A 71694-nucleotide genomic window follows, 5' to 3' on the forward strand; every position below is an offset into this window, starting at 1 on the left:
ACACTCGCCGTTATTCGCCAATTTTGATCGAGTTGGCAAAGATATGAAAAACTGTGTAAAAACCCTTTTTGCGCACATATTGAAACTTTAATGTCGAAAAGTCGCAATCCGACTTAGTGCCTTTAGGATTAGTTGCTACGAATGTCGTTAGGAACAACGCTATCAAATTTGTTTTCCGAAGTTTTAACTTTGAGTTTTTGAGCTTTTATTTTGGACCAAAACGCCCCTGAATAGCCGTATTTTGACCTGGTTGTTCTAAAATTTTTCCGACAGTTTCTTTACCCTAGTTTTACCCTAAAATTACCTAGGAATTAATTAAGATCGAAGAAAAAGTGTCGGAACCCTTTTCTCTATTATGGCCGAGAGCTTGTTCAAGGGGGAGGGAGGTTTTCGTTTTGCGATAACTCGTCCTCTCGTGTTCGATCGTTGTACTCTGAAGCTTTAAATGCTTTGTCTATCGTTAATTAGTTGTATGTGATCGAGCTAATCGATTTTGTATGGATTTCTGCTTTGTTTTCTCCGAGGTTCAGTTGAAGGAACTTTGGGATCTACGGAGCAACTGTGTGTGGAGAACCTAGACCGCGAGGCTGGAACAACTCGAGGTTAGGGCAACTTACATATTAGCTAAGATTGCATGATAGGCGTCGATAAATTCGACTTATGTATGATTTTGATATTGGTTATGTTGATGATTTATTGTTATGATTGTTTTCATAACTTATGATATTGATGTTGTATTGAACTGTGCGCTTTGACGCGATTTCGGAGCGATGAATCACTGAATTGATTCCTTTTGATCTTTTGGGTTGAATGAACAACCCTAGGCAAGTCCAAACACAAGGTTTGAGACTTAGCTATCGTTTATATACTTAGACTTTCCCCGGGGGTTACATTTGGTGGGATTTTGGCAACCTTAGAATGAATAGAATTTTGAAAACTAGAGACTTTATGAAACTTAGACTTCGAGAAATAAACTCATAACTTGACTAATTAAATTCGAAACGTTTTCAGTAACGAATAAACCATAGGGAACCTAAAGGGGAAAATGATTGCGAAAGACGGGGAAATGTCGACAAGTCTTGAAGTTACTGGGAATTGGTGGAAGCCACAGAGGCGATCTACGGTGAAGACGGGCGGTCACCGAGTACTCTAGTACTCTTTCTTTGGGGTTTATGTCGTCTTGACCGACATTAAACACTTTGGGATCTTCTTTTAGTTAAACGCGTACGTCCGAGGACGATTCCATGTTTGGCTAACCATATTGCATCATGCATCATTCGAGGTTTGTACGATCGAAAGATTGGGCCTCGGTGAAGAACGGGAAAGCTTCACGAAGGTTGGGGAATGCCTTCATCGAAGAATACCTGGGTGTATCTTCGGCATAGCGGGAAGAGTGGCACGACCTTTGATGGTTGGGGCTGATCCGACTATGCATGGGTTTGTAAGTGACACCCGAGCAGAGTTGTCGACACTAGGCATGTGTCGGGCAGACTCGTGGTGCCCATCCCAAACAACTATCCGGATCATATTGAATTGCATTTCACGCATACATTCACCCTGACTGGAATTGTATGTTGCTTGCATTATTGAATTATTGCTAGAGCCGATAACATGCTAGGAATGTATATATATAATTCTATAAACATATATATATACCCCTTATCACATGCGGTTTGTATAATTACTCTATTCCGTGAGTTGACCCTAGCGCCTTGGCTTTGGTTTCATGTTTGTGTTTGGGCGGTCGGCCTGCTGCCAGATGTCGATGGCGGTTTGGGTTTCGATGGTCTCTCCCTCGAGGGGGATCAGGTTTGAGCTGGTTGACCGACATGCCCCCACCGCTTGGGTGATCTATCTTGTGGGTCATCGGCGACGTACCGGGGAAGGGTCATGGAGGACCGGACTGACGAGCGTGGACGTCTGACGAAGGGAGTTCTACGACGCATGGAGCTGAGCTTCAACTTGCCAACTTCAGTTCACTGTGGACTTGGACTCTGACTCTGACACTGATGTCGACTATTACGTCGGGAGCGACGAGGAGGAGGAGCTTTGAGCGGTACTGGGAGGGTAGGTTTAGGCAGGCGTCATATTTTGTGTAGAGCTCTGATTCGTTTTGCTTTTGGGACAGGGTAGGTTCCCGACGCATGGCTTTTTGTTTGGTTCTCTTACTGAGGGATCACAGTGAGTCAGTCGGACTGTAGGGGTCTTAGCTTAGGCCATTTTGAGGCCGACTTTCTCCTAGTGGATTGTACTTATAACTTTCTCACTCACACTTCTGGATCTGTATATATTTGCCTACGGGCACACTACTTTGGAGTCACTGCGAGTGCGCATGACGTGGGAGTGCAGCTGAGGCTGTACATGTTTATATTTGATGTACATCGGTTAGTTTAGTTTGTTGGGTTATGTCTTTATTTTTCTATCGCTTTATTAAAAAGAAAAAAAAAATACTTGTTTTTCGCGTAAAGTTTATTTTTGAGTTACTAAAGTGACACCTGGAAATCAGGGTGTTACACGACTCACCACGAGGACCTATTGGAAGCCTTTGACAAAATCCGGAAGCGTGACATGAGGCTCAATCCGGAGAAATGTTCTTTCGGAATACAAGGGGGTAAAATTTTACGCTTCATGATTCACTTCGCCCCTCTTAAATTGCCTACCGCCGGAAAAGTATGAGGATGTCATGACGGAGGTTCACGAGGAGGTTTGCGCGAGCCACATCGGGGGAAGATCTCTGGCTGGTAAAGTCCTCAGGGCAGGTTTTTATTGGCCCACAATAAAAAAGGACTATGCGGAATTTGTAAGGAAGTGCGAGAAATGTCAACAATTCGCGGATTTACCCGGGGCCTCGCCGGAGCAATTGGCCATGATTAGTTCCTGAAGGTATGAAAAACGGTAGAAAGGGGGGGTTTGAATAACGTTTTCAGTACAAAACTACCACCTTAAAGATTTTGACAAATCTTTCGAGAACTTAAGGCTATAGATAAGAGATAGAAAAGCACACAAGGATTTTATCCTGGTTCACTTGATAAATCACTCAAGCTACTCCAGTCCACCCGTTAAGGTGATTTCTTCCTTCTTAGAATGAAGGCAATCCACTAATCAGGTAAGAGTTACAACTGCACTTGAAACCTACAAGTGACTAACAATTACACTGACTTAGCTCACACTAAGATTCACTCTCTTAGTCTTCTCTAGGATCCGATCAACCTTGATCTCCTAAAGGAACTAAACAAACTGTTTATCAAAGAAATGTTTACAAGAGATTTGCTTCTAAAAAGCTGATAGTAAACACAATGAATTTCAGATGAAAGAAAGCTTAGAATATTTTGAATATCTTGCGCGTGTGTGTTGCTTCTTGTGTTCTAGCCGCTTCTTTCAATCTTCAGCCTCTATATATACTCCAAGGATTAGGGTTGAGCGTTGCATGGGAAATGCTACCGTTGGAGGGCAGTTCTGGAAAATCCAGCTTCTGCTGTGGCTAAGAACGTTAGGTAGGTCGTCAGGAAGGTACACTTGCTTTTGTACTTGGATAGCGACTTGACCTTTTAACCTAGGAGACTTCTGATCAGGGGAATACTTCATATTGGAACTTGTGAAGCCGGTTGATCAGAGTCAGAGGGAAAGCATTGATCCTCTGACCATTGTATCTTCTGATTCTGAACTCAGAGGGAAGAACATGGCCTTCAGAGTTTCTTGCTTCTGGACTTCAGAGTTTCCACTATTCAGCTTCTGGATCTTCAGAGTCTTCTACACCATCAGAACATCTGAACCTTCAGTGTTTCTTGGCTATCAGAACTTCTGGATCTTCAGAGCTTCTAGCGACTGAGTCCTCATCAGAGTTTGTATAGCTTCAGAACTTCTGAAGCTTTTCCACTGTTCATACTGAACATGGTGAATGCGAAAGCGTTGCTTGGGTTACCCTTTATACACAGTGCTTCTGATTTGTGTGAGATTGAGTTGAGGTCAGAGCCTGTAAATAGCACACTCAGAAAAACACGTTAGAGTACCACAATTGTTCATATCAAAAGGTTAACTTGTAATCATCAAAACATAGAGTTGTACTACTAGATCAAAACTTGATCTTACAATCTCCCCCTTTTTGATGATGACAAAACTAAGATTTTTGATGAACAATTCTTAAACATTAAACTGAATTCACTCAGAGTTTAGAGATATAGAATAAGACTTATCCTGATGTGAATAGTTTATCTTGCTCATTCTGAATTCAAGTCACTGCTTGATTCTGAGCTTAGCTCCCCCTGAATCTAATACTTGATGAAAACGTTAGTAAAGTCTAGATTCTGAGCTAAAACATATAAGAGTTCAGAGTGAAAAGCTTATGACATAGATGAAAAACGAATAACCAGAGCGCGTAAGTGATCAGAGTCATGGACAAGGTATCAGAGTCTTGGGTATCAGAGTCTACTTAGAATCACTTCAGAAGAAGTGAAATGTATTCCTTGTATTTGCCCAGTGACACATCTATGGTCATGAAGGTGGAACTCTTAAAATCTCCAAAAGAAAAATAAATCACACTAACACATCTTACACATCAAAAACTGGGTGTACTCCCCCTTTTTGTCATAAGCAAAAAGCTTGGGGTGTGAAAAACTTAGCTTGAAGTACAAGGTACTCCCCCTTAGAGAAGGTCTAAGTTTAAAAGAAAAAGAAAACGATGTAAGAATCAGAGTGAGGCGAAAAATAAATTGAAGAGTTAATGCAAGGGATGAGCGTTTACCACCGGTCAAGTGAGTAAATAGAAGGGTCAGTTACCAAGAACTTAACCTCGAGAAACTGTAAGAGCATTAACTTTCAGAGAGAAAGTGAAGCCTATAAAAAGCGTTGGAGAGAAAGGTAAGCTTCACACCTCGAATAATTTTCAGAAAAAAATGGCATCATACAACGTAGCACTAGAAGAGCTGAGGAAGAAGGCCTTTGAAGAGGACTTGTTCCTGAACATCCGGCATCCAGAGGGTGAAACTACCATCGCGGAGCTGACACGGACACTGCTAGAAGAGGACCTGCGTCCAGAGTTGGAGAGGGACCTGAAGGAATTTCTTGCCTTCGTGGAGGAGGTGCAAGAACTCAGCCGGCTTGAACTCAAGCTGCTGGAAGAAAAAGAAGTCTTGGAAGAGAAGCTCAGGACTTCAGAAGAGATTCTGGAGAGGGATGAGCTAAAGATCAGACTCAACAACATCCAGCATGTACTGGAGCGTCTGGAGAAGAATAGGTCAGAGCAGCGCCAGGAGTGCAGAAGAATGAGGAGGGATCCTCCATTCTAGATTATATGATGTAAAGAATTATGATGTAAACATAGAACAAGTTATAAATAAAACGAGTTTAGCAAACATATGTGACACAAAGATATATATATATATATATGCATATAGAATCACAAACGAACAAATTAATATAAGTAAATAAACAAGAAACAGAGTTTAACAAAAGGAAAACAAAGTAAACGAAAGAAGAAAAAGAAGAGATCCTAAGACTAAGGTTTGTCAGTGCGTCGCAGAAGTTCCATCATCATTTGCTTCATCTCAATCAGCATGGATTCATGAGTGTCAAGACGTTGTTCCATGATGTCGAGTCTGGATGAGCTAGTCTGAGTAGAGCTGGAAGGAACATTCTGAGCAGCTTGAGGTTCTGGAATGGAAGCAGAAGCAGCAGGAGTAAACATAACTGGTGCAAGTCGCTCTGCCTCAGCCTCAGCTTCAAGACGCTCTGCCTCAAGTCTGGCTTGTTCAGCCTGAGCTGCTGCTAGACGTGCAGCTTCTTCTGCTTGAGCCTTCTTTCTCTTGGCTTCTTCAATAGCTTCAAGAAGCTTGTTTCTCTGTTCTAGTTCGTGAAGAGCCACCCTTCTAGCAAACCTTTGCTTTGCAGCCTCAACGCTCTGACTTCCCTCTGCATGCAGGAGCTGCATCATAACTGGAAACTGAGCCACTAGCCAAGTGCTCAAATTGTTCCACTCATCAGCCACACTTTCAGCATTCTCACTGAGGTCAGTCTGACCGTGCACATTGCGGAGCCTCAAGGAGGCTTCATGATTGAAGATATTGATGCACTCAGAGAGAGATGTGGGTTGAAGGTGAGTATAGGGAATTATGGAGAGGTTGGTTTCAGGAGAGGCTGGGTGATTGCTGCTATGAGCTTCAGAGGCACCTTGTGGAGAACCAATGTTAATTATGGGAGCATTGGGTTCAGAGGTTCCACGGTGAGGGTCTGAAGTTTCAACCAGAGGATGAGGTGATCTAACCGAGGATTGGTTAGACACTGATTGTTCGGGTTCAGGGTCTGGTTGAATTGGCTCTTGTTGGTCAGGGACAGGGTGAGCTTGTTGGACTAAGGGATCTGCCTCTTGGATAGGATTGGCCAAGATAGGGTCATCTGGGTCAACTAGACGTTCAGGTCTAGGGCCAGGATATTGCCTAGGGCTTGGACAGGTAAGGTAATATTCTTCCAAGGCAGATACCTTCTCTTTCCTAACCTCCATGAATTTTCTAATTGATTCAGAGGTATTGGAGGGAGGAGAGTCAATGACATTGATTGGGAAGGATACAAGTGTGAAGGCTATGGAAGAGTCTGTATCCGTGGTTCTGGCAGCAGGACGTGCTGATGCTCTGGGAGCAGAGTGATCAGACGTTCTGGGTTGTGGTTCTGTTTGGTTGGGCTCGGGTTGGTCATGGATGATGGGTTCAGAAGATAATGGGTCATATGGAATGGTAAGGAGAGAGGTTGGATCTTCTGACCTAGAGGCTGGGTTCTGAAGCAAATTCCAGAGTGGTGCTTCAGTAGGAGAAGGTTGAAAGAAGGAAGATCTTGGGGAATGTGGTGGAGTGGTGGTTTGTGCGGCTGGCTGGGATTCAGGAATAGGAGTGAGGGGATTTGAGGAGTGTTGAAGCAAGGCAGAAATAGGAAGTGCATCAAATAAATTCAAATCATCATCAGAAGCAAGTGCAGGCTTACTTGAATGTGCTGATGATCGAGTCACTCTGACAGGAGGTTCAGTCCTTCTGACCTCTGCAGCAGCTGGTTCCACCCGAGTAGGCTTCACCACGATTCTGACTTTCTTCTGCTTCTTCTTAGGAGGACCATCCTCACTATCATCACCATCATCATCAGCAGGCTTGCTCTTCGGCTTCTTGACCAGAGGGACATCAGATTCCTCTGAGGATTCTTCCAGAACCATCTTCCTCTTGGTTTTCTTCTTGGGAGGAGAAGGAAACTCTGGAGCTGGTGGAAGTCTGCTGACAAAATCATCAAGGTCAATCTCGAATCCTTGAGCCCTGAGGTCTTCAACATAGCATCTGATGGCGTCAGGATGATCTGCTTGAGTCCACAGAGGGTAGTCATTCAGAGGCATTCTTCTTCCTCTGATCTCAGAAGATGTGTCTTCATGAGCAGGAGCAATCTTCTTCTGGACCAAGCCCATCTTCTTCAGAGAATTTGCAGTGAAGACATCACTGACAATTGTGCTCAAGTCCTCTGTGCAACCAGCATCGATCAAATCTTGCACCAAGTTGCTTTCAATGAGAAAGTCTGAGAGCAGCCTCCCAACAAGGATATATTTGATTGCAGACTTGATGGAGGAGGTGGTGCGAGACTTCCGGATGCATTCCTTTAAGTAGGAGAACAGGAAGTAGGGAAGGCAGATCTTCTCCTTGTCTTGAATGAAAAACAGCACCGCCTTCTGATTGAAGTTGATGTAATCTGGAGAACTCCCCTTCGGTCGCTGATTGATGCAGTTGAGAAGGATCTTGTGCTAGATTCTCAGTTTGGGATGAAGATCCATCACCTTGTAACTCGTCTTGCCCGGTTTGAAGGTGGTGTACAGGGCCTTGTTGACGATGTCCTTGGTGCTGGGTTTCAGCTTCGATTCCGTCAGTTGGAACCGATACCCACAAGCAGTTTCTGCACCTAGCAGATTCACGAATGACTTCTCCGTGATGATGATCTTCCTGCCCAGTATGTAAGAGACCACCTGAGTATCATCACAGTCGGCGTGCTTCCAGAATTCCTTTACCAGCTTCTCATACACCGGTCCTCGAAGTCGATTGAAGTAGTTTCCCCAACCTTGAGCTTGGACTTCAGGACGAAGATCAAACCCATTTGCAGCCAAGTTATCGAGGTTGAATCTCCATTCTGCAAGGACTTGGAGTTCCTCAGGAGGAAATACACAGTGAACGGCACAGCCCCGTTCTGCAATAGGAACAATCTCCTCTTGAGCTTGAGCTTGTTCTTGTGCTGGGTTCTCAGAGCCCCTTTGACCCGTTGCCAAACCGACTACCATGTGAGGGAACTGAGGTGCATCTGCAGTAGATCTTCTGGTTTGTCTCACCATTTTGAAGAGGTTGAAGGTTTGAGGTAGAAGATGAAGTTTGAAGGATGAAGAGAGATCGAGAGAGAATTCGAGAAAAAGGCGGTTTTGAAAAGCAGAGAGTGCGAGAGTGAAAACCGGAAGTGAGAGAGAACGTGTGTGTATAGTGGGTTTTATCAAATAACCGTTGTTGATTCAAAAAGCACTTTAAGATCAACGGTTGAAAATTAAAGATAGATAGTAACAGTAAAATACACAATCACACACAGGAGATAAGCATATCTACACGCAATCATAACAGACTGTCACACGGGCACAAGGAACTATGCATCAGAAATTCTGACGCACGTGTTGTTGTCTCAGCTTCAGAGTCAGTACCAGTGGGCACACACACTCTGATTGAGTTACCTTCTGGACTAGACATCTTCTGATCAAGAAGTATCATAGTCAGAGGTTCTGATCCATCTTCACTCTGGACAAAAGTCCATGTTTAGATTTTTCAGAATAAAATTAAATCTATCCTCTGCTAAGGGCTTTGTAAAGATATCTGCCCATTGATGGTCAGTATCAACAAACTTCAGAAGAAGTACGCCCTTCTGTACATAATCTCTAATAAAATGATACTTTACCTCAATGTGCTTTGCCCTTGAATGCAAGATAGGATTCTTACTCAATGAGATTGCAGCAGTGTTATCACAATATATTGGGATATTGCTCTCAAGGATCTGATAATCCTCCAGCTGATGTTTCATCCAGAGCATCTGAGTGCTGCATATTGCTGCTGAGATATATTCTGCCTCTGCAGTTGATAGTGCAATGGTTGATTGCCTCTTGCTTGCCCATGAGACTAGATTGCCTCCCAGAAATTGACAATTTCCAGAAGTACTTTTTCTCTCTGTTCTATCTCCAGCATAATCAGCATCACAATAACCTGAAAGCTTATACTCTGATCTTTTCTTATACATCAAGCCAAGGTTAGTGGTGCCTTTCAGATACCTTAGGATCCTCTTAACAGCAGTTAAGTGGGTTTCCCTTGGATCTGATTGGAAACGAGCACATAAGTGAACACTAAATAATATGTCTGGCCTAGATGCAGTTAAGTATAGAAGTGAACCTATCATTCCACGATAGAGCTTCTGACATACTTTACCACTTTTGTCTTCTTTCTCCAGAATGCATGTTGGATGCATTGGAGTCTTGGCCACTGTAGATTCCAGCATATTGAACTTCTTCAGAAGTTCTTTAGTGTACTTGCTCTGATGGATATATGTTCCTTCTGGTGTTTGATCAACTTGTATTCCCAGAAAGTACTTTAATTCTCCCATCATACTCATCTCAAATTCAGCCTGCATCATCTCAGAAAATTCTTTGCATAGGGATTGATTAGCAGAACCAAATATAATATCATCAACATAAATTTGCACAATTAAGATATCATCTTTATAAGTCTTGCAAAAGAGAGTTGTATCTACTTTACCCCTTACAAACTCATTCTCCAGAAGGAATGAGCTAAGTCTCTCATACCATGCTCTGGGAGCTTGCTTCAGACCGTAGAGTGATTTCTTCAATTTGAACACATGGTCTGGTTTCTTTTCATCTTCAAAACATGGGGGTTGATGAACATAGACTTCCTCTGAGATATAACCATTTAGGAAGGCACTCTTTACGTCCATCTGATGTAGAACTATGTTGTGATTTACTGAGAAAGAGATCAACAGTCTGATTGCCTCCAGTCTTGCTACCGGAGCAAATGTTTCAGTGTAGTCTATTCCTTCCTGCTGGCTGTAGCCTTGAGCAACTAGCCTTGCCTTGTTTCTGACTATATCTCCTTTCTCATTCAGCTTGTTTCTGAATACCCATTTCGTTCCAATAACATGGACATTCTCAGGCTTCTTCACTAAGCTCCAAACATCGTTCTTGGAAAATTGATTCAATTCTTCTTCCATGGCCAGAATCCAATCCTTGTCCTGAAGAGCTTCATCTATGGACTTGGGTTCAATTAAGGACACCAATCCTTTCAAACTCAGCAAGGTCTCTTCAGAGGGTCTGAAGGCAGATCTGGTTCTGACTGGTTCATCTTTGTTGCCCAGAATCAATTCCTTAGGGTGAGCTGCAGTGATTCTGCTCTTCTTCAGAGTTTGTGAGTTAGAGGGACCAGCTTCTTCCTCTGGTTCATCTTCCTCTGGCTCAACTTCCTCTGGAGCTTTGCCTTTGTCAGAAACATTAATGCTTAAATCTGCAAACTTTTCAACTAGCTTTGACTGGTCAGAGTCAAGCTTATCATCAAATCTAACATGAATAGATTCTTCAATAGTCTTAGCATCAGTATTATAAAATCTAAAACCTTTAGATCTATCAGAATAACCAAGTAATAGACATTTAGAAGACTTAGCATCAAATTTATGCAATCTATCCTTAGTATTGAGAACATAACAAACACAGCCAAAAGGATGAAAAAAAGAAATGTTGGGTTTTGTGTTCTTCCACAATTCATAAGGAGTCTTATTCAGAATTGGTCTCACAGAGATTCTGTTCTGAATATAACATGCTGTATTTACTGCCTCTGCCCAAAAGTGCTTAGCCATGCCAGTTTCTTGGAGCATGGTTCTAGCCATCTCCTGAAGAGTTCTGTTCTTCCTCTCAACAACACCATTTTGTTGAGGAGTTCTGGGACAAGAGAAATCATGTGCAATTCCATAGGAATCAAACAGACTCTCAAACTTGTCATTCTCAAACTCTCCACCATGGTCACTTCTGACACGCACAATCCTACAAGCCTTCTCGTTTTGCACTTGAGCAATGAAGGTAGAGAACACAGCATGAGACTCATCCTTGCGGGTTAGAAACTTTACCCATGTCCAGCGGCTATAGTCATCAACGATAACCATCCCATATCTCTTGCCACCTATAGACTCAGTTTTCACTGGTCCAAACAGGTCGATATGCAGAAGTTCTAACGGCCTTGAGGTTGAGACAACATTCTTTGCCTTGAAAGGGACTTTTGTGAATTTGCCTTTCTGACATGCTTCACAAAGAGCGTCTGAAGCGAACTTCAGATTGGGTAAGCCCCTGACAAGGTTTAGCTTGCTCAGCTGAGAAATCTTTCTCATACTGGCATGCCCTAACCGTCTATGCCATACCCACTGCTCTTCATTAACAGACAGAAGGCACTTCACATTCTGAGCCTCCAACTCAGATAATCTGATCTTATAAATGTTGTTCTTCCTCTTGCCTTTCCAGAGCCTTTGAACTTGCTCTGCCTGTGCTTCCAGATGCGGTTGAGTCTCTTGGAGATCAGAGTCAGCTCATCTTCATCAGAATCTTCTGATGCTTCTTCAGATTCTTCTTCTTCAGCTTGAAGAGCCTTTGACTTCTCAACCTTAGCCTTTTCAGATTTGGATTTCAAGGCTATGGACTTTTTCCTCAGATCTTGCATCTCTGAGCGTTTCAGCTCATGGCATTTCAAAATGCTGATGAGTTCTTCTAAACTCATATTCTCAATGTCTCTTGTGAGCTCTATTGAAGTCACCAAAGGCATCCAACTTTCAGGAAGACACCTGATGACCCTTATGACATGATCTTTTGTTGTGTAGCTCTTGTTGAGAGGACGTATGCCAGCTACAAGCAGTTGAAATCTGGAGAACATTTCTTCAATGGACTCATTTGGCTCCATGATGAAGGATTCATACTTTTGGATCAAAGACAATGCCTTTGATTCTTTGACTTTCTTGTTTCCTTCATGAGACATCTTCAGAGAATCAAAAATGCCTTTAGCAAACTCACGATCTATAATCTTCTGGTACTCCTCATAGGAAATAGCACTTAGAAGAATTGCTCTTGCTTTGTGATGTTGTGAGTACAGCTTCTTTTGATCTGCAGTCATCTCTGACCTTGGGATCTTCTTGCCATCTGCATCAACTGGACGCTCGTAGCCATCCACAATAATATCCCAGAGATCTGCATCGAAACCCAGAAAGAAACTTTCCAGTCTATCTTTCCAATATTCGAACCTTTGACCGTCGAACATAGGAGGCTTTGCATTGTAACCATCTCTTTGAGTTTCACTGGTGGTGGCAGCCATTGTTTTTCACACCGGCCCGGATCACTGAACACTGTTAGGTGTGGTAATCAGAACTTGCGCTCTGATACCAATCGAAGGTATGAAAAACGGTAGAAAGGGGGGGTTTGAATAACGTTTTCAGTACAAAACTACCACCTTAAAGATTTTGACAAATCTTTCGAGAACTTAAGGCTAAAGATAAGAGATAGAAAAGCACACAAGGATTTTATCCTGGTTCACTTGATAAATCACTCAAGCTACTCCAGTCCACCCGTTAAGGTGATTTCTTCCTTCTTAGAATGAAGGCAATCCACTAATCAGGTAAGAGTTACAACTGCACTTGAAACCTACAAGTGACTAACAATTACACTGACTTAGCTCACACTAAGATTCACTCTCTTAGTCTTCTCTAGGATCCGATCAACCTTGATCTCCTAAAGGAACTAAACAAACTGTTTATCAAAGAAATGTTTACAAGAGATTTGCTTCTAAAAAGCTGATAGTAAACACAATGAATTTCAGATGAAAGAAAGCTTAGAATATTTTGAATATCTTGCGCGTGTGTGTTGCTTCTTGTGTTCTAGCCGCTTCTTTCAATCTTCAGCCTCTATATATACTCCAAGGATTAGGGTTGAGCGTTGCATGGGAAATGCTACCGTTGGAGGGCAGTTCTGGAAAATCCAGCTTCTGCTGTGGCTGAGAACGTTAGGTAGGTCGTCAGGAAGGTACACTTGCTTTTGTACTTGGATAGCGACTTGACCTTTTAACCTAGGAGACTTCTGATCAGGGGAATACTTCATATTGGAACTTGTGAAGCCGGTTGATCAGAGTCAGAGGGAAAGCACTGATCCTCTGACCATTGTATCTTCTGATTCTGAACTCAGAGGGAAGAACATGGCCTTCAGAGTTTCTTGCTTCTGGACTTCAGAGTTTCCACTATTCAGCTTCTGGATCTTCAGAGTCTTCTACACCATCAGAACATCTGAACCTTCAGTGTTTCTTGGCTATCAGAACTTCTGGATCTTCAGAGCTTCTAGCGACTGAGTCCTCATCAGAGTTTGTATAGCTTCAGAACTTCTGAAGCTTTTCCACTGTTCATACTGAACATGGTGAATGCGAAAGCGTTGCTTGGGTTACCCTTTATACACAGTGCTTCTGATTTGTGTGAGATTGAGTTGAGGTCAGAGCCTGTAAATAGCACACTCAGAAAAACACGTTAGAGTACCACAATTGTTCATATCAAAAGGTTAACTTGTAATCATCAAAACATAGAGTTGTACTACTAGATCAAAACTTGATCTTACAGTTCCCCCTGGCCCTTCGCCATGTGGGGAGTTGATCTCGTCGGGCCTTTTCTCACTGCCAGATCGCAAATGAAGTTCATCCTCGCGGCGGTGGATTACTTTACTAAATGGATAGAGGCTGAACCTTTAGCAAGCATAATAGCAGCCAAGATAATAAGTATTTATTGGAAAAGGATTGTGTGCCAAGGGCGATCGTCTCGGACAATGGGACGCAATTTGCAAGCAATCAGACCAGGGAATTTTTTGAAGAAATGGGGATCCAGAGGAGATTTTCGTCGGTGGAACACCCTCAGACCAACGGCCAGGCGGAGTCAGCGAACAAAGTCATCTTGCGAGGATTGAAACACCGACTCTCGGAGGCCAAGGGGGCCTGGTTAGACAAACTTCCGATCGTGATTTGGTCATATAACACGACGCAGCATTCGTCTACGGGAGAAACACCGTTCAAGATGACATACGGGGCAGATGCTATGCTCCCCGTGGAAATCGACAACAGCTCATGGCGAACAGCGCCAAAGTTTGAGGGCGAGAATGCATCGAATATGGCGATGGAGCTGGACCTGCTGTAAGAGACACGTGACGAAGCTCGCCTAAGGGAAGCGGCGATGAAGCAGCGAGCAGCGGCTAAGTATGACACGAAGGTGCGACCAAGAGAGATGCAAGCAGTGGATTTGGTGCTTAAGAAACGAACAGGGATCATGGGAAACAAGTTGAGCCCAATCTGGGAGGGACCATACAGAATCTTGAAGGTCCTAGGGAAGGGAGCTTATCACCTGGAAAGCTTGGATGGGAAGCGGATGCCAAGATCGTGGAACGCTGCAAGTCTAAAATACTACTACAGCTAACGAGGTCAATAAAAAACGCTGAATCCGATGCAAAGATCGGCAGCAGACTTGGCGAGGGAAAATCCTTTTGTACTTTGTTCAAAGAAATTGTCGGCCGAAAGTGCCTGAATGGTAAAAAGAAAGACACGTTCTTGTTCTCCATCTCGGGAGTTTGTTGACTATCACGTCTGATTGAAAATACAAAAATTGTATCAAGCAATTTCAATCACACTGAATTGCGGCGAGGGCTCGGTGGGAAAAATTCCCTGAAGGTGGCAATCCCAACACGACCTTGATGTCTGGGGATTGCTCCGGAAAGTCCGACGCAGCTCGCCGTCACTCGTCGGCGATGTGTGCGGATAAGCTTCTTATCCCGATAATCTCCCCGAAATATGGGCGAGCATTGTTCAAACTAGGCTCAAAAGACTCGGGTAAACCCATATGGCCATTGGGCCCTGAGCAATTATAAGTCCTCACCTAATAAGGCTGGCGAGGCCACACTTGATCTTACGGGAAATATGCGTGTGAAAGAAAGCCTCACTTCAGAAACTGAGCCAAGAGCCCTAGTTGAACCCAGCACACCATCAATGTCGTCAGACGTAATTCAGAAATTAATAAAACAAGCGGGGGAAACAAGGGAATAAAAATCGGAAAACATTAAACCATGCATAAAACACAAAGATAAGTAAAAACTGAAATGAGTCAACTCAAAGTTAAAATACAGTAATCAAAATAAATAAAGAAGCATTGTTCTTATCTATGTTCTCATTTCTGTTTGAACAGCATCCCCTAGGTCAACGCCAGCAACCCCCGGAGGATCTTCAGCACCTTCCAGCCCAGCAGGTGTGATCTTCTTAAAACTCCCAAAGAGTCAAGGTTAACACCAGGATGAAGATGTTTGACTTGAGCCTTGGCAATCAAGAAGCCCCGGATGCGTTCAACAGCTGCTGTCTAAGCTGCGTCGTTCTTCATTTGCTCCTCCAAAATTTTGGTTTGAGCATCGTTATCGGCCAGAAGTTTGCACTTTGACTCAAGATCAGAACGAGCGTCGGCGAGAGCCTTGCGCCTGTCCGATAAATCCTTGTGCAGTTGGGCAATCTCTTCTTCTTTGCTGATAAGATATTTCTCTTGAGCAGCGAGGGCGGCATCCTTAGTTTCAAGGGACTGCTTAAGTTCGTCAATCTTGGCTTCTAGATGCTCTTCTTTCTCATTCGCCGCGGCCCGCGCCAGTTTTGCCTCAGCAAGTTTCTTTTGCATCTTTGACGTTTTCTCCACCTCAGAAGCTAGCTGGCGGCGTAGGTTGGAGCAAGTTTCATCGAATCGAAGGTTGGCGGCACGCAGAGTCTCCACTTCCTGGCGAAGCTCAGCGGCGCCAGATAGGGGGCGAGCTTGCCAAGCTACCTGGGCAAACAGGCAACCCACGCGAAGAAGGTTCGACACAGCTTCCTGAGCCACATCTTGCGGGTTCTGGCTAGGAACTTCCCTCAACTTCCCAAGATATGGATGAGAGAGAAGGAAGGAAAATGGATCGGAGTTTGAGTCGCCAGAGGGGCCCTTTGGGCGATCGGGCGAGGTTTCCTTCCCCCCATCGGCATTCTTTGGAGAAGGAGGAGTTGGTAAAACGTTGGTGGGAGAGTTCGGGCGATCACCAGACGGCAAGGGGTGAGCTGTAGCAGAGGCGGTCGCCTCGCCCTGGTGATCGGCTGCAGGAGACTTGCCCACATCTAAGGAGGATCAAGGGATGGGAATGATGCCTTCTTCGCCAGAAACAGGGGAGATGACGGAGGGATTCACTTCGCTCGCCTTACTCTTCTTTGGGGCACCTTCGTCAGTCGGCGAGCTCTGTCTTTTCTCTCCAGCATGGGCAGAGGAAGAGGCCTTGGAGCTGCTAAGAACAAAGGCACTCAACAATTCAGCAGTAGAAAACTTCATCATTCTACCTGCAAAAGGAAAGGAAAAACAGTCATCAGGGGGAAAGGCGAAGAAGAAAGTAAGCGACAAACATACAGAAATCAGGACCTAATTGGGGAAGCAATTTAGATCCTGGGGGGCATCAAGCAGGTCAACACAGTTCAGGAGCGGGAGTTGAAGTAAGGTTTTCAGGGAAATACTGTCACTAGGGGAAGGAGACATGGTATGGGGACCATTTAAAGATCGAGGGGATGAGGTCCAGTAAAGAGGGAAAAGGGTTTTTCCTTCCCTCTCCGTGAATAACGAGGGGTAGGCAGGGTGGATAACGATCCGGAAGTATCTTCGAGCGAGATAAGATTCTGAGCCCACCCCGTAAGGAGTGAATCGTTCTCGACCGGGCCTAGGGGCCAAGACGACCCAACCTTGAGATCTTTGAAGATCCACCTCAAAAAGGAAGGAAAAAAGGGCAGGAGAAGGCGCTACATCAACATTGTGGCAAAGAATCTCGAAACATCGTAGGTAGGCCCAGGAACAGGGGTGAAGTTGGCAAGGGGAAACATTGATGCTGCGTAACATTAGGGTGAGGAAAGGGGAGAAGGGAAGTCTTATGTTCAGATCAAGAAATAAGTATTCATGGATAAAGAAAAAGTGAGAGTATCTGAGATCGTTAAACTCTCGGTGCTGCCAAGGGCGGTCTTGTTCTTGGCAGCCGGTGGTGCGAAGGAGGTCATTAAACAAGGAGGAGTAGCAAAACCCACCGACTTGATGGGCAAGGTTAGAGACAGAATCGCTAGTTGACAGTTCAGATGATTGGTCAAGGATTTCTTGGTTGGGTTGATAGGGGGAGAGTGGCGAAGGTTGCCAAGCGGGTGAGCCTTGATTTCCTCGAGAGAGGACAGAGCCCCTGTGGAAAACATCAAAAATAAGAAGGAGAAGAGAAAAGGACTAACCAGAGGAGGGATTGTGGAAGGAAGAGCAGGAAGCGGAGCAAGAGATTCACAGGATTAGTAAGGGAGGCCGGCACAGGAATCAGGAGCGAGCGGGGAGATAGTTAACAAGGAAAGAGGGGAAATGTGGGGAAGAGAATTTAAAGGATGAGATGATAGAAAGTGAAGGCAACGTGTCAGGCGAAAAGTTGTAACCGTTGATAGTTGATGCTTATTGGTTCGAATTCAAAAATGTCAGAATTAGACGTAACGCATTAAAAGGAAGGTACAGTAACGGAAGGTTATCGGTCGAAATTTGGGTTGGCAGGGTTCGTTGAGATTTGAAAAGACATCTCAAAAGTGACAGTTGAGATTCAGTAGAATTGTTGACTTATGCATCACTTCAGGGCACAACGCGTGGCGAACGCATGACACTTGGCGAGATATCATGATTCAAGGCACGTGCGCAGGGCTGGCGAGGCGAGCAGGTCGAATGCCATCGCCGTGAGATTGCTTGTGGACTGAATTTGCTTGAAGAAGGGATGGTGCAGCGAAAAGTTTGAAATACTTAGATTTTCGACTTTATTCTCTCGGCCATGTTGGCAATTGCTTTTTTATTCTGTTAAGTTTTGGCGTTGTTTAGTCTTTTATAGTCTTTGCCTTAGATTCTTCTGTTTAAAGACACACTCAGGTCTCATGCTTCGAGCTCGGTGTCTTGTGGACTTGTGGACTGGACGAGACCCCAGGGTCCCTCGCCCAGGAAACCCAGCCTTAGGCGCAGAACAAGCTTGGATCATGGGCCGCTCTCCCCAAGGCCCAACCGGCCCATTTAGACAGATTAAAGGCGCGAAGGCTCAACCCCAAATCTATAAATAGGGGACGGTTACCAATTGTAAGGGACTCTTAGCTCATTTGGCAATAACAACATTGAGATTCAGTTATATTTTCTCTCTCTAAACGGTTAGGAGCTCATCTCTCTAAGATTTCCGATCACACTCCACACACTCTAGGCACCATGCCTTGATTCTATGTTCTTGACCGGAACAATATCTAACTTCTAACGTGACGTTTTACTGAAAAATTCAATTTAATAATACTAACTTCTTTGCTTTCTACTGACAGTAAATTTTAATTTTTATTGTATTAACTACATTAAAAGTTATGCAAAAAATTATTATTTTATGCAATTTTAATTTCTAATATTATATTGTTCCTCTTGCCGTTGATGTTTTATTTACTCCACTGGAGGCTGTATTTTGTTATGGGTTTTTTCTATCCTTTTATATAATATATTTGGTTTTTCCAAAAAAAAAAAATTTATAGTTCTCCTGAGGAATATTTTACTTTTACCGCCGTAGGATTTATAATTCTAAAAAAAATATTCTTGTGAATTTTTATCTAATTCAGATTAAATAATATTCATTGTAAATAATACAAATTTCACACACATTCGAGTAAAATTAAACACAACATTTTTCAATAAACTCGTACATTCCACATCTAATATGTATTCACTTTCCGTAATTTCCAATTTAAAAAATGAATATTTCACGCATCTCTCTAATGTCTTACTGGTTCCTTACATTTAATATCTGTATCGACAAATAAAATACAAAACTTCAAGACTCTTGCCAAACATAAGTTTTGTTGTATGTTTATTTATTTCAAGAATTCACGTGTCTTACATGTTTTATTAAAAGGGGTAGTGTTACAATAATATTCCATATTCATTGGCATATTTAGCATTGATCAGAATTTTAATAATTATTCAACGAGGAAATTCTTGGTTAGCTTTGGTACATAAGACACTCCTGGTATAAATAGACTTGATGACATGTACACTGAACAATATTTTTCAAACATTGCATTTCAATATAATGAAAACCAAATAAGAGATTTATGATTCATTCTACTAAAACATATCACATTAAACATTTTAAGGCGTTATAAAGGAAAAGTTCCTCCTATCAATGTGGCTTAACCAAATTACATATTGAATTTCTGACCCATTCAAGAACGTGAGAGGCAATATGTAAATGATTGATATGCCCAGAAATCATTCTAGTTTTCTGTGACTTTTATTTGAACCATTGTTTCTCTAAATTCAGATTCTTGTTTTTCATGCCATAACAATAAGTTATTTCCTGTTTCTAGGTAGGTTGAACTTTAAGCAGTCGAATGGGTGTGTCATTTTGAAGATACATGTGTTGTTCCTACAATATGTACTTGTTTCAAAAATAATGGTGGAATGATTCCATATGATTTGACAAGAAACTTTCTCCGATGAATCCATATGATCTTCTACATGAGTGTGGCCCTTCTTGCAAGTTCTACTTATCTTGCAACAATCGTGTGAGCCAGTGTGGTATTAAATTCCAACTAGATATCTATAAGAAGAAAGGAAGGGTTGGGGTGTAAGAACCCGATCTTTCATTCTAGCTGGTAGCTTTGTGTGTTAGCTCATTGGGGAAGTTCATCCCGACGGAAAATCTAGATTAAGATAAGATGTACATCACTACATACTTGACATGGGTATTGTTTTTTGAAATGAAAATCTGACTTATGTATCCAATAATTGATATATGGGATACAAAAGAGGACGCCATAAAGGCCCAATGGATTTCATTCCCATAAACATACTCATATCAAGTATATAGTGAGGTACACCTAGCCTTAATCTATATTTTCCATTGGGATGAACTTCCCCAATGAGCTCGCGCACAAAGCTTCCAGCTGGTATGATAGATCGGATTCTAACACCTAACCCTTCCTTTCGTCTTACAGAAATCTAGTTTGAAATTAATGTCACACTGACTCACACGACTATTGCAAGATAAGTAGAACTTGCTAGAAATGCCACACTCATGTATGAGATCATATGAATTCATCGGAGAAAGTTTATTGTTGGAGTTATACAACATTATTCCACCACTCTAAAAAAATGAATACATTTGGAAAGATTAGCACTAGCATCTTAAATACCAAAGCTATTTGGCTACGTCGAGTTCAACGTCCCAGAAAATATAAATTTATAACTTGTTAGGTCTAGAAAATAAGCATGAGCTTTACAGAAACAAGAGTGTAAAAAATCTCAGGAACCTTTTAGGGAGCCAACCTGCAAAAAATAAAATTTTGTATGATAAGTATCTCATTTTATACTATTCGCATTTATCTAATCACGAAACAATGAGCAAACAATATTATCCATGTATGAATCTCATATTCAGGATTGGGTCTCTCAAAAAAGGGTTTTAAATTGGGGTTTCAAAATGCAAAAAAGATCGTATTGTAAAAGGTTTTAGTCTTGCAGGATCGCATTTCAGTTGCACTTTCTTCCACTGCAACCATCATTTATCAGCAAATCGCAACGCACTGGTCGAGACTGCAAATTGAAATTTGCTACAGATACATCTCTGTATAACTCATTAACTACTATTTGATAGATATAAAATTTAAAATTTTCATGTTGCCTGACGCTTCATGAATTATCAAAAAGTTAAGAAAAATAAATTTCCATTAGTTTGGATTAGAAGAGGAAGAGGGAGAAGGAATGTACCGAACAACAAGAAGAGCGTCATGTCTTCATTGAACTTTGTGAGGATAAGATCAAACAGGGCCTCACAAAATAAGGGTTTAAAGTAAAGAGATAAAAAAATGTCATTCTCTTGCTCCGAGAATGGGAGTGATCATTCATGGAGGGTCCAATGTGGTAAAAGGGGCAATCAATGACACGTTCGAGGGTATTTTCTTTGTCCTGTGCATTGTGTAGGAAGGTATGAATGTAGTCGAAACAATATTTTGGCAAAAAGACCAGACTGGGTAGGAGCAGATGGGAGGAACGTATGGGGCAGTGACTTCATTATTGAGTCCATTCGCATGGAGTGTAGTTTTGTGCCTCTTAGAGTTTGAGACAAGGTCTTGAGAATTCATGGATAATAGTAGATGATTGGGTTGTGATTGTAATTTTTGAAGAATTCAATGTTACCCATAGGCCTTTTATACATCCATAGGTACAGATTTCACGATGCACCAAACAAGAAACATTAATTAGAGAAATTATAGAGAATTTTTAAAGTATGTAGTTTTAAAATTGATTTATTGCTTCTAATTTCAAAATCATCACCATGCATGAATCTGCAAAATATTGAAACTCTACAATTAATATTCAAATTAATAAATATAATAACTACTTAGTTTACAAGGTAAATTTTCAAATGACCATTAATTAACGCATTGACTTTCATAAAACTTAGTACTTAAGTTTCGAGGGAGTGAAAAAATTTCATAACCATTGTATAAATGATGTTTAAAATATTGACTGCGATACAAGTTTATTAGTATTTCAGTTAAAAAAAATCTGGCTATAGTTAATGATTTTAAATGCATATGAATTATTTAGGAAAACTAATATTTAATTAAATACTAAACTATTTATTTATTTAATAGTAATAACTAATAGGAAAATAATTAACTTTCATATCAATAAATATAATAACTACATAAATTAATATCTAAATTCTAAGTGACTTTTTACTAACAAATTCAATTTAATAATACTAACTTCTTTGCTTTCTACTGACTGTAAATTTTAATTTTTATTGTATTAACTACCTTAAAAGTTCTGTAAAAAATTATTATTTTAGCAATTTTAATTTCTAATAATATATTGTTCCTCTTGCTATTGATGTTTTCTGTTTTATTTACTCCACTGGAGGCTGTATTTTATTGTGGGTTTTTTCCATCCTTTTATATAATATATTTTCTTTTTCCCAAATAGGAATATTTTAGGAATATTTTACTTTTATCGCAGTAGGATATATAGTTCTTAAAAGTAAATTCTTGTGAATTTTTATCTAATTCAGATTAAATAATATTCATTGTCAATAATACAAAATTTACACACATTCTATTAAAATTAAACTCAACATTTTTCAATAAACTCGTTCATTCTACATCTAATATGTATTCACTTTCCGTAATTTCCAATTTAAAAAATGAATATTTCCTGCATCTCTCTAATGTCTTACTGGTTCCTTACATTTAACATATGTATCGACAAATAAAATAGGAAACTTCAAGACTCTTGCCAAACATAAGTTTTGTTGTATGTTTATTGGGTGGGACCTCTTTGGAGGCTGGGGTTCTCGTCAAGCCCATGAACCATACCTCCGTTTTAATTTTTTTGGTGGCTGAGTTTTTTAGTGTTCTTGATTTGGGGATAAATTCAAATTGGCTAGGTTTGGGTTCAATTCGGTGGGGTGTGTTCTAAATGAAGAATTGAAGATGAGATTATTGCTTTTTGCTTCATGAAGATATTTTTCTCTAGATGAAGATGAAGATGAAGATATTGATATTTAACTTCAATACATTTTTAAATACTCATTTTAAGTAAATAATGTTTTTCATTGTTCATTATCCATGTCTAAGTCGTTGGCATCAATAATTGATGGTACCATGCTGCAATTCGGTGGGGTGTGTTCTAAATGAAGAATTGAAGATGAGATTATTGCTTTTTGCTTCATGAAGATATTTTTCTCTAGATGAAGATGAAGATGAAGATATTGATATTTAACTTCAATACATTTTTAAATACTCATTTTAAGTAAATAATGTTTTTCATTGTTCATTATCCATGTCTAAGTCGTTGGCATCAATAATTGATGGTACCATGCTGCAACAAGATTCAGCGGACAAAAGCTGACCTTCAGTGAGGAATAAAATCATTTTTTTTTTGAGTCAAATAAAATCAAAAATTTCAAAGACCAAAATGCAAATTTACTCTGCCGACGTTATAGTTAGAGGAACCAAAACCATAAAACCCGATGTTATCTGGTTTGAGTAGAATTGCATTTTGTTAAGTATAAATTTGAATATTCCACTGTATTTATAATTTTAGAACATCTATAAATTTTCAACTTCCAAACATGAGCATCATAGAAATATTTATAGTAATGTTTGGGTTCCAGCTTTACTTGCTAGAGTATAAATGACAGTTTTTGCTAATGGATGGAGAAATTCCAAAGTGTCTGCAGACTAGGGTAGTGCACTATTCTTGCTTCAAAATATTTGACGTCAGGCTATATCTAAAACACAAATCATAGGTGCTGTACATATCTACACAAATCTAAGAACTATACATTTCAACATTATTATTTTCTTTCATAGTAGGTTGATTTACATATACACGACATCAAAAATGAATGAAGAGAAGCAATCAAGGCTTTCCTTAGCTAAGATAGTGAGCAAAGCTATTACAAACTAGAGCAGGACAGCAGGGTCATAGTTTGATGTAACTGAAACCTCTCAGCTTGTTGTCATTCCAACCCATCTCACCTTTTGCAAAATAATGAAAACCTGACCGCACCCAATATTCCAATAGATGAACAAACATCCCATTCTGCCAACCCATCTATGTAGCGCTTCTCAACTTCTCATCATGTATGGGTCTTTCTGCATTGATATAGTTATTGGGCTCCACTTCAGCCTCATATGATGAAAGCAGCTTTCTCTGCATGAAATTTGCAGCATGCACACATCAGTAAAGAGGCTCACCAACATATATAGAATTTCTTTATCATTGCTTTCCTTCATTTAACATTCGATTGGATGTCTTTTCAGCCAATCAATTCCACAAGTCATGCTAATGAGTAGTGATAAGATTATCAAACTGGAAAATGAGTATACTCTCTAAACATGCACTTTGCGAATGTGTTTGGTTTAAGCAGCAACGATAACCAAATAATGCATCCAGTATACCAAAGAAGTGTTTAATTAAAGATTAAAAGATCATAGGCTCTGGTTGTTTGTACTGAATGTTTCCTCAAGATAATCAATACTATTTGAATTCCTTTCTTTGTTGGCTTCTATAAAGCACTGTATTGGTATCAATGATGGGAGAAGCAGACACTGGATATCAGTGTTATTAATGGCGGAGAGCCAAAAACCCGCCATATTTGACAAATAATGATGGCGGATGGTGGACTATAGCGGATTATGGCAGGATATCGGTCACGGCGGAAAGCCAAAAACCCTCCATGAGAATTCGCCAAGGCGGCCCCTTGGCAGATATTTGATAACACTGGATTAAATAAAACCTGGCTTTGAAAATAAGGCAGTTGATGCCCTTTATAGGAAGATTCAGTTTCAGACTCATCCAGAGTTCATTTCTAGGAATTGAATGACTTGGAAGAAGTGATTCAAGCTGATGACAAGTTGAGCGAGATTGTGCAGAACCTTTCAAGTGATAACAAGGACATCAAGGCTTCAAACTAACTAAAGAGAGACTACGGCCGAATGGAGAGATTATAGAGGAAGTACTGGCTGTAAGGCATAATTCACAAGGAATGGAGGTTTTGGGCAAATGGAAACATTTTCCTTCTTGTGAAAATTCTTGGGAGACTTTAACTAAATTTCAGGAGCATTTCCCAGGTTTCCACTTCGGGGACAAGGTTTGTCTTGAAGAGGGAAGAGTTGATGTGACCCAGGGAATCAAGAGTACTAAGGTATACGTGAGGAGCTATGAAGCACGGACTCGGACACGGACACGGACACGGACACAGGCGGGAACGCCTACACGGCAAAACTCCAAAAAATAGGATACGGGGACACGGCATATATATATATATATATATATATATATATTAAAAAAAAAGAAACATGATAATATGTTCACAAAATTAAGAGAAAATTGTACTATAATATGTTGATCAATTCAATACAATAACATACATAATTAAGTCAGTAACAATGCAGCTTAATAAAAGCAAAAGAAGCTTGAAAATTGTACTATTTATCAATATCAGACTGCATTTTACCAAAGATTAGGAGAATTAGAACTAAAACATCATTCAACCACTAGTTTGACTGCATGGTAATCAAAAATTTCAGAAAGTCTTACATATTTATGGTAGTGTATATGTATATATAATATAATCGATCAGGAGAAACCTTAAGAAACTAATTTAGGATTGTATATCTGTATATTTGGGATTGAATCATTGTAATTAACACTATTGATACCGAATCAGATTGATCTTAGAATTCTGAAGTACAATGATGTGCAGTAAAATGGGATTGAATAAATGAATGGCACTTAAGGGGTGCAAACCCTGTTACAAACAGGAAAAACAAAGAACCAAGAAAAGCAAGGGAAGAAAGCATTCACAGCGTCATGTTTGTGCATTATGAGCCACAGATTCTGTTTTAATTACGTTTGTTTGATGTTTAATTAGATAAGGTTGTTTTATTTTTTTTAAGTCAGAAAATAATAATAAAATAGTACAAGTGTCCCTTATGTGTGTCCAGCCACAAAGGTGTGTCGGCTCAATATACAAGCCGTGTCCACGCCGTGTCCAAGCCGGGTCCGAGCCAAGAAATAATATTTTTTTATTCAGACACGCCCCAGACGTGTCCGACACGTGACACGTGTCGGTGGCGTGTCCGTGTCGTCCGCGTGTCGGACACGCGGACACGCCTCTGTTTTGAAGTGTCCGTGCTTCCTAGGTGAGGAGGAAGAAGAGGGGCAATGCACACGATCATGACCAGCAGACAGAAATATCAAGAAAGGACTCAATTTCGTAACTAACTGACTAGTTGGTAGTACGGTGAAAGAAGGCACATGCATGATTCTATTGCATGGGGAGGGTATAAGCTATGTTGTCAATCCCAGATCTCAGCGCGTAGCGGTCGGCCCCAAAAATGGGATAGCGGATAGAGGTATTGCAACTTTTGTCCATATTTTGTATAATTTATACCATATATATATGCTAAATCAATGGTAAATATTACTCGAAATGCATAACATATTCATACTTGCATAGTAGCAAACTAGCAATAAAAGTCAAAGGTCTTGAGAGAGCAAGGCCGAAAGGGCACGGGAAGTGAAGGAAGCAAGGAGAGGGTCGAATTCTTCCTCCCATCTAGGAATTTTTGTTGTGAAAACCCAGAAATGCTCCTAAAAAGACCCTCGTGTTTAAAATTGGAGGACCTTTTTTAAAATGTCAGACCCTTCCTTGTCCCGCTGGGATCGCGTGAGAAATGGGTCGGGATCCTCGCCGGGACGGCCGGGACAATGAAGTGGATTGGGACGGTGGTTATCATCCTAGTACTTGGCCGAGATGGGATGGCACAGTGGAATCTCGCGGGATCACGCAGGGATTGACAACCTAGGATATAAGTGTGACTGATGAGGTAGGAAGGAATTAATTTGGACATGGGCGAGGCTGGCTAGGATATGCCTAGGGAAATTTTCATTCTCCTCTTTCTATTGTATGGTTTCATGCCGGCACTTGATATCAGTCCATTCATGCCTATTTCCAGTTAATATGAAACATTCCCCCTCAGTATTTATTATCACTTCTCTAGTACCTACCAATTTCAACTGATGAGATGACTAGACTCTAGAGGATAGGATGTCTTGCAATACACTCCCGGAAATCATACTAGAGGATAGGATGTCTTGCAATAGCACTCCCGAAAATCATATTCTAATGATATCAGCAGTAAAAACAGAACAAAAAAGATAACATTTTACCATCATGGACTCTCAGGTTGCTTGTACAGGGTCTAGTGGAGGCATATACGCATCATGAAATACTTAACATTTACATCAATCTAAAGATCAGTGGAATGAATACTTACATGATCCTCAAAATCTGGACTAGTCAAATTGATCGACAAGTTTCTCATCAGCAGTAGCACCTAAATAGAGCCAAGGCCATACATTTGTAAGGAATACTTATCAAGTATAATTTCATTTACACAATTGTACATGGACAAGTCAATAATAAATCAGGTCCAATATCTCAACTAAAGAAGTAGCAGTTAATTGCCTGAAACATATTGTAAAACAATTTGCCAAAATGTAATTAGAACATAGTTCAATCTCACTGAATAGACAAATATTAAACTCTAAGAACACACATATACATACCGTCTCAACATCTATCCGGTCCATCTGTTTTAGTCTCTGCACATGCTCAGTTGCATCTGGGTCAAATACACTGCCAATGAAGCCATATACCTGAGAAAAATCTGGAAGAACTGCATTAAAAAAAATTTGTTAATGCAAATTAAAATATCAAGACAATATTAAATATAGAATGATTAGTAATATCATAAAGAGGAAACATGCATGAACAGAAAAAGTTTCATCTGGAATCCGGGAAGTCTATATGGGGGTATCTGAAGAAAACTCATCAGACAGCTTCCAAGACATGATAAATATTAGATGAAATTCATGAAACAATTAAAAAAAATACCATAGACTATTCAGTAAGTAAATAAATATCAAAATTACAATATGTTCCAGGTGTTGAAGTGCATCAAATCTAATGATTTAAGTTACCATTGAGAAAATCTCAAACATTAGATTTTCAGCATTATATGTGGAGTACAGTGAATCTAATAAAATATTACACTTTATATTTTTTCAGACTTGAAGTTTAAATCACCACACAAGGTAAGACAATGATTACCAAGAACCATCTCCAAGATGTTGATTAAAAATTAAGCTACTAACAACCCCAAATAGTGTAGTTTATGGATATGAAACTCGTGTACACGCTGAAATATACATTATATGAATCTGCTAGCTGACATTGAGTTTATAACAACGCACATACACGTAACAGTCAATGAAAATCAATTTGCAATTACAAATGAAAATCACTAAAGCCTTGCCTCTCAAAGGATGGCTATTATTCCCTTGACCATTAGATTCACCAACTGGTCGAACTTTAGGAGTGCTTTCAGAGCTACTGCAAGAATTATTCACTTTCGGCACTGGAAAAGACATAATATTCATAACACAGGAAAATAATTAGTTTTTGTGTTGCCAAAAATATATTGAACAAATGATGTCAATTATTCTCATGAACAAAAGTTCAGGAAAATAAATAAATAAATAAGTAAATAAATAAATTAAGATACAGAACAATGCAGCCTTCAATACCATGCAATAAATTGGTTGTTTGCAAGGTGTGGTTTGACCAGGACGACACAGCAGTGTTTATAGTAGGAGTTTTAAGCATTGGTAAGGAATCATGCTTAATATATCCAGGTTCAAGCAAAGCAGATGAAGATTGAATAGATCCTGATACTTGTGAGAGTACAGGAGCTGTCAAATATCAAATACAAATCATTAGAAAGAATTGCAGTGAAAATTTGTCGCTGAGAATAAAAATATATGGTGAAAGATTATGACCACTTTTTGTAGCTTTTTGAGGATATGGATGGGCAGCTTTTCTTTTCGGCCTCGGTGGAGGAAGATGTTCACTTGTCCCACTCTTCTGAACCTTTAGAAAGTATTTCTGTGCATGACTACGTATCTACATAGTAAGAAGAAATGGTCATATTAGAAATTAAGGCATGCATATTGCATTGACACTTAAAAACATAAAACAATACAAGCTCTGAAAACTAAAAACATTCATATACATGCAGACCTTTCAAGCAAGCTCAGCTGCAGATACTCTACAATGAACAGCATAAAATATTTTCTTACGTATTCCTGAGAGGTATACAACGAATAAGCTCCCTGTTAATTAACATATGCTGCTTTTTGTATTTACGTTTTCTGCTTCTTGTCAGATGTAGAAAATAAAAATGTTCCCAACCCTGTTTAGCTGATGCTGATTGGGCTACTATTATGGATGATCATAGATCTACTTCAGTGTCTTGCTCATTTCTTGTACCTAATCTCATCTCTAAGTAGTCCTGCAAACAATCTGTGGTTGCTATGTAGTACTAAGGCCAAATATCAAAGTTTAGCTCAATTATCTGCTGATATTATTTGGTTGCAGTCACTACTACAACAAATAAAGTTTGCACTGCTGTTCCTTCTATGTATGTATTGTGATAATCTTATCGCACAACCCTGTTTTGCAGGCAAGCACAAAACATATGAAATTGGACTTGTTGTTTGTCAAGGAAATGGTCACTAATAAGAAGCTCCATCAGCATTTGCCTGCGGATCTTCAAATAGCTTATCCCTTTGACAAAACCTCCTCCATCAGGTAGGTTTGTGTGATGCCTCTCTACACACCCCAGTTGTGCTTAAGCGGAGGATTGAAGTAAAAGTACCATGCACAGCTGGGTACATAGGATCACACTCTTAAAAGTTATTTATCCGTTGTAAGAACTGTTTGCTAGTCAGTTAAAGTTGGTTTCTGTTCACAGCTCATCAATGAGCTTATCTACTGATACTCGATGTAATCTATTTCATTCAAGGAATACAAACAGTCTTCCCACAAGCTTAAGTTTTCTTAGCTAAATGTAAAAACAACATAGCCAACGAACCACATTCTGACATCATGGATTTTCTCTCGCCAATTATTTTTTAACTTCATGAAACATGGCATATCATGATAGAAACCTCATTTTTATTGATAGTAAACCCTAATTCCCAATTGGAAACTAGGGTAAAGATACAAGAGAAAGGGATACCAAACACCCTCTCTAACCCTAGAAAGAGAACCACTTCTCTCTCTAAACCCAATTCCTAACTGAATACAAAGATACCCCTAATGTTCACTAACCTCTCTTATTTATAGGCAACATGCCTTATAACTGTCTAACTAACTTCCTAACAACTAACAATTCCTAACTAACCCTGCATTCCTATCAATACGCCCCCCCTGAAAATTCACCTTGTCCTCAAGGTGAAGACAAATGACAAGCTACATCATGGAACAACTATCTCAAGAATCCAAATGGGACAAGCACAACTTCCACCTGGATCCCATTGCAGAAAGCAAATATTCCCAGCCACATAAGAATTGGATAACATCTTCATAGGCCAACTCAAATAACTGTTGCCAAGGTTCCCATTCTGGAAAAACAATGTGTAGAAGACCAAGCGGTTGCCAAATGGTTGAAGGAGCAAGGTAGCAGAACCTTCAAAAACTAGCCTCCCCAAACTATATAACTCAGCACTTTGAGAACCCAAGCTGTAAAAACCAGCAGCTAACTCAGCTGAATCCAAGCCCATTTCATACACAGCTCTAATTTCCACCTCTCGAGCCCACCTTCTAACCTGGGCATGACCCATCTTTAGCATAGCATCACCCTTGTTGAATATCTATTAAGATTTAGTTTATTATTAGTCTTATCTCATAGAGATATTGTTAAGATTTGTTTATCTATTTTAGATTAGTATCTATTTAAATAGAGATGATATCTATTTAATTAGAGATAGGTTTAGATAGATTTAGTTTGTTTTTATCTCTTTGTTAGTCTATATATATTGTAGTCTATAGTCAAGTATTAATCAATGAAATACAAGTAATATTTTATCAAATTCAAGTTGGTATCAGAGCTAGTTTTGATCCCTCCGCTGTGAGGGGGCTCCTCCCCCGTGAGCCCCCTCATGGTGACTTTCCAGTTTCCAAATCTCTTTGGATTTATTTTTCTTACTTTGCTTCCGCTTGTTATTTCTAGCCGTTTTCTTACGGCCTCGTTTCTTTCTGATTATGGCTCCCTTTCTCTTGGAGCCCTAGTAAAGTTCAACCACTATCAAATCAACGGTCGGTTCGCTGTGCCGCCTTCCCAGCCATCGTTCGTGATGCCGCTTCCACAGAAAGGTTCGCCATGCTCTCTTGATTCTGTTCCAGCGGTCGGTTTCTCCATATCTGCCCTTCTTGCGTGTCGTTTGTGGCCGTGACTCGTGTTAAAGTGTCTGAACCATGCTACTGTGGGATTTTGTTACTGTGGTTTTTGCTTCTTTGGGTTTCGTTTGCAAGTTGTTGATGGAGCAGTGGTTTGGTGGACAATAGTTATCACTTTTGGTTACTCTTGGTAGTCTAAACGAGGACTTAAAACTACAATTGGTGTAGTTGTGGCAAGACACATGGTGCCCTGATGAGAACCAGAATACAGAAATAGAGAACAAGGTATGAGAATAAGGAAACACTTGGATTAATACTGAAATAGAAGAAACAGAAATGCAATAGCTACTGCTATTGCCCCAGAGTAAGACTCCTGTAGAAGAAGAGACTCTCTTCACTCTACTCTTAACAACCTATTTCTCAACATACCCCAACCCTCATCCTAACAGAAACTTATATAGGAAACCTTCTCTCACTCTTTTGCACCTTCCTACCCGCAAAAGGCGTAACTAACTGTGCCAGCTCACTCCTCAAAAGATTCCCCTCCTCTCTTATTCTTTCTAACATAAACTTTCCATATTTTGGGCCTAGACTCATGAGCTGCAGCCCCACTTCCACTAAGGGTTCTATCATGCCCTCACGCTTGTTCTCTTTCCTTTTTGCCCACATGTTCTCCAGATTCTTAGGCATAAGAATTTCAGTTCTCGGTTTTTCGCGGTTCTTGCCCAGAACCAGTCTTCCTCTCCTCCCTGTTCCATTCCAGAAGTCCATTGGTCCAGATTGGCAGCAAGGAAGTATGCTCGTATTACTCAAAAACTTGTTTCAACACTAAATTTAAGGATCTCAAGATTCAGAACATGGTTGGCTCTAGTTTCTTGTTTTGGTTTCTTGTTTTTTTTATGGCACAGTGTGGTTTTGGAGTTGGAAAAGATTTTTGCTCTCTATTAAAGTGGAGAATTGGTTTTGCATTGTGTGGTTTGTTGGTGTATAAATTTTGGACTATTCTCTCTCCGGCAGCAGCAACTTCTCAAGTTAATTATATTTGTTACAAGCTATGCATATGACATATATGCTCTAGCTTGAGGGGAGGATCTGGATATTGTTAAATTTTAATTATATTTGTTACAAGCTATGCATATGACATATATGCTATAGCTTGAGGGGAAGTGTTATTAGAGACTACGGTCAGCCACCACCGTCGGATTTCAAGCCACGCGCCCTCACGTGCCTCCCATCTCTCTGCGTGTGAAGTCCACGCGCCGCTCTCTCCGCTGCTTTGTTCTAGCTGGTCCTCTTTGTGTATCAGCCAGGTTTGGTTTTAAGGATCCTCTGTTTTGACGTGTGTTGTGTCGTCACAGTTGTGATCATCCGGTCGTCCTCTCCCTGTTTGGTTTGTGGGTTTGCTATTTTGACCCTGTTTGGACGTTTCTCGTGCCATCTCTCATTGTTGGCCAAGTTTGGTTTGGTTTGGTTTGGTTTGGTTTGGTTTAGTTTGTTTTAGTTTGGTTTGGTTTGGTTTAGAGTTTTAACTCTGTTTTGTCGCTCAGGTTCCGCATTGGATTTTGAGACTTGAGTTGTTGTTTGCGTCTCATTGATCGAGATGCTCTTATAATACCGCTCTTGGCTGACTTTATGCAATTTGGTTTTGAAGGTGACAATGTCACCTTCGTTTGTTTCGTCTCGATTGTTTGGTTTTCTGGTTTAGGGCTTCAGCTGCGAGTTGCGCTGGCCCACTCTCTAATGTTTGAGAGTTGTCTGTGTCAAAGTTGACACCATTGTTTGTCTTAGAAGCCATCAATCGATCGACCTCAAGTATGTTTTGTTTCTGTGTGGTTGTTGTTGGTGAGTTGTTGCTTCAGCCTTGTTTTGTTTTCGGGCGTATTGTTGCTGGTTTTTTTTCGCCCTTGTTTGCTGGCTCAGCTACCCTACGACACTCCAGAAGAATTGGTTTTTGTCTTGCATCAATTTCAGCCAGATCAAGTATGAGAAGTTGTCTTTTGCCTGCCCATGAATTTAGCAGAAGTTCAAAAGATTATTCAATTTGAAGTATGAGAAGTTGGCTTTTGCTGCCATGGATTTACTAGAAGTTTGAAAAGTTATTCAATTCAGAGATTTGCCAAGACTGTCATTATTAAGGGATATCTATTAAGATAATTTTCTTCTTGGGTTCGATTTGTTACAAGCTTAAAGCTAAGTAAGCTTTAGCTTGAGGGGGAGTGTTGAATATCTATTAAGATTTAGTTTATTATTAGTCTTATCTCATAGAGATATTGTTAAGATTTGTTTATCTATTTTAGATTAGTATCTATTTAAATAGAGATGATATCTATTTAATTAGAGATAGGTTTAGATATATTTAGTTTGTTTTTATCTCTTTGTTAGTCTATAGTCAAGTATTAATCAATGAAATACAAGTAATATTTTATCAAATTCAAGTACCCTCAACAGTAGTGAAAACCGGAATATAGGGATCAAATGAATGCCAAATTATCAAAGGTACTCTAGTGTGATCAAGGTGGCAAAGGAGCAATATGATATTGGAAGATTGCTTGTTCCTATCCTTCATTTTAGTCACTGTCATTACTTTAACCATGTCTTGGATACAAATAGCATAATCTCCCCAATTCCTTGCCATGGTGGCTGTGAAAATTGACTCATCATCATGGTTCCCTAGATTGCTGAATAGTTGATACTTGAACTCAGCAGGGAAATAACTACAAGGTTTATAAACCTCATTATCAACTCTTTGGACCAAGAACTCAAGTTTACCCAATATACTATACTCCACAGAATGACAATATAGAACAAATCACTTAAATACTTGTTCTTAGCCCCCACTGTTCTTCGACTTCCTCCCCCATCCTCATATTGTGTCCACCCGGATCAATTAATAACCCCAAAATACTGTCTTGCTCCTGTCCAGTACCAAGATGGCCAAAACTAGTAGTAAAAGCTTCAACAATCAATTTGTTTGTACTACCATGGCCTTGTTCCAATCTACCAAAAAATTTATATGCATACCTGTGTTGCAACTCACAATCAAAGCTGAAGTATAATTTTGACACAGCAATCCCATCCTCTTCAATGCCTACACTTGTAGTCAACAGCATAGTTCTCTGTAACTCTTTGAAATGAGTTCTGGTTCCCTGCTTCAAGTACATGGGCAGATTGGGTTTTGACCCAAAAGCTGATAAGTTGGCCCAATCTATTAATTTGACTCCACTATTCTGTTGTAATGCCCAATCCCCCCTTTTAGTGTTTTGGGATTGTCCCATTCGCTTAGAAAAAATGTTCAACTCAGACCCAATCCTTGCTGGCCTCGTCTCTGTTTTGAGATCATTCCAGAAACAGTACCACTCACGCATGGTTACAGTGATCAGTTTAGCTTGTCTCTTATCTTCGACTTTCCCTTTGATCACCACACAAATAGTTGATTTCGATGAAATTAGTGGCAGAAACTGTACCTGCATGTTTGCTGCCTTCATCTCCTTCGCTTGTGGAATTGCTCTCGTCGACACCTCTCTTGCCGTTTGCGAAGTAGCGAACTTTGCAGGAGTACTGTGCTCTGACGGATCCAATGATGGAGGCAGATCCTCCTTGCGACATTGGAGAAGACTCATCTTCAATCTGTCATCTCTCTTCCCCATTGGTGCACGACTTGCGACGATAAACTCCACCGACGTCGACGCCCACAAAGCCCCAATATTAGGCAGTTTCGCCGGTGGACGATTTACCATCTCCGGCATGCAAACAAGCGTGTTTGGCGGTTTCACCGGCGAACGTTTTGTCTTCTCCGGCCCACCAAGAAATGTGTGTGGTCGCTTCCATGGTGGCTGCATGGTGGTTTCCGTCAACGTGGCCTCCGCAGCAACTTGTAACATCGTGCCCAACACATCACCATTTTGGACATGCAGGATCTTGCCACTCTTCATCTCCAATTGCGGCATTGCTACCTCTGATGCAAGATTGAAGCCCTTCATCGCAAAAGTTAGGTTTTTCTCCACATCTGAAGCGAACTTCGATTCCTTTCGCAGTGCCTCCGCCGCTACTCGATCTTCCTCCGCCGCTTCAACATTGGGTTCCAGCGTCTCCTCAGAAGTCAAATCTTCCTCTGCTTCTGATGGTTGCTCACCCACCGTAGCGTATCTCTCTTCTTCCACCATCGTCTTCGTTCCTCTCAACAACGCCGCTGCTGCCGCTGTTCGCTCCGCTTCGATTGCAGCCTCCGATTCTCTCTGCGCAGCCTCTGCTTCTCTCCTTTCTTGTTCCCTCTATTTTCTCCTCTCTTCAAGTTCTCGCAATTTGTTCTCCAATCTTGAGATTTCTTTCTCAAGATCAGGATTTGCAACAAGTCGCACCCCCATTTTCTTCGCCACCGCCGCTAGGACGAACTCGTTCTTTCCGGTGATAGCCTCCACTGACTCCATCCTCGCTCTCAATTCTTGGTTTTCCTGAACAACTTCTGAACTTGCCATTCTTCTCCTTTCCTCTTGCGCAGCCCAGGATTGTCGTGGTTCAGGCACCAGGATGGTGCTCTGATACCAATGATAGAAACCTGATTTTTATTGATAGTAAACCCTAATTCCCAATTGGAAACTAGGGGAAAGATACAAGAGAAAGGGATACCAAACACCCTCTCTAACCCTAGAAAGAGAACCACTTCTCTCTCTAAACCCAATTCCTAACTGAATACAAAGAAACCCCTAATGTTCACTAACCTCTCTTATTTATAGGCAACATGCCTTATAACTGTCTAACTAACTTCCTAACAACTAACAATTCCTAACTAACCCTGCATTCCTATCATATCACCTCGAACTGATTTTTGAATAACCCTTTTCTTGTGATGGCTCTTTTGACTTCCTTCCCAAGACACCAAGAACAAGAACAAATTTTAAAAGAAAATGAGAAAAGGATACTTACATGTTGCAACCTAAAATGAAAGGTCTAGAATAAAAAATTGAAATATTAACAATAATGGAGCTCTTCTGGAATAGAAATGTTTTTCTTTTTTCAATTTTGAATTACCTGTATAACAGTCTTTGATCCAATAAATGCTTCAATCTTCTTCCAGTCACGGTCAAATCTGGATATAAAAGTAAAGGAACAAAACAATGTGAGGACTATATCAAATGGCGACACCAAGTCCAATATAGAAAAAAAGCAAACACTAGCTTTAATTTGAAGTACTAAATTTCATATCTGGAAAGGAATTAAGTTTCAACCTTTAAATGAAGCTCTCTATCATGAGGATGCAATGACTTCCCCAATCTTTAGTTATTATTTATCAACATTCAAATGTTATACACGCCCACACAGGTATGAAGTGTATGTGATTAGAGAAAAATGACCATATTTTCAAAGACTTTATGTTTATCAGGAAGTCTTATGTTTATGGTTTCGCTTTGTGCCCTCATACATGTTTCAAAGGAAGTTCTATTACTAAAAGTCAAAGAGATTATACAGCTTTGCATTTTTAGTCACTGTGGCTGACTTGTTTCTTCTTAGGGTTTTCCCCCTTTTCAGGAGTGATTTTTATCTACCCACCAGATGTATGATTATTTCTATTTTCCATAATATTTTCTTCTAAAGAAAAGGATAATAATCAATCCCTAATATGACAACATAAAATTAAAGAGGCATTTGCAGTGACATGGCTCTAGCCTCTAGGTCATTCTATAGTCCACCATGAGCAAATAATATATTTACCATGCTATTAAAATCACAAGGGGGAGAAAAAATTGTCAAACTATAGGCATTTTAGGTCTAATTGCTGATTATGAACCAAGGCAATCTGCATAACATATTGAATGCTGCTTTAGATTTATTGGTCCCATAGATTATCCTATCTATTTTTTTCCTTATGTGATTATAAAAACTAATGGATATAGATGCACCTATTCTCCTTCATTTATTCATTATCCACAAGAGAACTACATTTTTCATTCTGTGAAAATAGTAAATAGTTCAAACAGCTTAATCCAATTTGATTGGGAGCCTGTGTCTATCGGAGGTTACTAACTGCCAGAAGGGAAACGGGAAGCCATGTTCAATTGGTTAAACCCACAACCACAAATGCAATATATGAACAGAGGATTCCTATTTATGTGGATTGGAATTTACAAATTATACCAACATAATTTCAGGGGAAATTCTAGTTCTAATATAAAGCCAGAGCGCAATCTCGGCATTCTCTCTCTCTTTGAAAATGGACAATTCAACTCTCTTTACATCTGTTATCTATTACTTGTATGGCAGACAGGAATTAAACCAAAAGCGAGATTTTGACACCATAAAGAAAGAAAGAAATGTTCCTTCTAACTTTTCAAAAACATTTATAAAGAAAAAACTGTCTATCAAAAACATTTATATATCCTCTCTTCCAAAGCAACTCATCCATACTCTTAAACTATCCTAAAATTAAAACTAGGAAACCTCAGGGTCTCCTTGGTTTTACAAAACGTTTCTGTTTCCATTTCCCATTTCCACTGATAATCACAACTTGTTCTTGCTTTGTTTCCTACTGGAAATGATGAAAACCAACAAGCTGGCATTTCTTAGGTAATTATAAGTGATAAAAGACGGTTTTCTAATACGAAACATGCCCTTAATTCACTGCTGTTTCCCTGCAAAACTAAGCAAAAAAAACCAGCTTTCCCCATTCCAAAATTTCCACATTCATAAAAAAAACACCATTTCCTCCCTCACAAAATCGACACAAAAAAACCCTAAATTTCACACCTATGCATCCAATTCAGCAGAAACTTTACACTAGTTACAAAATCAGCTTTGAAACTGAAAACTAAAATTCAATCACCACATTTTCAGAAGAACACAAAGGAATAGCAAACATTACAGTTGAAGAGCTTCGAGGAACTTGTCGTGCTCGGGTTCTGTCCAGTTCTCCCTAGACTTGGTAATAGTGTAGGGCTTCCGGATCTTCTTGGCGGCGTCCTCCGCGGCGGAAGAGACGGAGGCGAAGGGGCTGAGACCCGGTAAAGCCATGGTGCTCGGGTCCAAACAGAACCCTTCCGGCGGATTCGGGTTTTTGGATACCATTGGAAGATTTTTAGAGAGAGAGATATTCGGGTTTTGCGGCGAAACGGTAGGGAGGGTAATTTATACAGAGACGTGTGGATCCGATTCGTTAAGATCGCTGCTTAGTACGGTGTGGTTCAGGGTTTGGTAGTGTGAGACCTGGACCAATGGTTGGTTAATTGGTTGCCACCATCTCGTTGTAAAAGCGGCTTCGGTAAGTAATTGAACTCTTTATTTTATTTTATTTTATTTTAATGAGAATTTTTTATCCAATACTTAAGAAGTTCAGCTATTTAATGGTTTAATGATTGTGTTAGAATTTAATCGTCTTTTAATGCATTACTCATTTACTTGAGAAAATAAAATTTTATCATTTCAAAATAGAAGATAAAATTTTACATCTATGATCTATCCATTTATTTATGAGTTGTCTAAATGATTTATGAGAAAGTTTGGTTAAATAATTCATTGTTCCATCACATTAAAAATAAATGAGCTCAAATTTCTATATTTTATTTATTAATTTATTTATAAAAAAATTCAAATTTATTGGTAGATTAGAAACTAAAAACAACAACAAAAGCAAAAAAAAAAATCTGATTAAAATCCAGCACGTTAAGGACCTCTCTTGGAGGAGTTCCCACGTTTTCAACCTCGATTTATCATTTAAACTCATCTTAGCAAGTACATCTGCAAGTTTGTTTTGCACCTTCAGCATCTGTGTTTTTGCTATGTAGGCTGCATAAGCATGGAGATTGAGTGAAACTGAATTCGTAAAGTAGTTCACCATGTCCAAGCAATTCATCTCGCAAACTACTTTCCGTGCACTGGTACGCCACGCCAAAGAGAGGTCGCGGATAACAGCCAGAAGCTCAGCTAGATACACATCTCCAATTCCCTCAAAACTAGAAAAACCAATGATCCAAGCTCCATGATGGTCACGCATCAAGTCGCCACTACCTATAAACGATGAGCCTCTATTGAAACTCCAGTCCGTGTTCCGTTTAGACAAGCCCGCCAGAGGCACATACCAAATACTTGTGGCACAGGTGTTGAAATATCATAAAGGATGTTCCTCTGAACAAATTGCAGCGACCTGACTTCACAATCCAACATTTTATTTCTCCATCGTCAGATCCACCAAAGATTAGGAAGGAATCGAAGAGAGTCTGAGTGCTCAATGATAGCAGTCATCCAGTCCAAGGTATCAAAAGTAAAGAACTGAGGAAATAAATCACAACCAGGTCGGATCCATACCTCTTTGGAATGAGGAAAATCCCTCAAACAATAAAAAATGTCTTCTGAAGGATGGGTACAACGCGTACAAGCTGGACTAACTCCAATATTGCAATAGAATTGATGAGTGTTTGAGGGAACAACTCCATGCAAAACCAACCAATGAGAATTTGTACTTTTTCCAGGACATAAATCATATACAAACATTGTCACAACGAATGAGCAACTGAAATCTTAGAGTGAGAGTTTAGCTAAGCATAAGTCGAGGCTGTAGAATAGCACCCATCTGACGATAAGTTCCATCTCCAAGCATCTTGGTAGGTTTCCCATTTACCCCTGAAACATTAGCGAGCAACACTTGAATCTATTGCGGATTAGTCTGAATTCCTTGCCAATTCCACCCATTATCCCAAACATACTTTACTTGAAGCTTAGTATCACTGATGTTAACAAAAGGCACAAAATGACTAAGGGCTCCGAAACCAAGCCAGTTCTAATACCAAAGAGACGAGTCCCCTTGTTGCAACATAAAGGAGAAACCATTCCTCAATTGATCTCTAGCTTTTATAATGCTACGCCAAGTGTATGAAACATTACCTTTAATTTTGTACTCCAAGAACTTCGAATCTTTCAAATAAATGCTCTCTAGCAACTGGGTCCAAATGCACTTAGGATCCTGCAACATCCTTCAAACTAGATTACCAAGTACAGCTATGTTACCCTTCCTCATCTCCCTTACCCCTAAACCACAACAATCTTTTACATCAGTGACTTTCTCCTAACTCACAAGGTGCCAACTTTTCTTAGAAGGATCCGTACTCCAAAGAAAACGATGACTAACCAAATCAAACTGATTAGAAATTCTAGTGAGTAGCCATGCAACCTACATGTCATACACTGGCAGGGAGTTCAGAAGAAAAAAAAAACATAATTCGAAAATAAACCATAAATAATCACAAATTAGAAAAAATAATCTAAATCCTTTTTAATTTAATTTTCAATGTATTTAATATTTTAATTTTTCAACATTACAAAAATGCAGATTTTAAATATTTAATTTCAATTTTTTATGTAATATTCACATGGAATTATATTGAAAAATATATCAAATATTATCACGGAAAATCACAAATGTTGTTTTTTGAAAAAAAAGTTATGTTGTATTTTTTCTAATATTTAATTTGATTAATTATTTTGATAAAATTTTGGAGGTAAAAACCATATTAAATCTACATTCGAATTTTAAATTTCCTTGAAAGTAGTCATCAATTCAATGTCTTCAATCGCTACCTAGAGTCAATGCAATTAAAATTTAATTAATTCTACAAATAATTAATTTTTCAAAATTTTAATCTATGAATACTCATAATTTTTGTATGCTAATTAAATCTTTTTTCAAAGCTCTAATTGGGGTAATAGGGCAGTTTGAGAAGTTAATGAGAGAGTTTCTATGGGGCAATCAAGAGGGGAGACATCGAATTGCTTGGGAATCAGTTTGTAAAAGTGCAGATGTGGGTAGCTTAGGCCTGGGCTTTTTTTTTTAGAACAAGATAGTTTGTATTGATAATTAAAATAAACCATGAGAACAATCTTCTCATGTAGATTGAATAATAGTCAAGATAATGGCCTCAATAAACCTTGTGCAATTTGGTGACTAAAGCAACTCATGAGCGAGCCTCATTAAAACCTCCTTATGAAAAACCCTAGAGAGGAAAAAGAGTACTCAAACATAAGTCAACACCCACAAAGTCACCTAAACCAGCACCCACAAAGTCACTTAACAATTGCTAGAAATTAGCACCCCTCAACAAACAGTACATAGAGGTGATTCTACAATACACGGTATAATATAGTCCAAGCACCAATAGCACTTTGACTTAAGCACGTATGCATTTCAAAGCAAAAGTCAGGGCTTTTTAGGATGGCGAAACAAGGCCCTGTTGATAAAATGGGTCTAGAGGTTTGGAACATCTCAGGATGATTTATGGAGGAAAGTAGTGTGTGGGAAGTATGGATGGGATTATCGATGTCGTGTTCTGCATCTACTGATTGACAGAGTGGATGGTTGTTCTGTAGTTATGCAGGATATTTTAAAATCTGTGTTGGAGGATACTTTGATAGATAAACATTTTTGAGAACAACTCCTATGCAAAGTAGGTAATGCGAGTAGTGTTCGTTTCTGGCTGAATCCTTGGTTGAACACTAACCCACTATTTTTGCTATTTCCTCATATGTTTTCTCTGGCCTTGGATAAAACTGCTATGATTGGAAAATGTTGTATCACACGACACTGTTACTGCACGACATGTATATGTGTATTCTGAACTCAAAGGATTTTTTTAAAGGGATATGTTAAGATTTTAAAAGAGTTGTGCTTGGGTTGTGCACCATTCTCGTCGTGTAATATATCATAACTCTTATCATTTGCTGCTAATATTTTGATAAAACAATAAATATGAACCGGTGATTGGTTTAAGTGGTACATTCTTGATTTCTTTTAAATAATGTCTCGAGTTTGAATTTTGTGAATGAAAAATTCATCACTAGAATGTAAAGATATTAACTCCAAATAAAACTCATCTTTTTTAAGCTTTTAACTAATACTCCCTCCATTCCTAATTTTAAGACTTAGTTTTAGATTTTTCATGTTCCTAAATATAAGACATTTTACAATAATCTACCAAAAATATTCTACTCTTTCATATATACCCCTCATATTAATTGTGTGTTTTCAATTCCAAATTTTAATTACTACCTACCATTAATTAGTGAGATAAAATGACAAAGGGTAAATATGGAGGAATGTATGCATTTTTAAAAAATCAATACACTAATTAGACACATTTAATGTTTTCTTAATAAACGCAGTTTTTTGTATTAGATGAATGTATGAAAAACACTAGAAAGGGGGATTTGAATAGGTTTTGCAATTAAAAACGTTTCCTTTAAGTATTTCAAGCAAATCTCTCGATTTCAAAGGAATAAAGGTGCAAAGGATAAAGAGAGAAAGACACAGTGATTTTATCATGGTTCACTTGAACAAATTTTCAAGTTACCTCCAGTCCACCCGTTAAGGTGATTTCTTCCTTCGTTGAATGAAGGTAATCCACTAACCAAAGGTTGTTACAACTGTGCACTAGCACAACTTGCTATGTGACTAACATACCTAAGAACTAGAAACCACTAAGACACACAAGTCTTAGTCTTCTCAAGGATCCTGACCTAACCTGGTCCCTTACAAACAGTATGATCAAAGTTTGGGTCTACAAAGAAGTGCTTCTAAACAAGAAAGGTGTAAAAATATTTAGAACAATGAAGAAATTGATTGCTAAGGTATTCGCTGAGTGTATTTGATTGCAATGAGTTTCTGGGCCATTTTTCCTTTCTTCAGCCTTTATACACTCCAAGCCTTGAGAGATTTTTTCGTTGAAAGAATCTATCCGTTGGAGGGCAATTCTGGAAATTCTAGAACCTGCTATGGCTGATCCTCGTTAGGTTGGCGGTCAGAATAGTACAATGCGCTTGTACTATTGATAGTGACCCTTGCATTTTGATTTTGACTTCTGATCTTCAGAGGCGCTTCTCATTGAGACAAGTGAAGCTTCTAATCAGAGTCACGAGGTTTCTTGGATCTTCAGAACTTCAAGTCTTCAGCATCTAGACCGTTCACTCAAAACTTCTGGTCTTCAGAGTAGAAGCACTTGGTCTTCAGAACCAACTTTCATTGGGTCTTCAGAATCTTCAAGTCTTCAGAGTCTTTGACCGTTCACTCAGAACATCTGGTCTTCAGAGTCTTCAACACTTGATCTTCAAAACCCATTATCAGAGCTTCATCTTCAGAACTTCTGAAGGAATGAACTATCGTTCATCAGGACGTACTGAGTGCAGAAGCAGATTATTGGTCAATGTTTGGCCTTTGACTTCTGATGAATCAACTTTCAATCAGAATCAGAATTTGTTTTTCAAACACATAAAAGACAAACGTTAGAGTACCAAAATTTTTCATCCCAAAATATATACTTGTTATCATAAAAACCTAGAGATGTACAACAGAACCAAATCATGGTCTTACAATCTCCCCGTTTTTGATAATGACAAAACTATATATTTTGATGAACAAAAACTAAAACAAATCAGAGTTTAAGGTTTAGAAAGATCTTATACTGATATATATAGCTTGTTCAGCTCCTTTTGAATCTAAGCCTTGAACTTGATTCTGAGCTTAGCTCCCCCTGAATCTAAGACTTAATGAAAGCATTAGAAGAGTCTAGATTCTGAGTTGTATATAAATAAGTGATCATAGCAATCTATGTCTATAAGATATGTGATCAGAGCAATATATGTGTAGAATATGTAATCGGAGCAAACCATCAGAACTTGCCAATGACAAACACTTCTAGAAGAAGTGAGTGTAATCCATGCATTGCTTCAGAGAGGGTCTATAGATGTTACACAATTGATCACTAAATTCTCCAAAAAATTTCTTATCAAAATAATTACTAGTACTCCCCTTTTTTGTCTTAAGCAAAAAGATTTAAGTGTGAAAAACTTAGTTAAAAACACAAGAAGTAGACTAGTACTCCCCCTTAATTAAGGTAAATGAACAGAAAAAGTTAGGTTCAAAAGAGGGAATTCTAATGTTAGAAGAGAAAATAAATAAATAAATAAGGAACAGAAAAGAAACAAAACTTGTATATATAAACAAAGTGCAAAAGAAAGTGCAGAAGCAAACAAATAAAGTATTAAAAACAAAAACATAAAGAAAATAGAAATCCTAAGGAAGCATGTCTTTGAGTTCAGAGTTGACTTTGGTCTGCTCAGTCATGTGATCTCTAAAAGCTTGTTGTTCAGCTTGGATGGTGGCCAGAGTTGCTTCAATTCCAGAAGGTGCTTGAACAAAAGTTCCAGCTTGAGCTTCTAACTCTACAGCTTGAGCCTTCAGCCTGGCAGCCTCGTTAAGAGCTTCTTGACGTTCAGCCTCTTTCTTTGCAGCTTCTTCTTCTTCTTCTTTTAATCTCTGAGCCTCTAGAGAAGCTTTCCTTATAGCTTCAAAAGCTCTTCTTTCTTCAGCAGCCCGTTTGGCGTCCATTTCTTTTTCCCATTCTGCCTTTCTATCTTCAGCAGCCTCAACACTTGCAGCTAATTCAAAGTCGGAATAATCAAACAAGTCTTGGAAGCGAGTTTGCATCCATAGCTGAAAGTCCTCCCATTGCGCCTTGACATAGTTTGGCAGAATACTAGAGCTGGTCACTACAGCAAGGTTCCTAATCGTATTGCAAGCATTTGTACTAAACAACTTAATGCACTCAATTAGGGTAGTGGGAGTGGGATCGTATAAGGCCATTTGAAGGTTAGAAGTGGAAGGGGCAAAAGAAACAGGAGTTGAGCTAAGTGCTTCGATGTGGGTACATTAGAAGTAATGGGTACTTCAGAAGTGGTGGTACTTCAGAAGTAGTAGGGACAGCAGAAGTAGGAACTTCAGAAGTGGGTACTTTAGAAGTTACAAGGTCAGAAGCAGATGCAATTTTCATCTGGTCATAAGTGTTTGCGAAGGCGAAGTCTGATGAATTTACAGGTGAGTATTTGGAGAGAGAGAGAGAGAGAGAGAGAGAGAGAGACGGTGGAATCATCAAAAATTGATGATAGTGATGGTTGAGGTTGGTTAAAAGTTGGAGCCAAAGAAATTGGCATAGGTCCAGAGGAGATAGTCTCTTCACTGGAATGATTGGATTGTGAAGTGATAGTTTGGATAAGTGGAAGTGTAGTAGAAGGTTTTTGTTCAGAAACAGTTGTCATATGTGAGGGGGTGATGACAAGTAGGTTTGTGGGGAAAGGTGCGGTTAAGTATGTGAAGGTTGAAGATGTAGGAGGTTGCGGAAGTTTGAGTTCAGAAGAAGGTGCACTAAGTTGAAAGTAGTAGAAATGCAAGCAAGAGCAATAGGATTACCTGAAATCCTTGCAGATGTTCTTGCAGAAGTTCTGGGAGCAGTATGCGTCGACAGATGAGAAGTTGCTACCTTGGATTCTGTCTTCGGATTCTTCCTCTTCTTCTTCTCCTTCTCAGGTTCAGAAGATTCTGACCTCGATCTTATGCTTTCTTGCCTTGGGAGCATCTAACTCAGGAGGAGCTTCTGGAAGATTTTGAAGAAACTCCTTAGTATCAAACTCCAAGTCCTCTTCTTCCATCATATTCAGATACTCCAAGATGGCTTCTAGATTGTCTTCTTAGTCTAGAGAGGATACTCTTCAACTCTATTTCTGGTCTTGATGATAGTTGATGGAGCCTCATCAATTGGAGCTACATGCAACTTGTCCAGAATCCCCATATTCCTTAGGTTCTTGGCATTCAAAGTATCTCCATAGGTTGCAGTAAGATCATCGGTGTAGTTGGCATCCTGCAGAAACTTGACTAGCCCATTCTTCATAGAGATATCAGAAAGAAGTCTGCCAAAAGGAATGTAGGCAGTGACCTTTTTTTTCTCGTTGTCGGTTGTTCTGGTCTTTCTGACAAGCTCCTTCAGATATGTGAAGAGCAGGTAAGGAAGGCAGATTTGTTGATGCTTCTTCAGACAGTACAGGATGTACTTCTAGGTAACATTGATGTAATCAGAAGAATTAGTTGTGGGTCTGGGGTTGATGCAAGTCAGAATGACCTTGTGCCAGACTCTTAGGTCAGGAAACAGGCCCTTGATCTTGTAATCAGACTTCTTCTCATCAAAGTTTATTAAAATCTCCTTGTTCACAGTACCTCTTATCAAGGCAGATTTGTTGTCGCTGCTATGAATTCTCCTTCCCTTGCGACCTTCCATTCCCAAAAGTGTGGCAATGGACTTCTCTGTTACTGTGATCCTCTGACCCAGAACGTGTGAGACAACAAAGTTTTCATCACAATCAGCTTGCCTCCATAACTCCTTGACCAACTTCTCATACACTGGTCCATGGAGCCTCACGAAATAAGTTTTCCAACCCTGAGCAGTCATCTCTGCCCTAAGATCCATGCCATTCTCTTGCATGTTGTTGAAATCAATCCTGGGTTCGCAAGAACGGTCAGTTCTGGAGAGTTGAGGATGCAAGTGATGGAGCCTGGTCTCTCAATCCTGGGTTCGCAAAAACGGTCAGTTCTTGATGATCCATGTTAATCGGTTGAAGAGGATGATGAACAAACGAAGGGAATGATGAACAGGAGAGAGAACAGAGAAAAAAAGAGAATATGAAAAAATGAAATTGTGTAAGTGTGGTGAAATCGTGGGTGAGATTGTGGGTTAAGTGGATAATTTTGAAAATAACAGTTGAGAAGTTGGAAAACCAAAAGGTAAAGGTAAAAATCAACGGTTAGAAATTAATGATTAGAATTAATAAGAAAATAAAGCGTGTGGTGGAGAAATAATGACACAATCATTATAACAAACCTTCTCGAGAAGCACATGGATCGAGGCGTCTGAGAAGAGACACGCGTTTTGATATCTGGCATCAGAAGGAATGTCAAGAAGCAATCAGCTTCTGATTAAGTTTCCTTCTGACCTAGACAACTTCTGAAGAGAGCAGAAGTACCATAGTCAAAAATTCTGATGAGATCTTCATACTGGACAGAAGTCCATTTTCAGATTCTTCAAAATAAACTTGAATCTATCTTCAGCTAAGGGCTTGGTGAAGATATCTGCCCACTGGTGAGTAGTATCCACGAACTTTAGAATGAGAACATCCTTCTGAACATAATCTCTGATGAAGTGATGCTTCACTTCTATATGTTTCGCTCTGGAATGCAGAATAGGGTTTCTTGCTTAATGAAATAGCAGCAGTGATGTCACAGAAGATAGGAATGTTGCTCTCATATATTTGAGAATCTTCCAGCTGATGTTTCATTCAGAGCATCTGAGTGCTACAAAGAGATAATGAGATGTATTCTGCCTCTGTAGTTGAGAGTGCAATAGTGGATTGCCCTTGGCTTTCCCACGAGACAAGATTTCCTCCCAGAAATTGACAATTTCCAGAAGTACTTTTCCTTTCAGTTCTATCTCCAGCATAATCAGCATCACAAAATCCTGAAAGCTTGTACTATGATGTTTTCTTATACATCAAGTATAAGGCCCTAGACCTTATTTTTGCAATGCTTTGATGATGGATTGAATAAAATGAGATTTTGGTTAAGTTTGAATTTTGACAGATTTTAACTGTCAGCTTGTATGAATTTTTAGAGGGTCTTAACGACCTCATTTGGGAAAACTTCCTTCATGAGAGTAGTATCCCTTTAAGTTTAGAAAATTCTCGAAGTGGAATCAGGTCATTCCGACCTCTGTAGCTCGAGATATTCAAATTTTACCGAGCAGGGTTCTGCCTGTAAAGTGCCAACGAATTTATTAATGTGTTTTTATTTTTATTCCGAATTCGGTTGGGTTTTTAATTAAAAATAGTTGGGTTCTAATTATGTTCAGACCTGATTAGGGTTGATTAGTGGGCCATAGGTTTAAGTGGTTTGGGCTTAAAAAGGTAAAAGCCAAACCCTAGCCCACATGTTGGTTTGCATGGGTTTTAGTCAAGAGGGGGGGAAAACCCTATTTTCTAAGAATCAGAAAACAGAAGTTGCACCCACACTCTTTCACGTTAGAAACCAGAGGAAAAGAGAGAAGAGAGAGCTTGAGAGAGAAGAGGAGCTTCGCCGCCCAAGCCGCCACCACCACTCACGACGCGCGCGCGAGAGAGAGCTTGCGAGAGGGAGAGAGATCGCGAGTGGAAGAGGGAGAGACCGAGAGCAAGGCAAGGAGGTTTGGACAGCAGGAGAACCATCTTCTTTATTTCTATTTTCAAGCTCTAAAACAAGGTAAGGGCTGGTCCTAGGACTTGGGTAGTTTGTTAGGGACTTGTTGCTATTTTTGGTTGTGAAGAATCTTGATTGTTGAGGGTTTGCATGAGGGTTTGGGTTGAAGGTTTGCTTGCTGTACTATTATGATATGAGACCTATGTGATTTGATATTTATTGCTGGAACATAGCTTAAAGCCTTGGGCTGAAATGGTTTATAGCTTAAACTAGAGGTGGGAGTTTCGCTGCCAGTTTCCTGTACTGGACAGCGGACTTCAGAGCCCCTTTTTACCTGTTTATGGTCGTCAAATGAAAAAGTGATTAAAATATAAGTTGTATATTTTCGAAATAGATTTCCCGACATATAAAAATCATAATTTTTGGTTTCGTAATGTGATCTGGGGGTCGTTTTTAGTAACTGTTACACCTGCTATCTTTCCTGTTCCCGACAGTAAGCTTTAAGGCCTAATATCGCCTAATTATGGGACTCAAATGAACTAGTGTTTAACTAGAGAGTTGTAGATATTTTAAATAGCTTTCCAGAAAGGTATCATACGTGATTTTTGGTTGAAAGATCCATTATGTGGCTCTGTTTTTGTGAAAGTTGTTTCTGCTGTCAATATGTTGAGTTGCGAAAATGTTTTGAAGTTTTGTTTAGGAACATGTGTTTAAGAGATGCTGTGAGTTATATGCTGTTAAGCTTGATTTCATGAGCCTTGGTACTTGCCTTGTGGTGCTGTTGTGACATAATATGCATGTTTTTATGTATATGGCTATTCTTAAATGATTTCACACTGTTTAATTGTTTATTTGTACAAAAGTGTCGCTCACCTAGTCGTAATTCCATTTTGTGCACTGTGAATGTTGTGTTGCTATCTTTAGTGTTGTGAAGAGAATAAAAGACTCTAGGAAGACTTGACTTAGAGCCTCAATATAAGAGAAAGAGAAATAACTCGCTTGCAAGTAAACAGTGAAAATGTGATTAATGGAACATAGGTCGGTGTAGACTATGGTCCATGAGAACGATGGGCTTGCACGCGAGGGTGTTTTTGTGGATGAGCCGGTTAGGTCTCCACGTGATAACCATGATTTAGTCATGGGATAGGGATTGACTGTGTGGGTCTCCCTGAGTGATTTGTGGATGAGCCGGTTAGGTCTCCACGTGATTGAGGGTTGTACTGCGGTCCCCTCCGAGAATTGTTCATCTGGGGATGATCGAGATTGGCCAAGGAAGGTTTGGTGGGTTGTGTGATGTGAGGATGCGTTAGTCTAACTGACTAATTGTCATAAAACTTAATTTCATAAGCGAATGATTATTGTGCTTTATAATATGTTTATGATTATCTTGTTTGCGACCTGACCCTTGCGCTACTTGTTTATGTGTTATCTGTGGGGGGGGGGGGGTAGATGGTCGTGAAGATAACGACGACGACCCATTCTTGGGAGCTGATACTCTGTGACGAGCCACTACCGGATGACGACTACACTTCAGATAAAGAGGAAGAAGATAAAGAGAAAGAGGCCAAGGATTTGGGTTGGGTTGGGAGACATCCATTTTCTTTTGGGATTGAGAGTACCGAGTTTTGGAAGCATTGAACTATTACTTTATTTTTAGTTGGGATAGTTTAACTTGATGTAATTTACTTTGAAGTTTTCTTTCGGATATTTATTTCATACTCTTTTCAATGATTAAATAAAGTTTGGGATTTACGTTGATGATTATTTCCGTGAGTTTGTAATGGTTAAGTTTCAAGAATATTGTAAAATTGAACTTTTGTCACTAATTGAAGATTAATTAATTAAACAACGAAAATTCACGACGTTTTGGTTACTGTGTGACACTCGAGAAATCGGGGCGTTACATCAAGCCTAGGTTAGTAGTTCCATTCAGAAACCCGAGGATTCTCTTAACCGCAGTTAAGTGAGTTTCCCTTGGATCCGATGGGAAATGAGCACATAAATGAACACTATACAGAATATCAGGTCTAGAAGCAGTTAGATAGAGAAGAGAGTCTATCATACCACGACAGAGCTTCTGACAAACCTTTGAGCTTACCTCTTCCTTCTCTAGAATGCATGTGGGATGCATTGGAGTCTTAGCTGGTGTTGTAAGACCCTAATTTTATGATTACTATTATTTATTTTAAATAAATAATAGAGTATGGATTTTCAATGATTGATGTTTTCTTGATTGATATGTGTGTGAAATTTCCATGAAATGTGTGAAAGTATTATTGTTTTTATGAAATAATAATACTTGTGTGTGAGAATAATTTAATTTTGTGAGATTTTTACCACAAGATGGGGTGTTGGGCGTATGTTGATGAGAAATTAGGGTTAGAGGTCGAAATTGTGATGTAGAGATGTGATTTTGATTTGTTGTGAGTTAGTTGCAACAAATTGAGAGAAGATATGTATGTTTTAATAAAAGATTGAGTTTCTTTTTATTAAAAAGGGATTTAATAGATTGATTTCAGTTTTTTTAAAAAGACAAGGATTTTATCTTTTATTTTATTTTTAAACCTAAGAGATATGATAAGATTTGTTTTCATAAAAGATTGGCTTGTTTTGGGAATATTACGTGATTTTGAATGATTTTTAGAGTGGTCTTAGCGACCTAATCCGAAGAAACTTCCTTCATGAGAATTGTAGCTCTCTCTGTTATCTAAATTCTCCTTTTGACTTCATGTCATTCCGACCTCTATAGCTCGAGTTATTCACGTTTTAGTGAGAAGAGGTCAAGCTGTCTTGTTTTTCCATGATTTGCTGCAAGGGTTTGCTTATTCCGAATTTTACCTTTAAATTCTAAAGGTTTGGGTTTGTTTTTATAAAATGGGGGTTTTCTTTTCTTTTATTTATTTTTAATTAAGAGGTATTAATTAAATTAAGTTGGGCTTGGGTAAAATTTTGTGAAAAACCCTAGCCTATGGAGTGTAGCCGCCGATTTTGTGAAGGAAAGAGGGAGGGTTTCTTTTTTTTTTCATTCTCACTCACAAGCTGAACTAGGAAGGCATCCATCTTCTTGTTTTCACGTAAGTTTCCACAAGTGAGAAAAGAAAAAGTTTGAGAGAGTGAGAGAGAAGGAGGTGCCGCCAACCCTAGATGAGAAAGAGAGGAGTCGTGCATGAGTGGGAGATCAAGGGAGAAAGGGAAGAACTTCGAGCAGAGGAGAGGAACAAGGATTATCTCTTCATTCTTCATCTTTTCTTCTCAAATCTTAGGCCAAGGTGAGGGTTGTTCTAGTTGGGTAAAGTCTAGGAAATTGCATGCTTGAAATCTCATGATTTTATGTGCAAGTTTGTGGTTTTGGGTGATCTTTAACATGGGGAACTTGTATGTATGATTAGGGATCCTTCCTTGCATGTTTAGAGTGAAAAAGGTTCTGTTTTGCCATGCCTAATCACGTGATACCATGATCCATGATGATTTCATTCAAAACCTTGCTAATCTTGTCATATATGCCTAGATCTAAATTGATGTCTAATAACATGTATTGGATGGAGTTGTATGTTGATGTTTTATGATTGAAAAGCTTGCTGGAAATTGATTTATGAAGCATGATCAAGCATGATTAAAAGTTTTGGAAACCCTACACCCAATATAGCTCACGACCGAACCCTAGTTTTGAGGGTTTAGGCAATTTTTCTTATCTTTTGACTAATTGTTTGAGTTGATGTGTGTTACTGAAATTTTACTACATGGTATATGAAAGATGCATGATTAATTGATGTATTATGATGTTGGGTTGAAACCCTAAGTGTTCTCTAGTGTTTGTCTACATGTGATTGTTTAATTACTTACTATCTTTGTGAGGAACGGGGTAAAACCCTAAGACTCTTGATGAATATACTATACTTGAAGACCTATTATTTTATCCCCAAACTATGATAATAAGTATTGAATCTTGAGATGTGAATTCGCTTGCAAGTAGTGATTATGTGGTTATAGTGCTAGTTATAGGCTATGAGCCATGAGAACGATGGTGCTGTTAGAGACAAACGGTTGCTTGCACGCGAGGGAGAATTTGTGGATTGACTGTGTTGGTCTCCACTTGATAACCATGATTTAGTCATGGGATAAGGATTGACTGTGTTGGTCTCCTTGAGAACTTGGGGATTGACTGTGTTGGTCTCTACGTGACTTGGGTTGACTGTGTTGGTCCCCTTGTGTGTTCATCTGTGGATGATCGAGATTGGCCAAGGTGTTGAGGTAGTTGTGTGAATGGTGATGATGTTAGTCTAACTGAACCTTAGGTCTGCTAACTAGAACTATGGGACGATGATACCCTGTTAATCATATTGCTTATATTTGATTTGTGATTATTTGTGCGTCTGCATGAGAACTAACCCTCTTTATGTGTTTACTTGTTGTTTCGGGGGGGGGGGGGGGGGCTTGGGTGTCCGACTCACACTAAGTCCGTCGCATCTACGTCGGCGATGCCACACTTTCGAGAATCAATGAGAAAGGAGAGTGCGTGGAAGTTCAACAACATAAGGGGAGGGTGATGCTGCCATTTGAACCCCTTCGTTTTCAAACCCCTATGCACTTAGAGTCGGAGACATATTCTGTACGAGAGACGGAGCTAGAGCTGGTTCCTTCCGAAGATATGGTGGTTGAGCAGGAAGAGCTACCAGTGGAACCTGAAGGGCCACCAGAGCCCGAAGTGTAGGATGAGGAGCTTCCGGAGCCGCAAAGCGAGGAATGGGTTGAGTTTGATCATAGTAAGGCCGAGCGGAGGGTTCAGAGCTTCTTCCGTTTGGTGGTCGAGTCTTACGACGAGTCAGAGGAGTAGGGACATGGGTTGAGTGACTTCCATTTTTGTTTTGGGTTGAGAGTTCCGAGTGGTATTGAACTATTTACTTCACTTTTAGTTGGATTTAATTTGATGTAATTTTCTTTAAGGTTTTCTTTCAGACACATATCTCATACTCTTTTCTTATGATTATTAAATTTCGAAGATTGGCGTTGATCATTATTTCCGCGAGTTTAGATTGGTTAAGTTTCAAGAATTTCGTACAATTGAATCTTTATCACTAATTGAAGATTAATTATTAATCGACAAAAATTCTTCACGAAAATTGGATTGTTTGGCTACTGTGTGACACTCGAGAAATCGGGGCATTACAGGTGTGCTTTCTAGCATGTTGAATTTCTTCATAAGTTCTTTAGTATACTTACTTTAATGAATGTAATTAATTTTTGGTTTTTGATCAATCTGAATGCCCAGAAACTACTTGAGTTATCCCATCATACTCATTTCAAATTCAGCCTGCATTAACTTAGAAAATTCCTTGCAAAGAGAGAGATTAGCAGAACCAAATATAATATCATCAACATAAATTTGAACAATTAAAATATCATCTTTGTATGACTTACAGAAAAGTTTAGTACCAACTTTACCTCTTACAAACTCATTTTCTAGGAGAAATGTACTAAGTCTCTCATACCATGCTCTGGGAGCTTGCTTTAAACCATAGAGAGACTTCTTTAACTTGAAGACATGGTCAAGATGTTTAGCATCTTCAAACCCAGGGGGTTGATCAACATACACTTCCTCGGAAATGTATCCATTTAAGAACGCACTCTTGACATTCATTTGATGAAAAATAATGTTTTGATTCACAAAGAATGAAATCAATAACCTTATAGCTTCTAACCTTGCAACTGGGGCATAGGTTTCTGTGCAGTCTATGCCTTATTGTTGACTATAAACTTGTGCAACAAGTCTTGCCTTGTTTCTGACAACTTCTCCCTTCTCATTGAGTTTGTTTCTGAACACCCACTTGGTTCCAATGATGTGGACCCCTTTGGGTTTATGAACTAGATCCAAACGTCATTCTTGGTGAATTTATTCAGTTATTCTTCCATAGCCAGAATCCAATCATTGTCTTCAAGAGCTTCATCAATAGAGGTTGGCTCAATCAGAGATACCAAACCCGTCTCTTCTGAAGGCTTGAATGATGATCTGGTTCTAACCGGTGCATCTTTGTTGCCCAGAATCAATTCTTCAGGATGAGAAGTTGTAACTCTATTCTTCTTCTGATGACGTTGATCAGAAGTTGTAGCAACATCTTTTGAAGTGGTTGCTTCTGGTTCAGCAGCTTCTGATTCTTTGTCCTTAGGTCCTGAAATGGTTATACTCATATCTGGAAATTTCTCAGCTAGCTTTGACTTGTTAGAGTCAAGCTTATCATCAAATCTAACATGAATAGATTTCTCTATAGTTTCAGATTCTATATTATAAACTCTATAAGCTTTAGAACGTTCAAAATATCATAATAAATAACATTTTAGAGCCTTTGAGTCAAACTTACCCAACTTATCTTTAGTATTCAACATAAAGAAAACACAACCAAAAGGATGCAAATAAGAAATGTTGGGCTTTCTATTCTTCAACAGTTCATAAGGAGTCTTACCCAAAATAGGTCTTATGGAGATTCTATTCTGAATGTAACATGTTGTGTTTACTGCCTCGACCAAGAAGTGCTTTGCCATGTCAGTTTCTTTGATCATGGTTCTAGCCATCTCTTGAAGGGTCCGATTCTTCCTTTCCATAACTCCATTATGCTGAGGAGTTCTAGGGTAGGAGAAATCATGTGATATTCCATTAGCGTAAAAAAGATTATCAAAATCTTTATTCTCAAATTCCCCACCATGATCACTTCTGACACTAACAATCTTGCAACCCTTCTCATTTTGCACTTGAGCACAGAAGGTAGAGAACACAGAATGAGAGTCATCCTTGCGTCTTATGAATTTTACCCATGTCCAATGGCTATAGTCGTCAACAATGACTAACCCATATTCCTTGCCACCTAAAGACGTAGTTTTCACTGGTCCAAATAGGTCCATATGCAAAAGTTCTAACGACCTTCAGGTGGAAACAACATTCTTGGCCTTAAAGGGTTTTTTTGTAAATTTTCCCTTCTAACATGCTTCACAAAGAGCATCTGAAGAATACTTCATATTTGGCAAGCCCCTGACAAGGTCAAGCTTGTTAAGCTGAGAAATCCTTCTCTTGCTCACATGCCCTAACCGTCTATGCCACACCCATTGCTCCACTAACAGAAAGAAGACACTTTACATTCTGAGTCTCCAGCTCAGATAATCTGATCTTATAGATATTTTCCGCCTCTTGCTGTTAAACAGAACTTAGCCATCTTTCTGACTAATAGCGCTACAAGACTTTTGATTAAAAATGATATCATAACACTTGTCAGCTAGTTGGCTTATCGACAATAAATTGTGCATCAAACCATCAACAAGAAAATCATTATTAATAAAAGGGCTTTTACCAGTACCAATGGTTCCAGAACCAATGATTTTCCTTTATGGTTTCCTCCAAAGCCAACTACTCCTCCAGGCTTAAGTTTTAGATGTTGGAACATACGCCTTTCTCCCGTCATGTGTCGCGAGCATCCACTGTCCAGATACCATGATTGGTGTTTCAATGGAGCTGTTAAGGATATCTGCAACATACACAATCTTATTCTTAGGTACCCACTTTCTGGGTCCTTTCTTGTTAGTTACCCTAGAAGTTTTGACAACGTTGGGTTTTGGTGCAACAAGATAATACAAAGGTATTTGAGCATGATATATTGACATTGAAAACTTCTGTTTCTGGGGGTTTGCAACCTCAGAGTGTTCTTGTTCAGAACTTTCTATTTCTATACCAGCTGGCACAAAATGCTCATAAAGAGCTTTTGGTTTAGGTATAGGAGTCTTGCCTATTCTACAAGGTCCAGAATACCCGATACCATCCTTTCCATTTTTGTCTACGCCATAGATCATTGAAGCCATCTTGCTTCTATCTATGCCTTTAGCTAGGAAATTTTGAAAAGCCTTTTCATACTTGGTTTCATTATCTGAAACAGATGAGCTTGAGGCAATTTCTTCTTCTAACTTAGAGATTTTACTTTTAAGAACAAGGTTAGAATTAGTTAAAGCGAAGTTCTTTTCATTTAACTCGGAAATGGTTTTCTCATGTTTAACAGAGACTTCTGAAGTGGTTGAGAAATCCTTTTTTCAGACATTTATGTTTGCTCAGAAGAGAATCATATTTTTCCATTATCTCAGATAAGGCAGTTTTAAGTTCAGAAGGAGAAAAGGATGCGAATACCTCATTTTCTTCCTCAGAGTCTGATTCAGCTTCTGATGTTGACTTAAGTTATGATTCTAAGTCCTTGTCATTTGTGGCCATGAGTGATACAACTTCCGGTCCCTCATCAGAATCTTCTTCTGAATCTGAGTCATCAAAAGTCACCATGAGCCCTTTCTTAGCCTTGTAAGTCTTCTTGGGTTTTTTGTCTCTCTTCAGCTTTGGACATTCATTCTTGTAATGTCCTGGCTCCTTGCACTCAAAACAAGTGACTCCCATTCCAGAAGGTTTTCGTTGACCAGATGCAGACTCTTGTATACCTTTCTCTTTTCTTGGCCCTTTGAACTTGTTTTACCTATGTTTCCATAGACGATTGATTCTTCTGCATATCAAGGAGAGCTCATCCTCATCAGAATCTTCATCCGATTCCTCTGATTCTTCTTCAGCTTCAAGAGCTTTTGGTTTCACAGGTTTGGACTTCAGAGCCAAAGACTTAGGCTTTCTTTGAGGTTCATCTTCGTTAAGCTCAATCTCATGACTTCTCAAGAAACTAATAAGTTCCTCAAGACTGATCTTGTTCAAATTTGTGGTCATCTTCAGAGCAGTCACTATAAGTCTCCATTTCTTGGGAAGACTTCTGACGAACTTCTTGGCATGATCTCCTGTAGAGTATCTTTTGTCCATGACTCTAAGTCCAACAATGAGCATATGAAATCTGGAGAACATTTCTTCTATTGATTCATCTTCTTGCATTTTGAAGCTTTCATACTTCTGGACTAGGGCAAGAGCCTTTGTCTCCTTGACAATTTCGTTGCCTTCATGAGTCATTCTAAGAGAATCAAAGATAGACTTTGCAGAATCTTTGTCAGTGATCTTCTCATATTCTTCATATGAGATAACATTGAGCAAAATGGTTCTTGCTCTATGGTGGTCCTTGAACTTATTATTTTGATCTTTAGTCATCCTGTCTCTTGGAATCTTCACTCCATGTTCATCTTCAAGAAGGTTGTAGCCATCAACTACAATGTCCTAAAGATCCGCATCAAAGCAAAGAAAGAAGATTTCTATTCTGTCCTTCCAGTAGTCAAACCTCTCGCCATCAAAGATGAGAGGTTTTACGATGTATTGATCTTTGCTTCCAGCAGAGGTGGAATCCAATGACTTTTTCACATGGCCCTGATCTACTGAACATTGTTAAGTGTAGTAATCAGAACTTGCGCTCTGATACCAATTGAAGGTATGAAAAACACTAGAAAGAGGGGTTTGAATAGAGTTTTGCAAGTAAAAATGTTTCCTTTAAGATTTCAAGAAAATATCTCTATTTAAAAGGAATAAAGGTGCAAAGGATAAAGAGAGAAAAACACAGTTATTTTATCTTGGTTCACTTGAACAAATCCTCAAGCTACCTCTAGTCCACCCGTTAAGGTGATTTCTTCCTTCGTTGAATGAAGGTAATCCACTAACCAAAGATTGTTACAACTGTGCACTAGCACAACTTGCTACTTGACTAACACACCTAAGAACTAGCAACCACTAAGACACACAAGTCTTAGTCTTCTCAAGGATCCTGACCTAAACTGGTCCCTTAAGGAATTACAAACAGTATGATCAAAGTTTGGGTTTACAATGAAGTGCTTCTAAACAAGCAAGGTGTAAACAAATTTAGAACAATGAAGAAATTGATTGCTAAGGTATTCGCTGAGTTTCTTGGCCATTTCTTCCTTTTTTCAGCCTTTATATAATCCAAGCCTTGAGTGATCTTTCCGTAGAAAGAATCTATCCGTTGGAGGGCAATTCTGAAAATTCCAGAACCTGCTATGGCTGGTACTTCTGATAGTGACCCTTGCCTTTGCTTTTGACTTCTGATCTTCAGAGGCGCTTCTCATTGAGACAAGTGAAGCTTCTAATAAGAGTCACGAGGTTTCTTGGATCTTGAGAACTTCAAGTCTTTAGCATTTGGACCGTTCACTTGGAACTTCTGGTCTTCATAGTAGAAGCAGTTGGACTTCAGAGCCAGCTTTCATTGGGTCTTTAGAATCTTCAAGTCTTCAGAGTCTTTGATCGTTCACTCAGAACATCTGTCTTCAGATTCTTCAACACTTGATCTTCGGAACCCATTATCAGAGCTTCATCTTCAGAACTTCTGAAGGAATGAACTACCGTTCATCAGAACGTAGTGAGTGCAGAAGTGGATTATTGGTCAATGTTTGGTCTTTGACTTCTAATGAATTCAACTTTCAGTCAGAATCAGAACCTGTTTGTCAAACACATAAAAGACAAACGTTAGAGTACCAAAATTGTTCATCACCAAATATATACTTGTTATCATCAAAACCTAGAGATGTACAACAGAACCAAATCATGATCTTACATTAGATATTATAATTAGGAATGGAGAAAGTATTACTCAACCAAAACTCGTTTTATCTAACTATATGTTTTGAAATAAAATTATTCAAAAACAAATCACATTACAAGTTATAACCAATCTGTCCCCGAACTAGGTACATATACTTAAGGTCCAGCCAAATGCTTTGTTTTGCAAATTCATATTCACCCAAACTTTATTTCTCAAATTTAAATTTAAACACCACTTAAGTCTCGGGGAGCCTTTTACTGGTACACCTCTGCCGTTCCAGTGAAACTCCGTCATAGATATTGCTACAGCTACCGGGTATTCAGCCTACATCCACCTTAGAAAGTTCATTTCTAGAACAACTAGTGTTTTATACCTGTGCGTTGCACGGCGATTTAATTTATTGTATAGATATATCAGTAGAAATATGTTTTTACTTAGTTTAGACTCTTTTTAATAAGTAGAACAAATGTGGAACCAAAAATATGTTTCAAACATGTAGATGAATAGACCACATTAAAAATATTAATTTGATGAAATTGTATAGACCTCACAATGTCAACATTTGAATAGTAATAAGAACCAAGTTTTTAAGGAATGCATTGTAAGATCAAGGTTTGATCAGTGGATGCATCTCTATATTTTGATGATTACAATTAAGGTTTGTGATGATGAACAATTGTGGTACCCTAACGTTTGTCTTTTTTAGTTGTGACAAACAGGTTCTGAATCTAACCCAAGCCTATTTATTCAGAAGAAGAAGAACCAAGGGATACTAAAAAGAGAGCTCTAAAGCGTACCATGTTCGTTCAGAACAGTGGCAAATCCTTCAGAAGTTCTGAAGATACAAGCTCTCAAGAGGTTCTGAAGAACCAGAGTCAGAAGTTCTGAAGACCAGATGTTCCAGCGGAACAGTCCAGAAGTAGAAGACTCAAGTTCTGAAGACCTACAAGAAGTTGGCTCTGAAGACCCAAGCTATTCTAGCTCTGACGTTCAGAAGTTCTGAGGAACTTGTTCAGAAGCAGAAGTTGCAAGGTCAGAAGAATCCAAGCTTTAATCTGACGATGATCAGAAGCTTCACCAACGTTCATCTGAAGCACTTCAGATCACAAGTCAACTGGTGAAAGGACAGGTCGCTATCATAGTACAACATCGTACAAGCCTCAGTCTGTTCGCCACCTACCTTGTTCAGCCTAGCAGTCTGATATTACAAGATTGCCACTCCAACAGACAAAACCCTAGCAACAGCTACATCACAAGTCTTAGAGTATATAAAGGCTGAAGAAAGAAGAAAGAGGCTAAGAAACTTTGCTGAAATCATTCAACATATACGAACCAATCTCTTAGCATTATTTCTTCACTGTTCTTAAACATCTGAGTTTACTATTAGCTTTTTAGAAGCATTTCCTGTAAACCCGAAACCTTTTACATTACTTTGTAAAGTTCCTTAAGAGACCAAGGTTGGTCGGATCTTGAGAGGACTGAATCAAGGTTGATTCAGTGTTTAGCTAGTCTTAAGAGGATCGGTAGATCAGCTTCTTAAGAGGATACTAGTGAGAGAATCTGTGTATTATTAGTCACTTAGCAGGTAGCAAAGTGCAGTTGTAACACTCATTGATTTTAGTGAATTGCCTTCATCAGAAGAAGGAAGAAATCACCTTCACGGGTGGACTGGATTAGCTTGAGCTTTTATCTCAAGTGAACCAGGATAAAATACTTGCGTGCTTCACTTCTTATCCTTCAGCACCTAGTTCTTATCTTTGAGTTTGGAAAAAGTTCTAAAAATATATCCTTTATTCAAAAACTCTATTCAAACCCCCCCTTTCTAGTGTTTTTTGCACCTTCAATTGGCATCAGAGCTCCGGTTCTGTTTTAAACACCTAACAATGTTCAGTGATCCAGAACCTTGTGTGAAAAACAAACGATGTCCCAAGCCAATACTTCCGCTGACAACAACAACAACAACAATCAACTCAGAGCACCAATCTTTGATGGTGAAAAGTTTGAGTACTGGAAAGATAGAATAGAGTGTTATTTCCTTGGCACTGACCTAGAGCTCTGGGATATGGTCATGGAAGGCTATACTGATCCAGTAGATGCTTCAGGAGTGAAGATCTCTCGTTCTGAAATGACTGACGCTCAGAAGAAGCGTTTCAAGGATCATCACAAGGCGAAGTCTATGCTATTAAGCTCAATATCATATATTGAGTATGAGAAGATCTCTGACAAGGAAACAGCAAAATCCATCTTTGACTCCTTGGTCATGACGCATGAAGGAAATGAAGAGGTCAAGGAAACCAAGGCTCTTGCTCTCATACAACAATATGAGCAGTTTAAGATGGAATATGGTGAAACCATTGAGGAGATGTACTCAAGGTTTCAAACTCTGATTGCTGGAATCAGAGTGCTAAACAAGGGCTACTCTACTGGTGATCATGTCAAGAAGATCATCAGAAGTTTGCCTAAGGAGTGGAGGGCTTTTGTCACTGCACTGAAACTCTCCAGGAATCTGAACTCGTTGAAGTTAGAAGAACTCGTGAGTCATCTCAGAAGCCATGAGATTGAACTCAAAGAGGACAAGCCTCAAAAGAAAGACAAATCTATTGCTCTTAAGTCAAAGTCTGACAAAGCAAAAGCTTATCAGGTAGAAGAGGATGATTCCTCTGAAGAGCTATCAGATGCGTCTGGTGATGAAGTGCTATCTCTTTTCACAAAGAGATTAAGCAAACTATGGAAGAACAGACATAGCAAAGGCAAAGGACCAAAGAAAAGTTTAGGAAGATATGAATCTTCATCTGGTCAAAAGAAATCATCTGGAAAGGAAGTCACTTGCTTCGAGTGCAAGGAATCTGGTCACTACAAGAGTGACTGTCCCAAGCTAAAGAAGGAAAAGAGACCAAGAAAAGTCTTCAAAAAGAAAGCTCTCGTGACCTTCGATGCAACTGACTCTGATGAAGCTGAGTCAGAAGAAGATGAAGCTGTGGAGGCTCTGATGGCTACCACCAGCAGAGGTGTTGAAGCTTCAGAAGATGACTCAGACTCTGAGAATGATGATGAGGTATTCTCTAATTTTTCTCCATCTGAGCTAAGAACTGCTTTATCTGAAATAATGAAGAAACATGATGTTCTAGTAAGTAAACATAAAGAGCTTAAGAGAAAGTATGCTGTTAAAACTAGTTCATCAGAAGTTCATGAGAAGTCAGTCTCTGAACTCACATAAGAGAATTATTCTCTTAAAAATGACAACTCTGTTCTTCGTGCTAAAAATGCCATGCTAGAAGATCAACTTGCATCATCTGATGTTAAGCATGAGACATTATATGGGAAAGCGTTTCAAAGGTTCCTAGCCAAGGGCATAGACAGAAGTCTTATGGCTTCAATGATCTATGGCATAAGCAAAAATGGGAACAGTGGCCTTGGCTACTCTCAATCCATGAGAGATGAGTCATCTGAGCCCAAGCGCGAACCATTGCATAAGCATTTCGTTCCCGCTGGCACTGTCATTCCAGAAAAGGTTTCACCAAAGGGAAAGTTTAAACTTGACATGTCTAAATATTATAATCAGGTTCCTATGTATTATCCTCCTGTTGCACCCAAAGTTCCAAGAACTTCTGGGAAAACTAACAAGAAAGGACCCAAGATATGGGTACCTAAGACAAAAATTATTCCTGTTGCAGACATCTTATGCAGCCCAGTTAAGACACCTGTCATGGTACCTGAACAGTGGATGCTCGCGACACATGACAGGCATAAAGTCTATATTCCAAAAGCTAGTACCGCTTAAGTCAGGAGGAGACGTTGGCTTTGGAGGAAACCAGAAGGGAAAAATCATTGGAAAAGGTTCCATAGGAGATGGAAAAATTCCAGTTATCAATGATGTACTTCTGGTGGAAGGATTATTTCATAACTTGCTCTCCATAAGCCAAATTGCTGACAAAGGTTACGATGTAATCTTCAATCAAACCGGCTGCAAAGCTGTCAGTCAAACTGATGGATCTGTTCTGTTTTCTGGGAAGAGAAGAAATGATATTTACAAAATCAAATCTTCTGAACTGCTATCTCAGAAGGTCAAGTGTCTCATGTCAGTTAATGATGAGCAATGGATCTGGCACAGACGCCTAGGGCATGCCAGCCTCAGGAAGATCTCTCAACTCAGCAAGCTAAATCTCGTCAGAGGATTGCCTCGTCTGAAGTATTCATCAGAGGCTCTGTGTGAAGCTTGTCAGAAGGGAAAATTCACCAAGAAGCCCTTTAAAGCAAAGAATGTGGTATCTACAACAAGACCCCTTGAGCTACTTCACATTGATCTCTCTGGACCAGTGAAAACTGAATCCATTGGAGGAAAGAAGTATGGGTTAGTCATTGTAGATGACTACAGCAGGTGGACATGGGTAAAGTTCCTAAGGCACAAAGATGAAACACACACTATGTTTACCAACTTCATCACTCAAGTTCAGAAGGAGTTCCAAACTTCAGTGATTACTGTCAGAAGTGATCATGGTGGAGAATTTGAGAACAAAGCTTTTGAAGAATTGTTCAACTCCCAAGGAATCTCTCACAACTTCTCTTGTCCTCGCACTCCCCAACAAAATGGATTTGTTGAAAGAAAGAACAGAACTCTTCAGGAGATGGCTCGCACCATGATGCAAGAATCAAGTATGGCCAAGCACTTCTGGGCAGAAGCAATCAACACTGCTTGCTATATCCAGAACAGAATCTCCATCAGACCAATTCTGGAGAAGACTCCTTATGAGCTATGCAAAGGAAGACAACCTGATATCTCTTACTTCCATCCATTCGGAAGTACCTGCTACATGCTCAACACTAAGGAGCAATTGGGTAAATTCGATTCTAAAGCTTTAAAATGCTATTTTCTTGGTTATTCTGAAAGATCTAAAGGTTTTAGAATTTATAATATTCTTCATCAAACTGTTGAGGAATCTATTCAAATTAGATTTGATGATAAGCTTGGCTCAGAAAAGTCAAAGCTGTTTGAAAGATTTGCAGATTTAAGCATTGATTATTCGGAAGCAAATCAATCAAAGAACAGCTCAGAGGATGTTGCTCCAGAGGCAGAAGCATCTGAAGTTGCTCCAACAACTTCTGATCAGCTTAAGAAGAAGAAAAGAATAGTTGTCTCTCATCCAGAAGAACTGATTATTGGCAACAAAGATGCTCCCGTCAGAACCAGGTCTATGCTCAAACCTTCAGAAGAGACTCTTCTGAGTCTGAAAGGACTTGTTTCTCTCATTGAGCCCAAATCAGTTGATGAAGCTCTTGAAGACAAAGGCTGGATTCTGGCAATGCAAGAAGAGCTAGATCAGTTCACCAAGAATGATGTATGGACCTTAATGCCTAAACCCAAAGGTTTCCATGTCATAGGAACCAAGTGGGTATTCAGAAACAAGCTGAATGAAAAAGGAGAAGTAACAAGAAACAAGGCAAGACTGGTGGATCAAGGCTACAGTCAACAAGAAAGGATTGATTACACTGAGACCTTTGCTCCTGTAGCAAGGCTTGAAGCTATAAGGCTACTGATCTCCTTCTCAGTAAATCACAACATCATTCTCCATCAGATGGATGTCAAGAGTGCCTTCCTCAATGGCTACATTTATGAAGAAGTGTATGTCAAGCAACCTCCTGGCTTTGAAGATGACAAATATCCAGATCATGTCTACAAGCTCAAGAAGTCACTCTATGGACTGAAACATGCTCCCAGAGCGTGGTACGAAAGGCTCATCTCCTTTCTTCTACAGAATGAGTTTGTAAGGGGTAAATGTGACAATACTATTTTCTGCAAAACCTATAAGAATGATATTCTTATAGTTCAGATTTATGTTGATGACATCATTTTTGGTTCTGCTAATCCCTCTCTATGCAAGGAATTTTCTAAGTTGATGCAGGCTGAATTCGAAATGAGCATGATGGGAGAACTCAAATACTTCCTGGGAATTCAAATAGATCAACGACCAAGAGTCACCTATATCCATCAGAAGAAGTACACCTTGGAACTTCTGAAGAAGTTCAACATGAGTGACTGTGTTGGTAAATCCGCAAGTGTACGGAATCCACCTTGTTTTAAATATCGAACCACAAGGATTGTGAGTGAATAGATTCAGTTCAAGCTTTGAGTTTGAAGGTTTGTTTTATTGAGGCAAACATATGACAAAGTAGTAATAAGGAAAAAGAAAATATAAATAGACAATTCAGAAAATAACATGCTTTGGGTTCTTGTTCAACTAGTCAATTCAAGTACATCATTCTAAGCACATGTTCTCATGGATCTCTCCTTGATGATATAGCCTAGTTACTCACTTATTGATTCCTCACATAAGCAATTCTCTCATACTAAAAGCTAAGCCCAATTCCTTGTGTACTTAGTCATTTATATGAGGTTTTAGATCATGCAATTTCAGGCCATCAAACCCCAACCCTTCCTCTATTCCTAGTAGCAAGCATAGAAGGGGTAATCCCAAATCGGTTCCCTAATCTATAACAAACTTCCGTTCTGATTATAGAAAAGTAAAAAGCAAGCATGCATACAAGCTTAGATTGATGTTCAGAAAATGGGATTCAAGGAAAGAAGAAGAATATGTGGGAAAGAACTTAAGATTATAACTTAAAGATGAAAAGTCTTACATGAAAACCAAAGCATAAGAAGAGAGATTAGCCAAGCATGGCAAGAGCCATGCTTGGCTAAGAACCTGAATTACAAGCTTGGAAGCCTTCTCTCACTCTCCTAGATGATCCTCTACCTCTGAATTTTACAAAGTATCCAAGATTACCAAAGAAAATGACTAAAATCTTATTTATAGGCAAAATAAACGAGGCTGGGCTGTTCTGGGCGCTCAGGCGCCAATTCAGAGCGCCTGAGCGCCAATTGCATGTTGAAAAACATGCCTCTGGACCTAATTGGCGCCTAGGTGCCCATTCCCAGCGCCTAGGCGCTTAAGCTCGCCTGAAAAGGACTTTTTGGCTTCTGAAACTCCTCTTTTCAATCCTCTTTAAGTTCTCCATCAATTCCATGCTTCTTGGCCTTCTTTCTCCTTCAGTTTCTGCTCTCCAAACCTAACCAACAAGTCAAGGAAGATTCTAGAAGCTCCAAGAGCTCATTAGCACAAGAGGTCCTTCATAAAACAAAAGAAAATCATGCAAGTCCTAAACTTAACTTAAAATGCAAGAAAACTCCCTATAAAACTACAAAATTACCAAAACAAAACAAAGACTCAAGAAAAGATAAAAATGCATGAGAATGCATGAAACACTACATGAGACACAAGAAAAAAACTCAAAACCTACAAGGAAAAACCCTAAAAACATCATATAAACCCGGGTCATCAGACTGCAACATCTCTAAGACTCCAATGCATCCAACATGCATTCTTGAGAAAGAGGAAGTTTCCTCTAAGGTTTGTCAGAAGCTCTATCATGGAATGATAGGCTCTCTTCTTTACTTAACTGCCTCCAGACCTGATATATTGTTTAGTGTGCATCTCTGTGCTAGATTCCAATCAGATCCTAGAGAGACTCACTTAACTGTTGTTAAGAGGATCCTCAAATATCTGAAAGGAACCACTAACCTTGGCTTGATGTATAGAAAAACATCAGAGTATACACTTTCAGGTTTTTGTGATGCTGACTTTGCTGGAGACAGAGTGGAAAGGAAAAGCACCTCTGGAAGTTGCCATTTCCTTGGAGCAAATCTTGTCACTTGGTCAAGCAAGAGACAGAACACAATTGCTCTATCAACTGCTGAAGCAGAGTATGTCTCAGCTGCCACATGCTGTACACAAACCATATGGATGAAGAATCATCTGGAGGACTATGGTTTGTCTCTAAAGAAGGTTCCTATTTACTGTGACAACACAGCTGCTATCTCACTCAGCAAGAACCCCATTCTACACTCAAGAGCAAAGCATATAGAGGTAAAGTATCATTATATTCGTGATCATGTTCAGAAGGGCACTCTATCATTAGAGTATGTTGATACTGACCATCAGTGGGCAGATATTTTCACTAAGCCCTTAGCAGAAGATAGGTTTTTATTTATTCTTGAAAACCTGAACATGGACTTTTGTCCAGAGTAAGGTTCTCTTCAGAACTTCTGACCTTGGTACCTCTGAAGTCATCAGATGTTACCCCCTTCAGAAGATACTCGATCAGAAGCACTTAACCCACTGGTTAAACTTCTGTGGTAGGCAACAATACACGTGTCACTTCATTTGTGACATAGTTCCTTGAGTCGCGTGGTATATCTGCTATAATGATGATGCCTACTCTCCTCCACTATGCTATTTTCAGACTATCTATTTTAGAACCGTTGATCTTGTTTTAACTCTCCTCTCTTATTAAAATCTCGACGGTTACCATTTAACCCACTATACGCACTCTTCACACACGATCTCACACACACTTACACATACGGTTTTCAAACTCTTCGTGTGCATTGCATTCATTCTTACTCTTCTCTCCAATATTCCTCTCCTTCTCTGAACCCTAAACCTCACTACCGGAAAATCATGGGAAAATCGAGGAAGTCAAGAGCAAGTGCTACTACTTCTTCCAAACAAACTACCAAAGACAAAGAAACTCAGAGATTTGAAGAACCTCAACAGATTCTGGACACACCCAATGTGGTCACATGTGTCAAGAAAGCCGAAGAACTGGTTGTATGCAACGAAGCAAGGGTGGACTTCGACAACCTAGCTGATCATGGTTTCGACATCAGGGATCAAGTTGACTTACAAGGTTGGTCTGGTTATTTCAATAGGCTATGTGGTCCTATTTACCACAAACTGGTGGTGGAATTCTGGAAAAATGCAGTTTGCAACGACTACTACGTCGTCTCCCATGTGCTGGACAGGAAGATTGTGATTTCAGAAGAGTCCATTGCAAAGCTACTGGGTATGGAGTTCCAACAGGGAAAAAGGATCAAGAACGTTGATGCCAATGTTCCTGGCATGAGGAAGCATGTCAATTTTGCTATTTATGACAACTGGACCATGGATAGGACCAAGTATGCTATAAAGGATCTGAAGCCTCAGATGAAGATCTGGCAGAAGATTTTCATATCCTGCATCCATCCCAGAACAGGCGGAACTGATTACCTCAATGCAACTCAGAAGGTAATCATGTATTACATTTCTAGGGGTGAGCCTGTATGTCTGCCATTTCTGCTTTTCAATTATCTGAAGGTGAGAACAAGAGGTCTATTTCTTACATTCTGTATGGAAGGCTACTCTCAGATATCTTCACGCAGAATCAGTTGGTCAAGGCTCTTTTTGATCTGGGACTTCATGATGATTTGGCTATGACCATTGGAGATCCTCTCAATGGAACTAAGCTGAAGAGAATGCAGATTATTGAGAAAGTTCAGATTGAACCGAAAGAAGACACATCTGAAGAGATACGTCAGAAGAACTACCCTGTTAATGACTTTCCTCTATGGTCTAAAAAGGACAATCCAGCATGCATTCTGGAGTATGTGAGGATGCTCAGAAGAGAAGGAGATCATATCACCCTTGAAGAATTTGTCACAACTCTTCCTGACAGTCCTCCTGAGATGCCAACAAGGAGAGCAAAGAAAACAACCAGCAAGCCTTCAGATCCCAAGGGCAAAGGGATTCTGATAGAAGAACCTAAAAAGAAGAAAGTTGCATCCAAGTCAGTGGTCATCAGGGAACCCACTCCAGAAAGACCTCCTAAGAGAACCTCAGTGCAATCACCTCAACTATCTGAGTCTGAAAGCTCTGAGAACTCCTTGGAAGAATCCTCAAGTGAGGAGACTGAAGATGATGATGTTCCTCTAGCCAAGAGGCGAAAAGTTATTTTTGAGGAAGAAGATGAGCAGGATGACTGTGAGATCATCTAGGATGTGCTTCAGGTTATAAGGGAATCTTCAGAAGCTGAAGAATCCACGGATTCTGATGAAGTACCCTTAGTGAAGAGAAAGAAACTGTCTCTTACGGGTCCACTTCAGCAGAAAGAGGCAGAATCAAAGCAGGCATCTGACCTTGCTTCAGAAGCACAAAGTGAAAGAAGATCAAAGAGCACTTCTGATCCTGCAAGGGCTGCAAAACTCACCAGAACCACTCCCATCAGAAGTCCAAGTAAGGTAATTACTGAAAGCATTAACTCTGATTCTGCTTTAGTAGTTATTCCTGAACAACCCCTGCCTATATCTACTTCCATGCCTACCTCAACCCAAACAGCACCCACTCAACCTGAAACACAAGCTGAAACACAAGCTCCTAAATCAACCATCCAAACAGCTACCACTGACATCCCTTCCATCCCAATTCACACCTCTTCCACATCCACCACAACTGAACCTGTACCTCCTTTCAATTCCTTCATTCAAGGTATTGTTCAAAGTGAGGCTACTCTGAGAACTTTGGTTCAACAATTCACTCCCAAGCCTCCATCCACTTCACAGACCCTCCTAATAACTCAAACTGGTGAGATCCCTGCTGAGGAAGAAAAAGAGGATGATGATGTTCAGATCCTTGAACCGCCCTTCAATGTGAAGCCTCTTCAACAAGTAGCTTCCAACTTTGAAGACCAGCTTCAAGATGCTCCTGAAACTTCCTATGTGTCTTTGTCCAACTATTCTGCAGTAAACTCACGAGATCTAAGTTTTACCTCACCTGAGAAGACTGCTACCTCTAGGCAAAGGCCAGTAACAATCTCTGAAGCTGAGCATATGGATGAATCTGATCATTCAGGAATAGAGAAGGACCATGAGATTGATTCTATTCCTTCAGAACAACCCAGACCTGATAGCTCCAATGCTTCAAGCTCCAATGCAACCAGAACTCCTCAGCCTGTTCTGACCTTGGCAACCTTCTTCCGACCTCAAAATCTTATTCAACTCACTCAGGAGTTCTCTGAAGAGGCCACCAGAAGACTGAAATGGTTATATCAGGTAACTGATAATCAGTTTGATGTCTCTCTTGTTGATGGTCTATGGTCTGCCTTCGGAAGATGGTCAGAAAGCAAAGCTTATGAACTTTAGAAGCAGCTTAGCAGGGAGAAACGTCTAAGAGTTCATGATGCATCTGAGAGAGCCTATGAGCAAAGGCAGAGAGTGCTGCACAGAGTCTGTGAACCCTTGAGAAGAGCTATGGTTGAAAGACACTATGTTGTTTCTGAATGTACCTCAGAAGATGCTGAGATGATTCCAGCAGAGGTTGCAGAAGACAGCTCTGACGGCATAGTTATTCTGGAAGATGCAGATGCTGATGAAGTTGAGAAGCAAGGGCCAATTCAAGTTGATGCTGAAATGTCATCAGAGGCTGAAGTTGCTACTCATGCTCAAGCTTCAGAAGTTCCTACTTCAGCTCCAGCTCCAGAAGTTGCTACTCTTGCTGCCAGAATTGACCGCATTCAAGATGATCAGCAGAGACTGTTTCAGATGGTTGAGCAACAAGGACTTGTTCAGATTGAACAGAGCAAGCAGATTCAGGAATCCTCCCGCAGAATGGAAGATATGATGAAATTCCTGATCGAGCATCTTCCCTCTTCTTCCAAGCCTTGAAACCCTTCTCATCTATCTTGCATGCATTTATTTGTTTGAGTGAATTTATTTCATGTTGACTGTGTTACTTTCTTATTCTATTATTCAATGCACCGTCCACTTAGTAACTCACATGCTTTTATGATTTGATAAGTTTTATGCATGTTTTTCTGTTACTTTTCCTCCTTATAATCTCTGCAATCCTTCTTCTACATCACCGCAATTCACTTCACATCAGTCAATTCACTCTCCCCTCAATCCTACTTCAAGAATGACTTCTGTAGAATTGATTTCTGAACTCAAGACTATGGTATTTGACCAAGTCTTTCCGTGGAGTGTTAATCTATCTACTTCTAAGATTTCTCAAGCTCTTGAGAAGATTGAGAATCTTCTGACATGTTGGCTAACATCCCATCAGACTCACTGTCTTCAGAATCTTCAAGAAATTCTGAATGACCTCCTTCGTCTCACCACTCGCCGGAAGAACATTGAAGATCAGTTCCAGGGCATTTGTATGCTTCTGGAATATGAAGAAGATCAAAACGAAGCGGATCAAGATGCGGTCCGGGAGAATGAAGCTCTGAAGGAAGAACTGGCTACCCAGTTAGCCTCAATTGATCAGGACGTGCGTCCCCTACATCTTCAACTTCTTTCCATGAAGAACTCTCGTGCTTTCCTATGTATCTAGGACTAGTTTTCTTCATTCCTCTCTATCCTCTGTACTCTTTCTCCGTTCAGTAATAATAACAGCTTCCTTTTGCATCATTTACTTGTTTGTTATTGTTATTGTTGGCTTTGTTTTTTCACTCTTTTTGATTATGACAAAAAGGGGGAGTACATAAAATGGTTTTGATAAACTTTTTTATATTATATAAAACCAGTAGAGGAGAATAAGTATCAAATACTTATAGCACATAGATATTGTCAAGCGTCTAAAATAAGGAATACATTTTGTTCATATTCTGAACTAATTTGCTTCTGACGCCGTATTTCAATTATATCTGGACAAGACTCTATGTTCTTATGTGATCTACGCAAGTTCTGAACCATCACTTCTGATGAGTATACATCCTTCTACGCGTATCTTCTGATCACATCACAAAGACTCCGAATCTAGACTCTTCATCATCTCATCAAGTCATAGATTCAAGGGGAGTCAGGGGAAGACCCCAGCTCAGAATCAGGTGTTATCCCAGATTCAGAAAGAGCAATACTAACCGTTACACAAGGATAAGTTTAATCTCTAATCTCTTCTCTTATGTGTATTCAGTTTATTGTTTAAGAATTGTTCATCAAAATACTTGTTTTGTCATCATCAAAAAGGGGGAGATTGTAAGATCAAGGTTTGTGATGATTACAATTAAGGTTTGTGATGATGAACAATTGTGGTACCCTAACGTTTGTCTTTTTTAGTTGTGACAAACAGGTTCTGAATCTGACCCAAGCCTATTTATTCAGAAGAAGAAGAACCAAGGGATACTTAAAAGAGAGCTCTAAAGCGTACCATGTTCGTTCAGAACAGTGGCAAATCCTTCAGAAGTTCTGAAGATACAAGCTCTCAAGAGGTTCTGAAGAACCAGAGTCAGAAGTTCTGAAGACCAGATGTTCCAGCGGAACAGTCCAGAAGTAGAAGACTCAAGTTCTGAAGACCTGCAAGAAGTTGGCTCTGAAGACCCAAGCTATTCTAGCTCTGACGTTCAGAAGT

The 71694-nt window shown here is 39.5% G+C and overlaps 4 protein-coding genes across 5 annotated transcripts; 1 reads left to right on the top strand and 3 right to left on the bottom strand.

The window, feature by feature from the left end:
• Positions 1-15459: 15459 nt before the first annotated feature.
• LOC130736501 (uncharacterized) lies at positions 15460-16641 on the bottom strand. The gene is made up of 3 exons (XM_057588326.1): positions 16620-16641; positions 16317-16448; positions 15460-16211 (listed from the first exon to the last, which is right to left on the bottom strand). Exons 1-3 carry the CDS (start codon positions 16639-16641, stop codon positions 15460-15462), a joined length of 906 nt encoding a protein of 301 aa, XP_057444309.1.
• A 6719-nt stretch (positions 16642-23360) lies between these two features.
• LOC130738110 (protein REVEILLE 6-like) lies at positions 23361-38158 on the bottom strand. 2 transcript variants are annotated; one of them, XM_057590016.1, is made up of 8 exons: positions 37806-38158; positions 35978-36035; positions 28552-28672; positions 28297-28461; positions 28026-28127; positions 27277-27386; positions 26985-27044; positions 23361-23853 (listed from the first exon to the last, which is right to left on the bottom strand). In XM_057590016.1, exons 1-8 carry the CDS (start codon positions 38006-38008, stop codon positions 23755-23757), a joined length of 918 nt encoding a protein of 305 aa, XP_057445999.1. In that variant the 5' UTR covers positions 38009-38158; the 3' UTR covers positions 23361-23754. The 2 variants fall into 2 exon arrangements, with proteins under 2 accessions (XP_057445999.1, XP_057445998.1); XM_057590015.1 differs by having other exon boundaries at positions 28549-28672; positions 37806-38156.
• Positions 31731-35951, bottom strand: LOC130738109 (uncharacterized). Its single transcript, XM_057590014.1, has 2 exons — positions 33971-35951; positions 31731-33889 (listed from the first exon to the last, which is right to left on the bottom strand). The coding sequence occupies exons 1-2, from the start codon at positions 35110-35112 to the stop codon at positions 33763-33765; spliced, it is 1269 nt and encodes a 422-aa protein (XP_057445997.1). The 5' UTR covers positions 35113-35951; the 3' UTR covers positions 31731-33762.
• Positions 38159-66993: 28835 nt separating the features above from the next.
• Positions 66994-68345, top strand: LOC130736502 (uncharacterized). The gene is made up of 2 exons (XM_057588327.1): positions 66994-67624; positions 67669-68345. The coding sequence occupies exons 1-2, from the start codon at positions 66994-66996 to the stop codon at positions 68343-68345; spliced, it is 1308 nt and encodes a 435-aa protein (XP_057444310.1).
• The last annotated feature ends 3349 nt before the right edge of the window (positions 68346-71694 follow it).

Source organism: Lotus japonicus, chromosome 2 (genome assembly GCF_012489685.1).
Source record: "Lotus japonicus ecotype B-129 chromosome 2, LjGifu_v1.2".
NCBI classification, from domain to species: domain Eukaryota; kingdom Viridiplantae; phylum Streptophyta; class Magnoliopsida; order Fabales; family Fabaceae; genus Lotus; species Lotus japonicus.

Excerpts from the sequence above, each read along its gene's own strand:
- LOC130736501 (XM_057588326.1), bottom strand. The coding sequence starts at position 16,641 with ATGTCTCCTTCCCCTAGTGACA. Across the intron at positions 16,449-16,619 it reads GTCTCCTTCCCCTAGTGACA|GTAGAATGATGAAGTTTTCT; the intron begins GTATTTCCCTGA and ends TTCCTTTTGCAG. Across the intron at positions 16,212-16,316 it reads CGAAGGTGCCCCAAAGAAGA|CCGATCACCAGGGCGAGGCG; the intron begins GTAAGGCGAGCG and ends AGTCTCCTGCAG.
- LOC130738109 (XM_057590014.1), bottom strand. The coding sequence starts at position 35,112 with ATGGTGGAAGAAGAGAGATACGCTACGGTGGGTGAGCAACCATCAGAA. Across the intron at positions 33,890-33,970 it reads GATTGTGAGTTGCAACACAG|TTTTGGCCATCTTGGTACTG; the intron begins GTATGCATATAA and ends TTTTACTACTAG.
- LOC130738110 (XM_057590015.1), bottom strand. The coding sequence starts at position 38,008 with ATGGTATCCAAAAACCCGAATCCGCCGGAAGGGTTCTGTTTGGACCCG. Across the intron at positions 27,045-27,276 it reads ACCGGATAGATGTTGAGACG|GTGCTACTGCTGATGAGAAA; the intron begins GTATGTATATGT and ends GGCTCTATTTAG. Across the intron at positions 23,854-26,984 it reads GTCCAGATTTTGAGGATCAT|AGAAAGCTGCTTTCATCATA; the intron begins GTAAGTATTCAT and ends AATTTCATGCAG.
- LOC130736502 (XM_057588327.1), top strand. The coding sequence starts at position 66,994 with ATGGGAAAATCGAGGAAGTCAAGAGCAAGTGCTACTACTTCTTCCAAA. Across the intron at positions 67,625-67,668 it reads CATGTATTACATTTCTAGGG|GTGAGAACAAGAGGTCTATT; the intron begins GTGAGCCTGTAT and ends AATTATCTGAAG.